The sequence below is a fragment of the Oncorhynchus gorbuscha genome, linkage group LG15 (genome assembly GCF_021184085.1).
Source record: "Oncorhynchus gorbuscha isolate QuinsamMale2020 ecotype Even-year linkage group LG15, OgorEven_v1.0, whole genome shotgun sequence".
NCBI lineage: Eukaryota > Metazoa > Chordata > Actinopteri > Salmoniformes > Salmonidae > Oncorhynchus > Oncorhynchus gorbuscha.
Window position 1 is genome coordinate 37,571,049 of NC_060187.1, and position 55,578 is coordinate 37,626,626.

General features: G+C 43.1%; 1 protein-coding gene across 1 annotated transcript; it reads left to right on the forward strand.

Annotated features, from left to right (window-relative positions):
* The first annotated feature begins 207 nt into the window (after positions 1 to 207).
* On the forward strand, positions 208 to 41,438 carry LOC123997069 (RNA polymerase II elongation factor ELL-like). Its single transcript, XM_046301052.1, has 12 exons — positions 208 to 402; positions 20,743 to 20,787; positions 26,818 to 26,939; positions 27,731 to 27,894; positions 29,062 to 29,312; positions 29,635 to 29,759; positions 31,263 to 31,365; positions 32,712 to 33,312; positions 39,832 to 39,898; positions 40,015 to 40,186; positions 40,402 to 40,446; positions 40,540 to 41,438. Exons 1-12 carry the CDS (start codon positions 268 to 270, stop codon positions 40,657 to 40,659), a joined length of 1,950 nt encoding a protein of 649 aa, XP_046157008.1. The 5' UTR covers positions 208 to 267; the 3' UTR covers positions 40,660 to 41,438.
* The last annotated feature ends 14,140 nt before the right edge of the window (positions 41,439 to 55,578 follow it).

The following is a 55,578-nucleotide window of genomic DNA, read 5'->3' on the forward strand; positions in this document are numbered from 1 at the left end:
AGACATGTCTCATGTTTTTAATGATTCACATTCTATTCTCAATGCCTCATATTTAAGTAAATAAACCGTTTATGATTAATCCTCCTTATACATGTGTCGACCTTATGTCACGTGGATATGTTTATATATAATATTTATTTTCAATTTAACTTGTGACTTCATCACGCCATGCACGTAACATGAATATTCATTGTAAAGCTAACGATAGGTTTGTGCGTTTACGACACTGTGCTGTTCGTGCGTGAGCGTGGAGGAAATGGTAGCAAGATGGCGGCGTTGAAGGAGGAGCAGTGCTACGGATTGTCCTGTGGACGAGTGAGCAATGGCAGTAATGTCTCCGTCTTTCACGTAAAACTCACTGACAGCGCCTTGAAAGCATTTGAAGGTTATCAGAGCAGCAAGGTAAGTTAACTCAAGTACATTATTTAACTACAAGTTGGGTCTATTTTGCTGGGTGGCTGACAGAGCTAGCCGCTAGCAGTGGATATGGTAACGTTACTTCGCTGCCAAACCATGCCAGCTCAACTAGAACGAGCCAGCAAGCTTATTTGGTTCGATAGTCACTTAACCAACGTTTAGCTATTTTATTTACATGAGTTAGATGGTAGTTCATTACTCACTAGAAAAGTTAGTTCTTTTAAGCTAAGCAACTGAGCTATATTTTTTATTTTTAATACAGGTTAACTTTTTAAAACCTGAACGTAGTGGCAAACGAGGCTGGTAACGTTAGCTGCCAATGCGTTTCAGATATAACACTAGCTACCTTTATCCCGAAGGCTCGCTAACTCGCATAATTAGTGCTCTTGTCATCATAGCTGAATTCCCACCTATCTAGTTTGTCGTTACCACGACTAATCGGAATCGATTAGTTAACGGTCAACTTAATTAACTCGCTAGGTAGCAAAGTAAGTTAGCTAGCCAACATTAACTAACCAACTTGTTACCTAGATATACAACAACCATATATACAACAACCATATATTGTATGTAGGTAACTGTTTTTAGCTAACTAGACCGCTAACGTTAGCGAGTGGTTTGAACAGGTAACCTGGCCAATCGATGCCATTTGGCAAAGTTTAGTAGCTAGCTAAGTTTGCTGAGTTAACATTAAACTCTGGCGAGCAATGTCATCAGCTAGCTACCTAGCCAGCTATGCATGAATTGTGATCCACAAGTAAAGTGCAATAAAAATCCTTAGGTTACGTTGCTTTGCTCTGTTGCTTCTGGCAGTCCTGAAAAGTGAGTTTGGAGGCTAGCCATCAGTAGCCCAAAAACTGCAAGATCTAGCAGGACATTTTTCAGTTTAACCTTCCATTTACAGCTATTCCCATTTTTAAAAAGCTAGTAAATAATAATGTTCTTGAGGTGATGATAGTCAGTCATGGACCTCCCTACCGTTGATTCTACTCCTCCCTTGCTTGATTCGAATTGGTGAGCTGGCTGGCTGGCTCATTCTATATTTGACTAAGAAAAGCCTGGTCACGCAAGCTAGCTACAGTATAACAAACTAATTTTATAGGTAGAATGGCAAGTGTTTTTAAATTAAGTTAGGGAAGAGGAAGTGCCCAACACAGCCAGTGATATTTGACGTCAGCTACCTACCCTGGTAAACACTTAACCGTGTCCTTGATGTAGGTAATAAGAACATGGGTGATATCCTGCTGCACATTGTTTATTTAGTATCACTAGGGTGGTTGGACATTTTTTTTAGGGCTTTCCTCTGACACCACCTGGTATAGAGATCCTGGATGGCAGGAAGCTTGCCCCCAGTGATGTACTGGGCAGTACGAGCAGTTGCCATACAAGGCACTGATGCAACCAGCCGGTGGTGCAGCTGTAAAAACCTTTTGAGGATCTGAGGACCCGTGCCAAATCCTTTGTCTCCTGAGGGGAAATAGGCTTTTTCGTGCCTTCTTCAGGACTGTCTTGGTGTGTGTTAACCATGATAGTTTGATGTGGACACCAAGGAACTTGAAGCTCTCAACCTGCTCCACTACAGCCCAGTCTATGAGAATGGGGGTGTGCTCGGTCCTCCTGTAGTCCACAATTGTCTCCCTTGTCTTGATCACGTTGAGGGAGAGTTTGTTGTCCTGGCACCACACGGCCAGGCCGCAGACCTGCTCCCTATATGCTGTCTCATTGTTGATCAGGCCTACCACTATTGTGTCATCGGCAAACTTGATGGCGTTGGAGTAGTGCCTGGCCATGCAGTCACGAGTGAACAGGGAGTACAGGAGGGGACTGAGCACGCACTCCTGAAGGGCCCCTGTGTTGAGGATCAGCGTGGCGGATGTGTTGTTACCTACCCCTATCACCTGGTGATGGCCTGTCAGGAAGTCCAGAATCCAGTTTCAGAGGGAGGTGTTTAGTCCCAGGGTCCTTAGCTTAGTGATGAGTTTTGAGGACACTATGGTGTTGAGTACAGCTCAGCATTCAATTAATAGCATTCTCACATAGGTGTTCCTTTTGTCCAGGTGGGAATGGGCAGTGTAGGGTGTGATAGAGATTGGGGCGGTGTGCAAATGGAGGGGGGGTTAGAGTTTCTGGGTTTATCTGTGCTATGACCAGTCTTTCAAAGCACTTCATGGCTACAGATGTGAGTGCTATGGGTCAGTAGTCTTTTAGGCAGGTTACCTTGGTGTTCTTGGCCACAAGGACTATGGCGGTCTGCTTGAAACATGTTGTTATTTCAGACTCTGTCAGGGACAGGTTGTCAGTGAAGACACTTGCCTCTTGGTCAGCGACTACACGTCCTGGTAATCTGTCTGGCCCTGCAGCCTTGTGAATGCTGACCTGTTTAAAGGTTTTACCCACATCGGCTGCGGATTGCATGATCACACAGATGTCCGGAACAGCTGATGCTCTCATGCATGTTTCAGTGTTACTTGCCTCGACGCGAGTATAAAAGTAATTTAGCTTGTCACTGGGCAGCTTGCGGCTGTGCTTCCCTTTGTAGTCCGTAATAGTTTGCCATAGCCCTGCCACATCCGATGAGCGTTGTTGCCGGTGTCGTAGGTTTCAATACTATTCCTGTATTGACGCTATTCCTGTTTGGTGGTTCGTCGGAGGGCTTAGCGGGATTTCTTACAAGCTTATGAGTTAGTCCCGAAAGGGGCAGCTCTAGCCTTTAGCTCAGTGCAGATGTTGCCTGTAATCAATGGTTTCTGGTTGGGGTATGTACGTATAGTCACTGGGGACGATGTCATCGATGCCCTTCTTGATAAACCCAGTGACTGATGTGTACAGAAGAATCCCAGAACATATTCCATTCTGCTAGCAAAACAATCCTGTAGCTTACCATCTGCTTCATCTGACCACTTTTTTATAGACTGAGTCTCTGATGCTCTCTGCTTTCATTTTTTTTTTGTAAGCAGGAATCAGGAGGACAGAATTATGGTCATAATTGCCAAACGGAGGGTGAGGGAGAGCTTTGTACGCGTCTCTGTATAGTAAAGGTGGTCTAGAGTTTTTCCCTCTGGTTGCACATTTAACATGCTGGTAGAAATGTGCGGTAGTTAAACTGGAGTGATTGGACCGCTGTGATCTGTGGCGATGAGGGATAGCTTTTCTCATTTATTGCCCTGCCTGAGCTTGGTGCGGATTTCAGAGGATGCAGCCTTGTAGTTGATGAATAGTAGCACTTTTTAATGCCTTTCATCCCAAGGCTCCATTGTCCACTACTGAGGGAATTGTTTTGAATTGTCTCTCGTAGAGGTTAAGAGCGTTGGACCATTAATCCAACGGTTGCTTATTCGAATCCCAGAGCCCGCTCGGTGAAGAATCTGTCTATCCTTGAGCAAGGCACCGACAAGTCCTCCCGTACAGACATGCAGAGTAATACCTTAAAGGGATATTCACCAAAATTACACAATGACATATTGGTTTCCTTACCCTGTAAGTAGTCTATGTACAAGGTATGAAAGCAATACATGCTTTGCTTTTATTTCCCTTGCTCTTCTTCCAAATGTTAAGGTTTTAGCATTTGTTTCACAATCAAATCATGGGACCGATATTAGCATTGTCTAAATCATCTGAAATTATCTAACATTTGAGTCGCAACAGTCACTTATAGATTTGAACATGATGTGTGAGAAAAGCTAATATCGGTGTCATGACTTAAATATGATTTGGGCAAATGTTTTTGGAGAAGGTGCCAGGTAAACCAAAGCATGGATTGCTGTAGTTTGGGTGAACTATCCTTTTAAGCTATGTCAGTATGTAATAGTATAAACGTCATCATATATTCACTGGTATTACACCACAAAGGCGTCCTCATGCTTCCCAGCTGAAACAGTTCGGAAGAGTTTCTGCATATAATTTGTCATTTTGATGAGTTTGGCAAAAATTTAAATTAATGACATTTCTTATCTTAGATTATTTCTGACTCTTTTGCCTACAGCATCTCAAAATGGACAGACAGTACTGAACTCGGCAAAAAAAAAAGGTCCTCTCACTGTGAACTGTTTATTTTCAGCAAACTTAACATGTGTAAATATTTGTATGAACATAACAAGATTCAACAACTGAGACACAAACTGAACAAGTTCCAGACATGTGACTAACAGAAATGGAATGTGTCCCTGAACACAAGTCAGTTATTGCTGTCAGATGTTACCCCATTCTTCCACCAAGGCACCTGCAAGTTTCTCAAATCAAATCAAATTTTATTTGTCACATACACATGGTTAGCAGATGTTAATGCGAGTGTAGCGAAATGCTTGTGCTTCTAGTTCCGACAATGCAGTGATAACCAACAAGTAATCTAACTAACAATTCCAAAACTACTGTCTTATACACAGTGTAAGGGGATAAGGAACATGTGCATAAGGATATATGAATGAGTGATGGTACAGAGCAGCATACAGTAGATGGTATCGAGTACAGTATATACATATGAGATGAGTGTGTAGACAAAGTAAACAAAGTGGCATAGTTAAAGTGGCTAGTGATACATGTGTTACATAAGGATGCAGTCGATGTTGTAGAGTACAGTATATACATATGCATATGAGATGAATAATGTAGGGACATTTCTGGGGATTTTCTGGACATTTCTGGGGGGAGTGGCCATAGCCCTCACCCTCCAGTCCAACAGGTCCCAGACGTGCTCAATGGGATTGAGATCCGAGCTCTTCGCTGGCCATGGCAGAACACTGACATTCCTGTCTTGTAGGAAATCACACACAGAACGAGAAATATGGCTGGTGGCATTGTCATGCTGAAGGGTCATGGATGAGCCCGCAGGAAGAGTACCCCATGAGGGAGCAGGATGTCTTCCCTGTAACGCACAGCGTTGAGATTGTCTGCAATGACGACAAGCTCAGTCCGATGATGCTGTCACACACCGCCCCAGACCACGACGGACCCTTCACCTCCAAATTGTTCCCGCTCCAGAGTACAGGCCCCAGTGTAACACTCATTCTTTCGATGACGAACGTGAATCTGACAGAATCTTACCATCTGTAAGCTGTTAGTGTGTTAATGACCGTTCCACAGGTGCATGTTCATTAATTGTGTATGGTTCACTGAACAAGCATGGGAAACATTTTTTAAACCCTTTACAATGAAAATCTGAAGTTATTTGGATTTTTACGAAAGACGGGGTCCTGGAAAAGGGACGTTTCTTTCTTTACTGAGTTTATCTGCTTTAAAAAAATATTATCAAAGGTCTTAAATTTATTTCACCTTTATTAAACCAGGTAGGCTAGTTGAGAACAAGTTCTCATTTGCAACTGCGACCTATGCAAGCACACTCGTTCGTGTTTTCTGCGATCCAAACTAAAGCATGCCGATGTCTTAAGTGACAGGTTGGCCAGCTCGACAGCGTTTGCGTCTGAGGGAGCCATTGATACCCTTTTGACCCCTCTGGGTAATGTGCACAGTGTTTTAGAATCTGAATCTGGGAGGTCTAAAGGTAAATCCTGCATCATTAATAGGGTGTTTTCCCTCCGCCCTGTAGTCAGCTGGCCACAGACAAAGTAAGATCCATCTTGAGAAAGCTCAGACACTGAAAAGAAAGGAGGGAAGTTAAGATGACAATACCTTGTGCTCCAGTTTTGATATCTGTGCCCAGGACTCCCGAGTGGTGCAGCGGTCTAAAGCACTGCGTCACTACAGACACCCTGGTTCGATTCCAGGCTGTATCACAACTGCTGTGATTAGCAGGCCCATAGAGCAGCGCACAATTGGCCCAGTGTCGTTTGGGTTTGGCCGGTGTAGGCAGTCATTGTAAATAAGATTTTGTTCTTAACTGACTTGCCTAGTTAATAAAAACAAAACAGCTGTGAAGGTAGTGCCCAAGGTCTGGCTGGTCCTGTTTTTCCTCTGTCTGGGGACTGTCTATTCCAAACACACTACAGAATGACTCATCTTTTATTGCTTCTTGCTTTGTGAAATTAAATATTGGTTGTAGATGGAATAGAGTTCAGCACTGTTGACCAGGAGGAAAACCTATAAGATAGTATTATAGAAAGTATTGTTTTAACACATCCTGTTTCACCATCCAATAAATTATTTCCTTTTCTAGGTCTGGTCCTCCTGAGAATGGTATTATACAGTAGGCTTGGGCGGTATACAGATTGTCATACCGACCTTCTACCAGTCCAGGATATTCGACAACACCCGCATTGAACACAAGGGGGTGCCAAAAAATGGCCGCCTTACCAGAATGCTAACAAAATTAGCACAAGTATTGGTTCGTTTTCAATGGAGGCTGCTAGCTAAATATGCTAACAAGCGCAAATGAAAATAAACAAATTGCAGAGACAGGTAATCCCGCTCCATAAAGTGTATAGGTAGGAGCAACCAAATGTTATTTTTGTTCAGTTGGGACATTGACAAGCAATGTGAATGAGAAACATTGTGCAAATGAACAGTCTTGACAAATGCTTGTCTGAAGGAAGACTAGTACTGGCTCGGAACAGAATGTGTACGCTTTACGCTGTCTGTGGAGTCTGGCGTCGCTAGGGCAACGGGCCTGCCTGCTCTGCTCAGAGAACAGGCCGAGAACGGAGAAGAAATGTAAGGAAATCAAGATAGAAGCTGCTGTACAAAAACTCATCCAATGGGCTTTGACTTCTCAAACACGGCAGAAAGCTAACATATTATGCCGCATCACTTTATTAATTCGGCCGTGTACTTGAAAGTTAAATTTTAGGGCTCACGGTTTTCACGCAGGATAAAAAAGAATGTGTAAAATATCTAGTAATGTTTTTATAAACGCAGATTTAAAATGCTTATTGTAATTTCTGCTCGGCATCAAGACTAATTTCGCTCTTCAGTTGCACTTCAGCACTCAGAATGCGTTTGCAAATTCTAATCTATCAGCAGACAGACAGCACTCTGTGTAACTACCGTTCTCCGTGAAAATGCAAGCTGAACTTTAAGCAAAACATGAAATGAAGCTGGCTGCAATCTTTCTATGATAAACATTACAAATATGATGGCTGTGCAATTTATTTGCTTTTTCATAGTAAGCTCATTTATCTGTGGCTACCAGCCAAATAGCGTTGCACTACTGTTATCTGGTAACAGTTAAATGTTCTGCTGAATGTGTTGCTCTAATGCATTTTCTGTGAAGGAAAACTATAGTTGTATATCCTTGATCACTCTTGAAGCAAAAAACACTGTTGGCTTTCAATATAGAACGGGACCCCTGTCAATACACAGCTGGAACCCTGCTCCCACTTCCTCCTGTTCTGGTATTTAAGTGATAATGCCCTAGAAGCCGGTGGTTGGGGGATTATATTGGCAAATGTATTGCACAACAAGTAAATACCTTCAGTCAACTAAAGTAGCTACAAATATAAAAATGTATTGAACTAGTTTAAATGGTATTTCCAAATACACCAGTATACCGACCAAGACTCACGAGGCACTGGTTTTAATCCTCACTGAGGCGCTGTAATCCGGAAGTTAGCAATGCAAACAACTACATGTAAAATCAGAGAATGCGAACAAGTACATTGCAAACATTTTATACAGTCTCTGACCTAAACTGTACAAGTAACTAAAACGCTACTGTTTGCTACTTGCTCAAAACACATTAGACAGCATGGTTTTTGATCTAGGAGAGGATTCTCTGCTGTTACCAAGCAGAGACTGATTTTGGATAAACTAACCACTTTAGCAAGATGTCAAACTAGCTACTAAATTAGCAAACTGAAAACGACACCAGTGCATTTTTAGCATCTTTTAGACTGTTAACTTAAATTGGTGCGTTCAACTTATTACATCCAGTGGAGCAGCCACTTTACAATAGTGCATCTAAATCTTTTAAAGGGGTGGGGGGGTGAGAAGGATTACTTTATCCTATCCTAGGTATTCCTTAAAGAGGTGGGGTTTCAGGTGTCTCCGGAAGGTGGTGATTGACTCTGCTGTCCTGGCGTCGTGAGGGAGTTTGTTCCACCATTGGGGGGCCAGAGCAGCGAACAGTTTTGACTGGGCTGAGCGGGAACTGTACTTCCTCAGTGGTAGGGAGGCGAGCAGGCCAGAGGTGGATGAACGCAGTGCCCTTGTTTGGGTGTAGGGCCTGATCAGAGCCTGGAGGTACTGAGGTGCCGTTCCCCTCACAGCTCCGTAGGCAAGCACCATGGTCTTGTAGCGGATGCGAGCTTCAACTGGAAGCCAGTGGAGAGAGCGGAGGAGCGGGGTGACGTGAGAGAACTTGGGAAGGTTGAACACCAGACGGGCTGCGGCGTTCTGGATGAGTTGTAGGGGTTTAAAGGCACAGGCAGGGAGCCCAGCCAACAGCGAGTTGCAGTAATCCAGACGGGAGATGACAAGTGCCTGGATTAGGACCTGCGCCGCTTCCTGTGTGAGGCAGGGTCGTACTCTGCGGATGTTGTAGAGCATGAACCTACAGGAACGGGCCACCGCCTTGATGTTAGTTGAGAACGACAGGGTGTTGTCCAGGATCACGCCAAGGTTCTTAGCACTCTGGGAGGAGGACACAATGGAGCTGTCAACCGTGATGGCGAGATCATGGAACGGGCAGTCCTTCCCCGGGAGGAAGAGCAGCTCCGTCTTGCCGAGGTTCAGCTTGAGGTGGTGATCCGTCATCCACACTGATATGTCTGCCAGACATGCAGAGATGCGATTCGCCACCTGGTCATCAGAAGGGGGAAAGGAGAAGATTAATTGTGTGTCGTCTGCATAGCAATGATAGGAGAGACCATGTGAGGTTATGACGGAGCCAAGTGACTTGGTGTATAGCGAGAATAGGAGAGGGCCTAGAACAGAGCCCTGGGGGACACCAGTGGTGAGAGCGCGTGGTGAGGAGACAGATTCTTGCCACGCCACCTGGTAGGAGCGACCTGTCAGGTAGGACGCAATCCAAGCGTGGGCCGCGCCGGAGATGCCCAACTCGGAGAGGGTGGAGAGGAGGATCTGATGGTTCACAGTATCGAAGGCAGCCGATAGGTCTAGAAGGATGAGAGCAGAGGAGAGAGAGTTAGCTTTAGCAGTGCGGAGCGCCTCCGTGATACAGAGGAGCAGTCTCAGTTGAATGACTCGTCTTGAAACCTGACTGATTTGGATCAAGAAGGTCATTCTGAGAGAGATGGCGGGAGAGCTGGCCAAGGACGGCACGTTCAAGAGTTTTGGAGAGAAAAGAAAGAAGGGATACTGGTCTGTAGTTGTTGACATCGGAGGGATCGAGTGTAGGTTTTTTCAGAAGGGGTGCAACTCTCGCTCTCTTGAAGACGGAAGGGACGTAGCCAGCGGTCAGGGATGAGTTGATGAGCGAGGTGAGGTAAGGGAGAAGGTCTCCGGAAATGGTCTGGAGAAGAGAGGAGGGGATAGGGTCAAGCGGGCAGGTTGTTGGGCGGCCGGCCGTCACAAGACGCGAGATTTCATCTGGAGAGAGGGGGGAGAAAGAGGTCAGAGCACAGGGTAGGGCAGTGTGAGCAGAACCAGCGGTGTCGTTTGACTTAGCAAACGAGGATCGGATGTCGTCGACCTTCTTTTCAAAATGGTTGACGAAGTCATCTGCAGAGAGGGAGGAGGGGGGAGGTTGAGGAGGATTCAGGAGGGAGGAGAAGGTGGCAAAGAGCTTCCTAGGTTTAGAGGCAGATGCTTGGAATTTAGAGTGTTAGAAAGTGGCTTTAGCAGCAGAGACAGAGGAGGAAAATGTAGAGAGGAGGGAGTGAAAGGATGCCAGGTCCGCAGGGAGGCGAGTTTTCCTCCATTTCCGCTCGGCTGCCCGGAGCCCTGTTCTACGTATGATTAAAGGATGAAGAGAAGTTTATCATTTCTAACCAGTTTTTCATTGATAAGCTGAGTAAAAACATGTTTCTCACATGTGATCCAGTCTTGCTCGTAAGCTTAGATGTTTGCTACAAGTAGCTTCACAAACTAGCAGAGGAGTTGCCTCATATCTTGTCATTGGAAAGCCTTTTAGTTTGCTGGCGGGCTCAAGGAGAACTGTTAATGCTCTGGGTTGGCTTTTCCCCTTGACACTAAAGACAAGGGACTGATTGAGCTTTAATGAGCTCTCCACTCTCCTGCTTTTTAATTTTACTAGTTGTCAGTTAAGAACAGATTCTTATTTACCTTGGCGACCTAGTGGTACAGTGGGCAGAAGGACAGATTTTTGCCTTGTCAGCTTGGGGACACAATCCTGCAACCTTTCGGTTACTGGCCCAACGCTCTAACCACTAGGCTACCTGCTGCTTCACTTAGTATGCACGTTTGTTGCCTCCGGTGAAGGCCTTCGATTGGCTGTCACTGAAAATGGTGTATTCCAGCCTCATAAAGACATGTTTCCACCCAATCGTGCAATCTGTCAGTTGATATAAGCCAAAATAGAATGTACTTTCTTACTGCTTTTTGCCCATTTGTTAAACAGTAGTCCATATTTTGCATTGTCTGAAACTCATGTCATTTTCTTATTTGTCAAGGAACACACTTTGAAAGTTTGTCTCATGCCATCTGGGATGATACAGGGAAGGTTTCCGACCCTATGGGAAGTAACAGCGACTGGTCTAGATTTTGTTGCTTTGTGCTGGTCAGCCAGCCCTGGTGCCATGGATATTTAAGGAATGCTGACTCCCCAGTTTGAAGAGAACGAATGGGACCCTAGCGAGACCATAACCACAGCCCTATGACTGCCATGGGCAAGTCACACTGGACGGCCTGGTGTCAGTGTACAGAGCAGACCTAACCTGCATTCTTGCTACGTCTCGTGTCTAGTCATTGCACTGTAAAAGACAAATGACCCAGTAGTCAAGTGTTTGGAGCTGCCCCAGATAATGTCCTGTCCTGCTGACAGCTTGTCTGCTGCTGTTGTTGGATCTTAACACCATGTCTGAGGCCCTGGGCCCACGTGGGAACGTCTCTGTTCCACTGCCCTCTGACCTCACAGATGAGTCCTGGACAATTTAGGAGGATCCTGATCCTCATAACAGCATCTGTCATTAGTTTTATTTCCTTTGTCACAGGTTAGTTAATGTCCCATAATTGGATGGTATTATGTGGGTAATTTGACTTGTGCTGATAAGCACATAACCCTGAGGGTCCCCCATGTTGAGGGTCAGCATTGAGGTGTTGACTACCCTCACCGCCGGGGGCAACCTGTCAGGAAGTGTAGGATCCAGCTGCAGAGGAATGTGTTCAGTCCCAAGGTCCTGAGCTTAGTGATGCTTTTGTACTTGACTATTGTGTTGAACGATGAGTTGTTGAACATTGAGTTTAACTTGCTACCAGAGAGAAACAAGTACCAGAGAAGTGTACACCAGTTGGAGCGCTGTATGGTGATTAAAGCCTGTTCGTGAATGGTAGAATTTGATTGGTCAAGATGAAAGCAGAGATTTATCTGACCCAGAGAAGTGCAACTGAAACACAAAATTAATCCTTTTACATTCATGATTTGGAGCCAACTCTGACTGATGCCGAGCAGTTTTTCCAATAAGAATAATTTTAGATCTGTGATCTGTGTCCTTTTCTGCCAGAAAAATGCAGAATCCGTTATGTCACATCTTGATTAGTCTTCCCCACTTCAACATCCAATTGGAACTCCCAGCAAAGAGTTCCTTTTTAATGCATTGAGATTTTTCATAGTTCTAAGTAAGGTGTATGTATCTCAAGTTCCAATTTCTGTTGTTTGTAGAAGCTTCATAGACATATCACCTTCACTTTCCTACTGAAATTTTCTTTCTAGGGAATTTGATTGCTCAGTTCCTCTTCAGACAGCTGTTGCAAACTAGCCTAACCCGTAGTATTTTGATTTCGTTTTAAAGAGTGGAACAATAGTGTTATGTCGTCACTATTTTCAAACGTCACTGGTACATGAAAAAATGTTATCTATCCATGTGGAAACTGCCTCTTCTGTCAATCATTAATTTAAGCTGTTTTAGGCCTATGTGGTTTAATACATTAAGCAGTTTTATGTAAAGTAGTACATTTTTGTTTTGAAAGAAGTGTGCAGACCCCTTGACGTGATTCCAAATAAGCCAACACAATGACCCTCATTGATTTGTGAGCGTTTGTTACATTGAGTTTAAACTTTAAACCAGTGTTTTATAGTAGTGCAAATATCTCCCCAGAGAGATGAGGGAAATACACCACTACACTTATCTATTGGGATGTTTATTTGGTTAACATTGAGGCCTGCCATGTTTTAGGAGTAACTCTCCTACCGACCTGACACATGACATGCTAGTCTTGTTACAGGCAGGTTCATGTGGATGGGGATTAAGACTAACTATCATTGTCTCTTCTATTGTAGGACTGTAATCCAAATAGAATGTACCCCTAATGTTAAAAGGAGAAAGCACCAGTGAAAACATTGTGCTTTCGCAGGAATGGGTCTGTGCATATGTCTTCTCCGCATATGTCTTCTCTTCGCATGCAGGTAACACGAGACTCAGACAGCTGACACTTTGCCAACTAGTCTGCAGGTCAATAACTTCCCCGTGTCCAAACCACTCATTTAAGTGCCAACAAAAGGTGAATGTTGAAGGATCACCATCGCTCAACTCTCTATTCTAACCTCGTGTTATCTGTCTTTGTCTTACGAAGGTACTCTCCGGGGAGTAGAAATCTTGGGCCTAGACTCAATCAGATTTGTCTCTTTGTTGCATGATACCAGATGGTGGCCATTCTCTGGTGTTGTGTGAACTTCCATGGCCCTGTCATTGAGTGACGGTCAGAATTAGGGTTGTGACTTTACCAGTATTGCAATAGTTTTTCTGTGGCAAAAATTAAAACACAAAGCAGGCAACACTTTGGTCCTTTAAAAACCTGCTGTATGTAAAAATATTGTGTGCTATAGCTTGGAAAGTAAATGTCATCTAGTCACATGTAATCTTTGTTTCCATGATTGGGGCTGTTTTCCTAAAGAAGTTCAATGTGCTTTGTTTTTTTTTGTTTTTTTCCTTGCCGCAACACTAACGAGTATTGCAATACTGCTGTCGCCCCAGACCTAGTCAGGGGCCACATTCTGTCCTAAGGTTAGCTCTGTAGAACATTCTGGGCTCCAGTCCCAGAGAATAGTGACATGTCAGCAGCCCATTCAAATGAACAGGCTGAGTGTTGCACTCTGTCAGTGGAGGGGGATGGGGGAGCTAAATTCGGTGCTCTGTTTTACATTGCAGTGGTGGGGGGGGACTGAATGTGCAGGCTCCATTAAAGGCCTGGCTGGCTAGTTGGACTGAGCACACACGTCTAGGTAAAACCAGAGGGGATCTCTTGTCCGGAAAGGGAGGGGTTGTATTGGAGAAGATCTCTATTCTGTTGGTTAGAAATATGAAGTGCCTGTTTCAATGACTGTTTGGTATTGTTACTTGTGAAATTTAAATTCTCACATTGCATCACACATTCCAAATCATTCACTCAAATCTGACCACGGGTGTTGGTTTTAATACATTCCTTGTGCGTTGTCTTTATGCCCAATTTGCACTGAATCTGCATTCACCACATAGTTTGTTCAAGTTAGCACCTCATTCTCATAAGGATGTGGCAAAGGAAGAACCTGAACCTTTTTGATGTGTCAAGTCACCCATGATTTGAGAACACTAAAAACTATAATTATATGACTAATGGGAAAGTACGCATGCCAGGGGCTACCCTGTTCAGTAGGGCCCTATAAAATCTGCATTGTGGGGAATGTGGACGCAATCACGGACTCCAGACATTAAAACTGAATTGGACAATATAAAATGTATGGAACTAAGTAGGAAGTCAACTAAATGTATTGAACTTAATCATGACAAGAAAAGGCATCAGTGATTTCATTTTCTAGCCTCTTTCTGAAACCTGTGTAGCCGTTAGCGATGCTAATGATAACCTTCTGGTAGATGGAAAGGCTTTTCGTAAAGCGTTCTTAATTAAATGTCAACTTCAAAGTAACCTATGCCTACCTGGCAGAATGAGATCATGACTATTGACATAAATCCAGTGTCCATTTGTTTTGCAAATCAAATTTTATGTCACGTGCCAAATTAAGCAGGTGTTTTATTTGTATATTTTAATTTCACCTTTATTTAACCAGGTAGGCTAGTTGAGAACAAGTTCTCATTTACAACTGTGACCTGGCCGAGATGAAGCATAGCAGTGTGAACAGACAACAACACAGTTACACATGGAGTAAATAAGTCAATAACACAGTGGGGGGGGGGAATGAGTCTATATACATTGTGTGCAAAAGGCATGAGGAGCTAGGCGAATAATTACAATTTAGCAGATTAACACTGGAGTGATAAATGATCAATGGTCATGTGCGGGTAGAGATACTGGTGTGCAAAAGAGCAGAAAAGTAAATAAATATAAACGGTATGGGGATGAGGTAGGTAAATTGGGTGGGCTATTTACCGATAGACTATGTAATAATAATAATAATATGCCATTTAGCAGACGCTTTTATCCAAAGCGACTTACAGTCATGTGTGCATACATTCTACGTATGGGTGTACAGCTGCAGGGATCGGTTAGCTGCTCAGATAGCAGATGTTTGAAGTTGGTGAGGGAGATAAGTCTCCAACTTCAGCCATTTTTTAATTTTTATTTATTTATTTAAAAATAATAATTTGCAATTCGTTCCAGTCACAGGCAGCAGAGAACTGGAAGGAAAGGCGGCCAAATGAGGTGTTGGCTTTAGGGATGATCAGTGAGATACGCGCTCCAGCAGGTGTGCTACGGGTGGGTGTTGCCATCGTGACCAGTGAACTGAGATAAGGCAGAGCTTTACCTAGCATGGACTTGTAGATGACCTGGAGCCAGTGGGTCTGGCGACGAATATGTAGCGAGGGCCAGCCGACTAGAGCATACAAGTCGCAGTGGTGGGTGGTATAAGGTGCTTTAGTAACAAAATGGATGGCACTGATCAACTGCATCCAGTTTGTGGAGTAGAGAATTGGAAGCTATTTTGTAGATGACATCGCTGAAGTCGAGGATCGGTAGTATAGTCAGTTTTACTAGGCTAAGTTTGGCGGCGTGAGTGAAGGAGGCTTTGTTGCGAAATAGAAAGCAGATTCTAGATTTGATTTTGGATTGGAGATGTTTCATATGAGTCTGGAAGGAGAGTTTACAGTCTAGCCAGACATCTAGGTACTTATAGATGTCCACACATTCTAGGTTGGAACCATCCAGGGTGGTGATGCCAGTCGGGCGTGCGGGTGCAGGCAGCGAACGGTTGACAAGCATGCATTTGGTTTTTACTAGCGTTTAAGAGCAGTTGGAGTGTTGTATGGCATTGAAGCTCGTTTGGAGATAGCACAGTGTCCAAGGAAGGGCCAGAAGTATACAGAATGTTGTCATCTGCGTAGAGGTGGATCAGAGACTCACCCGCAGCAAGAGCAACATCATTATATACAGCGAAAAGAGTCAGCCCGAGAATTGAACCCTGTGGCACCCCCAGAGACTGCCAGAGGACCGGACATCACAGGAGCGCTACAGAAACATTGCTTACCAATGGTCTCTTGCTAGTGCTCATTTGTATTAACCCATAGCCTACAATGGTCACGCCCCTGTGTAAAATCAAATTAACATTTTTTAAAATCCACATTAAAATGCGTCTGTTCAAGCTGCGTCTCAATCCGCCTATAATAACACATCTGAGGTGAAAGGTGGCAGAGCTAAAGCGGTGTTTGTTAAAACATGAGACATCCCGAAAGTCATTCTTCTCACAAAATCGAATGCATCTTGAAAGATGAGATTCTCACGAACACGATGTTCTGTTTTGCTCTAGGGCATTCACAAGCCTCAAGACTCGTCTGAAGGTTCCCAGGGATTGGTTTGCTCGGATAGCAGAGATGGTGCCTAAAATAAGGGCATAAATGCATGTAAAATATGTATTTATCATATCTCTCAGACAGACGCATAATAAAACACATTTTGTAGGGCTCTGTCAGTGGTTGGGTGTTCTGCAGTGCCAGCATCCCCTCAGTGGAAGCACGACCCTGCTCTTTCCAAAGGCTAGCCTCGCTTTATGGTTCACGTGAGCTCCAGACGTGTCAATGAGGAAGGAAACCAGATGGACTTCCTCTTGCATGTCAGTTGTCGTCAAGTATTTTCCCTCCGAATATTGTTCATTACATAGGCAGGCTGACTTATAGAAGCTTGACACTGCTTAGTGGAATTAATTTTTGTGCTTTGTCTGCCATCAGGAAAATCATGTTATGCTCTTAAGTCTCATCATGCAACCAAAAGTTTCCTCAGTAGTGGTATGTTAATGGCTATGTCTGCTTGACTTGGATAGAGTAGGCTATACACTGACATGCCCAGCTGTCTGCTGTGCTGCTACCATGGCTTCTTTAGCAGTAATGGTGTACACCATTGTGTAATAGGTTTAAAACTTAACCAAAGTTGGAAAGGGGAACTTGTTCTTCAATCTTATTTTTCTCTCACACATTCAGATACGGTCAGGCTTTGTTGAACGGATGATAACACTGATGGGGCTCCAAAACCCCACATGCTTTGGATGGAAGATTGTGTACAACTTGTTTATCAAAGTTATTTTGCTCATAACATTAAAGAATTTGATCAAGTTTTTTTGTTTATTCTAATAGGCTTTTGAATAAGTGTTTCTCATGCCTATTCGCAAAATGATGTCGATTTTCTTAAGTCTGGCTATGTCGTGATGCATTTGATATAATTTTACTGTGCTGTTGGGTACATTGTGGTATCCAGATGTCTATACCGTGCCAGTGCCATCCTAGGATATACAGTTTTACCAGTAGTGCACACAGGGGGCGCTGTTTAAATTTTTTTCAAAGTAAAAAAAAAAAGCCCATAAAACATCACTTACCAGAATGCTAACAAGTACTAAGAAATTCTCATAGCGGATATTATGTAAATCCCCTGCAGGAGTGACTCACCTCACGAAGCTCCCATTTTGCTAATTTAGTTTCTTTGTAAACAAACACGACTGCCTTACACTGTTGTAGGCTTCATGACTTCGTTATAAATTATCTAGCAGGCAAAATGAACATGTTCTGCATTATTTATTAGTGCACAATTTGACTGCTTGTATTTATTTAAAAAATATTCCTATTCAAATCCCCAAAAACGTCACTTACCAACAAGTACGAAGGCAGTGGTTCCTAAACGTTTTATAGTCCTGTACCCATTCAGCAAACATTCAACCTCCAGCTGCGTACTGTTTCTAGCACCAGGGTCAGCACGTTCTCAAATGTTGTTTTTTGCCTTCATTTACATTACATTTAAGTCATTTAGCAGACGCTCTTATCCAGAGCGACTTACAAATTGGTGCATTCACCTTATGACATCCAGTGGGACAGCCACTTTACAATAGTGCATCTAAATCTTTTAAGGGGGGGGGGTAGAAGGATTACTTTATCCTATCCTAGGTATTCCTTAAAGAGGTGGGGTTTCAGGTGTCTCTGGAAGGTGGTGAACAAGTACTAAGAAATTCATTGTAAGCTTGCCACACACACTATACATTTAGTATTCATAAGAATGAGTGTAAGCTCCAACTTCTTAATCATAGCCTCAGTTTTGTCCCGCACGTTGAATATACAGTTGAAGTCGGAAGTTTACATACGCCTTAGCCAACTACATTTTAAACTCAGTTTTTCACAATTCCAGACATTAAATCCTAGTAAAAAAAAATATTTGTAATAATGACAATTACAACAATACTGAATAAACACTAACTTAATATAATACATCAAAATCAATTTAGCCTCAAATCAATAATGAAACATGTTCAATTTTGTTTAAATAATGCAAAAACAAAGTGTTGGAAAAGAAAGTAAAAGTGCAATATGTGCCATGTAAGAAAGCTAATGTTTAAGTTCCTTGCTCAGAACATGAACATATGAAAGCTGCTGGTTCCTTTTAACATGAGTATTCAATATTCCCAGGTAAGAAGTTTTAGGTTGTAGTTGTTATTATAGGACTATTTCTCTCTCTCTACCATTTGTATTTCGTATACCTTTGGATGCTCCTATCTGGGCTCGAACCAGGAACACAGACTACAGCCACCCTCGAAGCGGCGTTACCCATGCAGAGCAAGGGGAACAACTACTCAAAGTTTCAGAGCGAGTGACGTTTGAAACGCTTTTAGCATCCCGCTAACTAGCTAGCCATTTCACATCGGTTACACCAGCCTAATCTCGGGAGTTGATAGGCTTGAAGTCATAAACAGCAGAGCTGTTGTCATAACGCACGAAAGTGCTGTTTGAATGAATGCTTATGAGCCTGCTGGTGCCTACCATCACTCAGACTGCTCTATCAAATCAGACTTAATTATAACATAACACACAGAAATGCGGGCCGTAGGTCATTAATATGCTCGAATCCGGAAACAATCATCTCGTAAACGAGCCAGGCGGCCCAAACTGTTGCATATACCCCGACACTGTGTGCAATGAACGCAAGAAAAGTGACACAATTTCACCTGGTTAATATTGCCTGCTAACCTAGATTTCTTTTAGCTAAATATGCAGGTTTAAAAATATATACTTCTGTGTATTGATTTTGAGTAAGGCATTGATGTTTATGGTTCGGTACACGTTGGAGCAACGGCAGTCCTTTTTCACGAATGCACACCGCATCGATTATATGCAACGCAGGACACAACTAGTAATCTCATCAACCATGTGTAGTTGTGACCCCACTTTGAGCTGACAAGGAATACTTGCCCCTAACAAGGAATCCTAGTTTGAAAATAAGACAACGCTAAATAAAGGATAAATAATGCAAAATCAAAATGACATTTTTGTTATGAACTTGATATTGGCCCTATTTAATCGGTCCCCCCCCAACGGTGTACCCCACTTTGGGAATACTTGTAATAAGGAATGACCTAAACGATCCAATTTAACTCAAATGCTACTTAACCAGCAAGGCTCTTGTTCCAGAAGGGGATTCTCTGCTGTCAACAAGCGAATGCTTGATTTTTGGAAGAAGCAAACCACTTAACTAGCTACTAAATTAGCAAACCAAATGTACAACTGCAGAGCATTTAGGATGTAATATTTATAAAATATCTAGCTGGCAAACATTTTAGTTGTGAATTCCATACTGTGATTAGATCACCTGGCGCATGCTGCACAACCGTGTGACTCACAAGGCACCGGTATCTTGTCATTGTGTGCTTGTAAACAGTGACTGGGGACTACAGTAAGCTACTGTATGTAATGTGACAGATGAAATGAAGAACGCAATGTTCTTTATCTGCTAATGTATTGCACAAGTTGACTGCAGGTGTTTACTTAAAGTAGCTACAAATATTTAAATAGATTTGAATGCTTAAAATACATAGTTTTGGCGGTAATTATAAAACCATCCCGTGGCTTGTTCCAAATACCCCGGTATACTGGCCAAGCCTATGGTCATCAGGCTATGCTCAATGCTTGTCTGATTTTTATGAGTGTGCTTTGCGAAAATCTAGATGATTTATTGACCGTGTTTGTACCCCACAACTTAATTTATCAGCCTCATCTGGGGGCTGCTAACAGCTAAAAATATTTAGAAAAATGTCAGCACCTTGAACACTATACTGATTGACTGGCTGTTGTAATGAACGGCCTCTGTGCTATAAAACAAATGACTGCCCAGGTACTGGCATGCTGCTTTTTATGCAGATACAGATTATCTGATGAATATGCCTGTGTATCTGTCTGCTTGTGTATGCATATAGGTGAACACATATGAAAAGGAGGAAGCTCTGCTGATTGAAGTTGATAGCCTGCTGCTTGCTTTGCATTTCAATCCTGTCACCTTCTAAAGGGATGGTTTAATGGGTTGAGTGATAGCAAGGCCTCAATGTTTAGAGTTTGGCGCGGCATTGCGAGGCAATTTCCACTGCACGGGGGCAGGTCCAAAATGAACTCTAATCTGAGTGCTTGATGTGAAATACAGGCTGTTACCCCTCATCCAAAAATGACATTTTTAAAAGCTCATGCTGACAGTGATCCACTGAGTTGGTATGCATATGGGAAATAAAGGGACTACTTCGTCACCTGTTGCTGCTTGACATATTAGTTCTATCATAATGTTCAAAGGACATTAGCTAGATTATCAAGATGAATCCTTTTGTATGACTAGACTTTTTGAAGATTCATAACAAGGGTAATACGATGGTGATTTCGAGATGGTTAGATTTCTCTATTGCACAGTGCTTTGTGCAGTGTGCCTGTCACTTGAATGGGCCTTACTGAACAGCCCACTCCATTTCCCCACCAAGCAGGATCTATGAAGTTTTACCTGCTAAATTTACTTGTTCAGTATGATCATTTTTCAATGTGACTGTGTTAATTTGTTCTCGTCCATCTCTCTCAGGGCCTGTCTTCACAACCGCTGATACGATTTACTGGAAGCCAAGGGGTAAGTGCATTCGTAGTTTTTATAAACCTTTTAATTTTCTATCTGGGATCACTGTCTTCAAATGATATGTTCAGTTTGCACCACCTATCAGTAAAGAATGATTAACTCAGTGACTGTCCTGGGTGTATAACCAGGCACTGACTAAATTGCCTCTGTCACTGCAGTGAGCTGTATTTGTTGTCTGCATGTGACTGGCAGGATTAGATTTTCCTGTAATTTTAGGGTGGCTGCACTGAGCGGGAAGAGCACAATTGTTCTCACAGCCCTGGAGTAGTGGTTCCCCTCCCAGTGTGGAGGGAAAGGAAAGGAAAGCAATCTGAGAGACAAGGACCCAGACCAGCCCATCACTCTTCCAGTTCTAGCAGCAATAGCCTGTACAATTCACCCATACATTCTGCAGTAGCATTAAAATCGTTTTTTTCTAAGGTGAGCGTTGTTGCATTCTCATTACGAGCAGCATTGTATGCATTCAAGACATTTAGCTCTGCTAGTCCAACGTTTCTCCACCAAACGAAAGCTTACTAAGGTGGGTCACAGTGGAGCAGACTCTATGTCAGAGGTAAAACTTTTCAAACAGTTCATGTCTTGCCTTATACCCTGTGGTGTTTACTGTGTAGATTCATATATTTGTTATCATGTCAGAGGTCTCCAGAACTTAAACTGGAGCGGTGCCTCAGATCTTGCTAACGTGTCTAATTTATTGGTTTGGATAAGCTAGGTAGGCCTTATGTCTAATCAGTACTGTTTTATATAAGTTAAAGCTAGGTGGGCTGCCTGAACAGTAGCATGTAGAGAAGGAAGGTGGGTCCTAGCAATCCAGGGAGTGATTATAGAAAGGTTTGTGGCCATTGGATTGTTCTTTTTAACTTCTCTCTTGAATGTCTTTAACCCTCAGACTGTAATATTTGATAAATCAGGAGAGTATTGAAGGAGCAGCTGATTTATTCTTATTGTGGTATATCTCCATCAGATGCCTGCATTTTTCCTCCCTGGCTCATTTCAGATGCTTGTATTGGGAGAGGAGGGATCAGTAATTGGTCCTATCAACTTGAGATCAGAGGGTTAGAAAAGATGGTGTTTTCCGTGATGAGTTATGGCTGGGCTGGGTTTGAACCTTTTTAGAGTTCACTGGAACGCTAATGAGAGCGGGTAATGAGGGGGGAAAGCTGCTAAATGATGTCGGCTGCTCCGTGAGTCCCATAACATTAACATTCATTCATATTGGCAGAGCTTTCATTCACAGCCACTTCCAGGGTCAGGGTGCCATAATAGAACCAGCTCAAAGAACCGCCAGGAAAGGTAAACATCCTGTTTGTATCAGTGTTCCTCAGGCTGTGTGTCTGGCTGTATTTGGCGAGGACGATGGCCCCCCGCTTTACACAGCCTCTCCTGCCGCAGTTTAATTAATTATAGTGCTGAGGATGAGACCAGAGGAACTGCAGTGACGGGCCAGTCCTCTCGAGTCCCCCCGGCCTGAAGAGGCTTTGTTTGCAAAATAAGAGGGGAGAAAGGGGTTGAAAATGGTTGTTAAAATCCACTTGCTTTACAAATGTTAGCGGGGTAGGGTGGGGGACTGTGTCTGGGCCAGAGGGTACACTGGAGTGTGCTGTTCATTCAGCTTTTTGTTGAGGATGAACTTCCCCTCTTTCCATGCTCCCATTTTTTTCATTTGAACATTTGCTCCATGTTTTGGTAATGCATCATTTTGTATTGGCATTTCCTCTGGGAGATGGCTGCTTCCAAACTTTCTGGTTTGGCTGGATGCAGTGGATTTATGGGGGGGCACTGTTTTTTGTGGATTAACAAGGCTTTTAAAGAGGGTTGTCAGTCACCACCTGATGGTAACATGTCTACGTGAAGTTCCAGTGTACATGGATAACTGCCAGTATGCTCAGCCAGTAGCCCATTACTGCAGCAATACTTTGGTTGGCCCCATGCCTGCAATGGGAACAGGGCATCTATTACGCGAAGTCTTAGTCAGGCCCGGTTCTGTCATCCTGTAGTGTCAGACTGACTCACCCCTCTGCCTTCGTGAGTTCCATTCCCTCTTAGTCATCTTGGGTTACACACACACACCATTATGTTTTGTGTGTGTGAGGGTAACATACTCCTACCGCTGAGGAAGATTTCAACGTAAGTGTATAGTGTGCACATATGCAGAGTCACCTCAGTTAACAAGAAGCGGTGAATGTTGATAACATTCAGAGGAACCTTTGAGTGCGGAAGCATGACTGTTTTCCTGTATTTGTTTTGTTCTTGTGACGCAAGATTAATGTAATATCCAGGCTACCTCAACTGGACATTTAGTAAATGGGGCTAATCCCATTGAGTTTCATATAAACTTACAAGGCAATCCGTTGATAACTCTGCACTGTGAAAGGCTAGATCTCTTCATGTGGAGCATGTAAGGCAGGGTTTTACTGGAGCGGAGGCTCAGCATCTCACATAACAGAGCCCTTGGCTCCCAGGAAGGCGGGGACACTTATTTATAGATGGCCACCTGCAGGCTTCACATGTGTTGGGACCTTGGGTAAACAGAGCCGAGTGAATCACTGATCTCCAACACTGCAGGGAGCCGCCAGGGGTCTGTCAGCCAGCCAACTACCCCAACACAGCCCCTGCCCTGCCTCACTCCTCTCCTGTTAGACAAGACAGACTAGCTCACATACCCAACTACCCTCTACCCCAGCAAGCATAAGTCCAGGATCAAATGAGGAAATTTGTTGATTTATCTGTTCCTATGTAGGAGAAGAGGGAGGCTTATGTCTGTTCATTCACCACTAAGGTCTAAGGGGCCTGGTTTCTACTAAGGGTGTGTTTGGAAATTTGCAGAATAATCTATTAATTTACAAACACTCCACACCCATTGAAAATGGACTGTCAGTAAACGCTGGCAAAAAAAGCATAATAGTTTTCAGCCGCACAGTCTGGATAACCTGAAAACAGCCTAACCAGTAAAAGGGTCAGTGAGGTGTTCTCTCATTTTGTGTCTGGAAGTAGCTATCAAGCTTGTCAATGTTAGCCAGTTGCCTTGGATACTTGACTGCCATTGTCGGGTCAGAAATCTCAGATCAACCCTACTCCAGTGTGCGCTCTAAATGCTCTGAATTTAAGAATGGATAATCTGACAACGGTCTGAATTTACGAATGCCCAGAACGCACTCCGAGCACACTCCAGATTGAATTTACGAACCCATCCTAAACTAACATATGGAATTGTTTTAAGATTGTCATTCCAAGGATAATTTACCTCTTTGATTTTGAATTTTAGTATAAAAATGAATTTAATTTGGCCTAACTGCTATTAACCCATAGAAAAGCATATTCCTACATGGAAAAACAGATGGTCAAAATATCTATAAAAAAGGAAGTATGTTTTGAAGGGTCTGTCCTATATCAGAAGGGATTTTGTTTTACACTAGTACTTCCATTATTTGTTTTAACTTGTACTGCGCTACCTTCAGACGAGGCTTGTGGGCATCCTAGAGAAAAACGTGTTTGAGAATCTTACCTTTCGATGGTGGTGTCATATTAGTGTGTAGCCCAAACTGTTAGGATGCTTCAGACAGAAGGTGGTCATGGTGGTACCAACTTCAGACTAATCTTGTGGAGTTCGTATTGTTTGAGTCCTATTAGTTTGTCGGCCAAACCTTTCGGAAGCTAAAGAATGTTTGTGTGACGACCCGATTTTTGGGATGTCTCCTAGTCTGATACCACTGTAGCTCTGCCACCTTCCACTGCAGATGCGGGTGGTTGATTTGAGACTCAGCCCATGGAAAAACATCTAGATTAAAGATATTTGCTTATGCTAATTAATTTCCATGGGGCGTGGACATCGACTCTAGGTTAATGCCAGTTTAGCCTACTCACTGTTTCTCTAAGATTGTGGTGTTTGTGTCCTAGATAATGGACTCTGACAGCTCAGCAACACCTGTCTAAATGAATATTGGTATTTTCTTGTTGCTGTTTGCATTTTACAAATTTTCCCTCTTTAAAAAAAAGTGTGGCCCCTGTCATTAGATGCATCTGGACCTCAGCGCTGGGCGGTAGTCATTTCCAAGTTTGCCTAGAAGTAACACCTGTAATGTTGGCACAGCAGAGCAATTGACTCGGTTGCGTCTAGCTGGCTGTGCATTTGCATTTACTAAGAATGTTACTGCACGGAACATGTGGGCTAACCTAGCTCGGCCATGCACCCCTGTATTAGCTTGAAGCCATGCACCCCTGTATTAGCTTGAAGCCTCACCCTGTTACTCATCCCACACCACCACGCGGAATAAATGACACACATACCTATACTGCACATTTGTTTGTTTAGTACACATACAGGCAACTTCCAAAATAATAGCACAGCTTCAATGGCACAGATTCTACTAGTGTCTGGAACTCTGGAGGGGTACAACACCCTTCAGTCTCAGGCGCTGTTCCAGAGTATCCCATAAGTGTTCAATTGGGTTGCGATCTGGTGAGACACACACTTGAAATCCCCTATGCTCCTTTGAAACCACTCTTTCGAAGTCAAAGATCTCTTCTAGCCATTGCAGCCAAAATAATGGGCAACTGGGAATTTTTATACATGACTATAAGAAAATTAAGCAACTAACATCTCATTTAACTTAGGAACCACACTTGTGGAAGCTTGAAATATACACAGTGTACCAAACATTAACACCTTGCTAATATGGAGTTAAACCCCCATTTGCCCTCAACAGCCTCAATTCGTCGGGGCATGGACCCTACAATGTGTCAACCGTTCCACATGCTGGCCCACGTTGACTCCAATGTTTCCGCAGTTGGATGGATACATGTACTTATGGATTTCTCAATACCCTAATCCTCCCATCAGCGTGAAACAGAAGGAACCGGTATTCATCAGACCAAGCCATGTTTTTCCAGTTCTCCGGTGTCCAATGGTTTCATTCCTTAGCCCAGCCCACTGCAACCTCAGTTTCTTGTTTTTTAATGAAAGAAGTGGAACTCTGGTTGTCGGCTGCCATACCCCATTCATGTCAAGGTACCATGAGTTATGGGTCTTGGGCACCGATGTTACGACTTTTACTTCCTCTAGATAGTTTTTAAGTTTGATCGTCTTCTCGGCGTGTCACTGGGAACCTTTTTTTTTCTTCTTTTGGTTAGACTAGTTTGATCTCAGGCTCACTTTTGGGGTGGCAAGTACTCTAGTGGTTAGCGCGTTGGACCACTAACCGGAAAGTTGCAAGATCGAATCCCCGAACTGACAAGGTCAAAATCTGTAATTCTGCCCCTGAACATGGCAGTTAACCCACTGTTCCTAGGCCGTCATTGAAAATAAGAATTTGTTCTTAACTGGCTTGCCTAGTTAAATAAAGGTCAAATTAATTGTTTTAATTATTTATTCACATCATGCATAAAACAGACACTCAGTAGCCTACATATAGTTGATTTGATTAAAACATGTCTATATATGGAAATACTGGTTCTAAAATTTCGACCGGTCCTTTTTAGTCGGACAGCCTTAGATTTACTATGTAACATCTATGGGATCATAGCTTTCACCTGGTCAGTCTGTCATGGGAAGAGGTCTTCCTAAAGTGTTTCCTTTTATTTAGTCAGTTACTTGCTCATATGTGACTGGGTGGTGAGTGGGTTTACTGTATCCGAAGAGGTCACCCAGGGGACAAGTTCAGTGAATAAAGTCAACTCATTACTTGTCAGAACACCAGATGGGCCTGGGGCATGCTTAGTGGGTCAACCAGCATTTAGAGCTTTGCAGATATTTGTAGTTTAATTTCTAAAGCTGATATGGTTCCCCTATTGGAGACCTACTGTACTCCACACCAGTACATGAGATTGCTCATAAGTGGTTTTAGTGTATATGGAGGGCAGTGAGAGATTTGGCAAACTGCTGTATGAATAATTCTCTAAATCTGTCACAAGCTGGTGGTTGTATTGATTGTAACAGATTATGGATGACCTTTCCTATATTTATCATTAAATGCACTCTCAGGGAAGGATGTTAACCATTTGATTTATTATTTTCTCTGTCCACAGAAAATCTCAATACCGTGGTCGGAAAATCAGAATGAGCTGCGACTGTTTACTTTCTACTTGTCCAATGTGGGTAGAGACAACCCACAGGGCAGCTTTGACTGCATCCAGCAGTACATCACCAGGTGAGGGACCACAGAGGAACTGGCCTCATCCCCTCTTTGACATATAACACATGCACACATTTGTCACTCATTCACGCATTATATATACATTTAACACCCTGTTAAAGAGTTCTGTTTTGGATTGAAGCTTCTGTACCATGGGCCCATGCGGAGGATTTTGTTAACATGGTTAAGAGCTGAACAGGATTGTTTTTAGTACTCTCCTATCTGCTCTAGTGGTCTTCGGCCTATCTGCCTCTGGAGTCTGAAGAACAATGTTGTGCAGATGTATTGAATTGAGTCAGATGTTTGCGTATTGACGTAAGGAGAGGAACTAAGTCTCGGCTCTGACTGTCTGGTGTTTTAACACCTATCATGTCCTCAACCATTTCTAATGAGATGTGTTTGGCAGGAGATCACCCATCACCCTGGATGCTTATGAGCCCCTAATTCCAATATAAACCAGAGGCAGAGCTGCCAACTTTATTTCATCCTCTGCCAAACCATCATCAAAGTTAGGAGGAATTAAAGGAGGAAACAAGTCAAAACCAGGAAAGATTAGGATTTAATGCGACGTTGGTTTGTTAATGTGTGAATCAACTGTTGAATAGAGTATCAAGTTATAATGCCCTCAAGGCAGTGGTATGTCATGAATATTAACCCAGCTAGGAGCGTTGGGCATAACTTTTACTGAATGTACTTCCTCACTAGTATTTATAGGCAGTACAGTGTTTCACCAAAGTTTTTTTTCCTTCAGTGGTAGCAAGGGTATAGGGTCACTTACTTGACCTTTCTCCTATGTGTTGTCTCAGTGAGGGGAGCATTCAGCTGGACTGCCTGGGTGGAATCCAGGACAAGATCACGGTGTGTGCCACGGACGACTCTTATCAGAAGGCCAGGCAAAGCATGGCTCAGGCAGAGGAGGAGACCCGCAGCAGGGGTGCGATCGTCATCAAGCCTGGGGGGAGATACGTGGGTAAGGCCCTTATGCATTGTCTACACTGAGCTGTGGTCACACCCAAATCAGTCAAAAACATGAGCTACTAATTTAGCCCTAGTCTAGGATGGATGCATACAAGATTTATCAAGTTAATTTTTTGAGAAATGTTCCTGCATGTCTGTTTACATCCAGGGTGAGTGAATGCTGACTCAGTGGGAGGGACATTTTCATGTGAATGCCGCTCCCTGGTAAACTGTCTCATATCAGGGTGTGGAGCACGCCAGGCAGTCAGAGCAGTAGCATGCTCATCAGCCAGGCTCTTATTGAACATGTGGGTTATTTCCACATCAGTCAAGCGCTCTGACCTCCTAGTGTGGCCCTGTCCAGTGGGAAAGATTTTAGACTCTTATCCAGCCATTTCCACACTGAAAACACACGCAGGGCTGCTTCAAGTGAACATCAAACATACTGTGTGGGCTTTTTACTAGTCACAGGAGAGCTGCATACTGAAACTGGTTCTGCTGCAGTTCAGTAAAGGCCATAGCAGCCCTGAACAGAAACAAATGTACCTAGAAATCAAACCGCAGAATCTCTTATGCATTGTTGTTTTTGATTAAACTTTTAGGATACACTGCAATTTACTTGTTGGAGAGGAAGTTAAAACGGTGTAGTGTCATTTCCGTTCACTCCCAAGCTGTCTTAGTCACACTCTTATCTCCACATGACCTTAATTCTGGTGAAAAGTGGCTGAGCTCTTTGTGTAATTGCAGGCTCATGGTTCCCTGTGTAGGGCCCAAGGGGCTGACTTGGCAGGATGTTTAGGAGCTCAGAGCTTCACAATGTCACGCCGGTGACTTGGCACTAAACCAATTGCCTAACTGCCCAGTCGCCACAAACGCCATCATAGGTTCACAGATATGTTTAATGTAGCTGTTTGGCCAGGAAGCAGCTTGTTCAACTACTTGTACTGTGGTGACTATATAGACTAGTTGGGTTCATTTATGATGTTCACCCTGATATTATGACAGGTACTGCTCGATGTGTACTTTTCGCTGTTAAACATTTTGATGGCTTTTAAGTGGCTTTTTGAAGATGTACTGTAGATTGATTACAAACAACTTCTCACTACAAAGCCAACCTCTCATGGTTATGTCCCACAAGCCCAACCTTTCTGACACACAACCATGTCTCTGTTCTAATCAGGTAAGAAGGTGCAGATCCGGAAACCGGCACCTGGGCTGTCTGACATCGCTCCATCGCGGCGGACGTCGCGGCCTGTCATCATCTCTAGCAGTGCGGCGAAGAAGAGCACAGCGCAGCAGAGGCCCCTGAGGGAGCGCCTCACCCACCTGCTGGCCCTCAAGCCTTACAGAAAGCCTGAGCTCATCCTGCGCCTGCAGAAGGATGGCCTCTTGCCCTTTGACAAGGACTCTCTGGACAGCCTCCTGCAACAGGTTAGTTAAGTCAGTCACGCTCCTAAGGTACGGTGTCTTTCACAACAGGTTAGTTGTACTGGAGCTTGGCAGACCCATGGCCCTTCTGAGCCCAGTGTCCTCAACAGATAAGTTAGTCACAGGACCCAAACCACCTCCTAGAAGTCCCTTAGAGCCAGGGGCTTAGCCTGTGGTTACAGGCCAGCCCTCCAGCCCACTGCAAACAACTCACTGCCAGTGTTGCAGGGTATTAATGGTGCGTTTCTTGAGGATGGGTTTAGAAAATGCATTCCCCCAGAATACTGTCATGGCATTAATGTCGTGTATTGATTGCTGTCTATAGGTGGCTAACCTAAATGTGAGAGACAACACCTTCACATTGAAGGACTCTTTGTTCAAGGACATCCAGAAGGACTGGCCAGGCTACACTGAGGGAGACCAGCAACTTCTGAAGAGGATCCTTGTTCGGTATGTGCTAGGTGGTGCTATATTACTATATTGCATGCCATATTAAAACCAGTTCTTTTGTGTACAGTTCCACATGTCAACAACTGCCAGTGGCATGAACCAGCAATAATGGAATCCTCTTCACTTTGATTTGTGTACTTTATCACCTCAGCTTTTTGTTAGTTTAAACAAATTGCCTTAGAATCCCAGGTGCTGTAGTTCCAGATATCCTCAGGAATAGTACAGGCTCAAGTTTGAAACCAGGCCACCGCTCACCATGTGTGGTTTTCTCTCTGCCCTGTGTTCTTGACAGGCCTAACTGGCTTTTTTACTGGTGGGACCAGGGGGGGAAATCTGGTTTCTCAAGATCTGGGGCAGTAAGGAAATGCAGCTCGCAGCTAAATATAGAACAGGCATTGCAGCGTGCTTAGTTGGGTTTACTGAGTTGACCCAAAATTGTTGGACTCAATATAACCGGGAATATTTCACATTCTCAATGATTAAATGTTTCTGTGGAATTCATCCAAAAGCAAGAGACTCCTACCGTATGTCTTTTTGGACTGCACTTTGAGCCTTTGCTAGCTTATCAGCTAAACACCCTCCCACAATGTTTGAACACCAGCTATGGTCATGCAAGTGTAGTGCAGAAAAATGATTGGAAGACATGTGATGCAACACTGTTCCAGCACATGCTGATCCATGTGTGAGGTGGCACTGGTTCAAGGTCCAGGCTTGACGCTTGAGTTGAGGCTCCTTCGTCTTCAGCTGTGACAGGACCACTGCACAGCAGCCAGCCTCTTCCCTAGGCTATTCTCCCCACCCCTCTAGCGTTTCTTACTCTTTTGCATTTTTCTCCCCTCTGTAGGGGCAGGACTTGGATAATTCCCCACTGTATCCCACTGCCCCCTACTGTCAACACTCTACCAACATACGCAAATAATATTCTGTTGATGTACACATCACACAACCTCTGTATACCGTGTTTTTATTTAGCAGCTGATACTTAGCATCTCACCCAAGGCTTTGCCAGATATCTATTTATGATGTCTGACTTGTTTAACCAGGTCAGTTAAATGTGTATTTCTGTCTGAGACGAGGAAAATAACAGAATGTAGAGCAAGGCCACCATAATATGGTCATGTGCCAATGTCACAAGTCCTTTGGAACTGTGAGTCAAATCAAATTGTATTGGTCACATACATGTGTTTAGCAGATGTTATTGCAGATTTAGAGAAATGCTTGTATTTATAGCTTTAGCAGTGCAAGTAAGGTCTAACAATTTCACAACGCACACAAATCTAAGGTAATAAGAAAATATAGAGAATTTACCTTTGAGTTGGTGCTTTGAACACACTGACTCAGAACTAGTTACATGGCAGACTTGCCAACTCGATGAATGTACTTGTGCACTAGATTTAACCTGAACTCAGGAAGTTTTTCCAAAATAATGAATGTCTGAATTGGGCTCACGCAATGTATTATTTATGTCTGTGGTGACTCAGCTTCTGACTTTCTTTTTTTTAGGAAAATGTGTCAGACTCCAAGCACCACCACAGTGGCTCCTCCAGCTGAGGTCCCACTCCCAGTGAGCCCTCCCAAAGAGCTGGCTAGCAGCTCCCCATCGCAAGTGAGCCATCTCTTCTTCTACTTCGCGTCTCCATGCCCCTGCTCCTCCCCTTCTTATAACCACTTACTTCCCACTCCTTACAGAGTGTCCTCAAAGGGCCTTCCACTGTTTGGTCCCATTAAGAGGAGTTACTGTAGTTACTCAGACTCCCCTCTGAGTTTTCCTGAGGCACTGCATGTCCTTTGTTTCCTCCCTTCTTAAGCATTAGCAAGTACACATCCTCCTCTGTACACATGCAGTTGGTTCTGGTGTTCATTGAAAAGAGTGTTTTGGAACACTCGCTGTAAACATACACAACTGCTCCTCAGTGGGTTTTTGTGGTCAGTCTGGGTTTGGTGAGAGAAGTTCGAGGAGTTCTACCAAACTAAACAGGTTATACAGCCGTGACGGTCCACAGGGCTCCAAACTGTACCCAGTGTTATTTCATAACAAAGTACTTTCTGCTCCACTGTAATTAGGTCAGCCACTTCCAAAGTTGTTAGTGAAGGTTGGGTCAAATGTAGTCTTAGTAGTACAGTACCATGCACTGTGTGGAAAGGGGATGGTCATCCTTGGGGATGGGCATTGTTTTCCAGATATCTGAACAGACGTTAGTATTCTATTACTTGAGAGGGTGTTGATTTTTGCAGATCTTTTCTTTTAAGGCCTATTTTGACAATGAACAGGCTTTGTAATAAATGAAAGTACGTTGTCCTTGTGATATTACCCACAAGGATATACCATGACATTTGAAATACTTAATCTAATATAGCAAACTTTTGAATGTAGTTTTTATAACTGTTTTGAGCTCCTGCAGTGCATTTAGCCCTCTACTTCAGTCTGCCCTGACATTGGTATTCTATTTTCCCCACTTCAAATGGTAAAGGCACACACCTAACAGTTTCCACAAGACCTGACACAGATCATTGCAAAACACATTTTTTGTGACTAAGCCCAATCAAGGTGAAAATCAGACTTATTTTTGACTTGCTTTTAGTGGAAAAACTACAGAGAAAAGCAGTGTCTGCTGTTTACTTCTGCCATATGCATTTGTCATTCTGGTCAAGACAAAATCATGTGTTTGGGGGGGCTATCCTGCTATCTGGAAAGAAATGTCTTTGAGATTATTTGAATAGTGAAATGCCCATCCCTAGTCATCATACTCCCAATGTGGCTGAGATCCCTTTCACTTTGACCTTCTCTGCTTCACACCAGCACGAGCTTAAAGTTAATACTCAGGATTTTAGTAGATATTCTTTATCTGCTTGTGTTTTAGTTATCTGCTTGTGTTTTTTCTTCGAATCCTTAGTTGAAGTGAGTCCATTTTTCCGTTTGTAATTTTCTGCCTTAAACTCTGTTTATGCCAGAAACGACCTGCTGCAGATTTCATCGATCCTCTGGCCAACAAAAAGCCCAGGATATCACACATGGCTAACAAAACAGCAGTACCAATAAATGGCAAGCAGAGTTCGTCCAATGGAAAGGAGGGGAGTGGGGCAGTGGTTGTGGCGCCAGCGGTTGAAGGCGTGACATCCAGCTCCCAGCTCCCCCTACTTGACATCCACCGGCCCTTCGACCCACTCTCCGACGTTAGTAACGACTCCAGCCACAATGGCCGAGACTGTGAGGGCCAAGAGGCCGCTGTAGCAGAGAGACTGAGCCAGCCACCAGTCTTCTCTGGGCCCGCAGTACTGTCCGTACCAACCCTGGGCCTCTCGTCCCTCGGACACTCCGGCCTTGTTGGGCCCCAGAGCAAGAGCACCTTGCCCTCCCTGCACGGCAAGTCCAAGAAGAAGTCCAAAAAACACAAAGACAAGGAAAAGTCCAAAGAGAGGGAAGGGAGGGGGAGAGCGAGAGAGAAGGAGAGGAAAGGAGCAGAGGAGCGTGTTCCTGAGCCAAGAAAAGCCTGTGACATCACCTCCAGCCCTGAGAACCTGAAGAGCAGTAGTATTCCACACAGCAGCACAGGTGAGACATGTACAAGCTATGGTGTGGATCTCATCCTCTCTAAATGTACAGAGAAAAGTCTGTCGTTGTACTATTAGATAAACGATTGGCAGAAGGGATACCTGTTAAGCATGATTCCATCTCATGAATTTCGACCTTGGTGATAAATGAGACATTTTGCAAAATGTAAAGATTGCATTATCTACTCAATATATCCGTCCCAATTTGAAATGAATTGATAAAATGGATGAATGAATCCTATACCTACAGTACCAGTCAAAAGTTTGGACACCTACAATTTGCAACTGCGACCTGGCCAAGATAAAGCATAGCAGTGTGAACAGACAACACCGAGTTACACATGGAGTAAACAATTAACAAGTCAATAACACAGTAGAAAAAGAGTCTATATACATTGTGTGCAAAAGGCATGAGGAGGTAGGTGAATAATTGCAATTTTGCAGATTAACACTGGAGTGATAAATGATCAGATGGTCATGTACAGAGATATTGGTGTGCAAAAGAGCAGAAAAGTAAATAAATAAAAAACTGTGGGGATGAGGTAGGTGAAAATGGGTGGGCTATTTACCAATAGACTATGTACAGCTGCAGCGATCTGTTAGCTGCTCAGATAGCTGATGTTTGAAGTTGGTGAGGGAGATAAGTCTCCAACTTCAGCGATTTTTGCAATTTGTTCCAGTCACAGGCAGCAGAGTACTGGAACGAAAGGCGGCCAAATGAGGTGTTGGCTTTAGGGATGATCAGTGAGATACACCTGCTGGAGCGCGTGCTACGGATGGGTGTTGCCATCGTGACCAGTGAACTGAGATAAGGCGGAGCTTTACCTAGCATGGCCTTGTAGATGACCTGGAGCCAGTGGGTCTGGCGACGAATATGTAGCGAGGGCCAGCCGACTAGAGCATACAAGTCGCAATGGTGGGTGGTATAAGGTGCTTTAGTGACAAAACGGATGGCACTGTGATAAACTGCATCCAGTTTGCTGAGTAGAGTGTTGGAAGCAATTTTGTAGATGACATCGCCGAAGTCGAGGATCGGTAGGATAGTCAGTTTTACTACGGTAAGCTTGGCAGCGTGAGTGAAGAAGGCTTTGTTGCGGAATAGAAAGCACTCTTGATTTGATTTTGGATTGGAGATGTTTGATATGAGTCTGGAAGGAGAGTTTGCAGTCTAGCCAGACACCTAGGTACTTACAGATGTCCACATATTCAAGGTCGGAACCATCCAAGGTGGTGATGTTAGTCGGGCATGCGGGTGCAGGCAGCGATCGGTTGAAAAACATGCATTTGGTTTTACTCGCGTTTAAGAGCAGTTGGAGGCCACGGAAGGAGTGTTGTATGGCATTGAAGCTCGTTTGGAGGTTAGATAGCACAGTGTCCAATGACGGGCCGAAAGTATATAGAATGGTGTCGTCTGCGTAGAGGTGGATCAGGGAATCGCCCGCAGCAAGAGCAACCTCATTGATATATACAGAGAAAAGAGTCGGCCCGAGAATTGAACCCTGTGGCACCCCCGTAGAGACTGCCAGAGGACCGGACAGCATGCCCTCCGATTTGACACACTGAACTCTGTCTGCAAAGTAATTGGTGAACCAGGCAAGGCAGTCATCCGAGCTACTGAGTCTGCCGATAAGAATATGGTGATTGACAGAGTCGAAAGCCTTGGTCAGGTCGATGAAGACCGAGCCGGTCACGGATGAGGTGCACCCGTGACCGGCTCGGAAACCAGATTGCACAGCGGAGAAGGTACGGTGGGATTCGAGATGGTCAGTGACCTGTTTGTTGACTTGGCTTTCGACGATATGAGAGGGAGGTTGAACAGGCTGGTAAAATAGGGGTTGCGACAATGGCGGCGGATAGTTTCAGAAATGGAGGGTCCAGATTGTCAAACCCAGCTGATTTATACGGGTCCAGGTTTTGCAGCTCTTTCAGAACATCTGCTATCTGTATTTGGGTAAAGGAGAACCTGGAGAGGCTTGGGCGAGGAGCTGCGGGGGGGGGGGGGGGCGGAGCTGTTGGCCGAGTTAGGAGTAGCCAGGCGGAAGGCATGGCCAGCCGTTGAGAAATGCTTGTTGAAGTTTTCGATGATCATGGATTTATCGGTGGTGACCATGTTACCTAGCCTCAGTGCAGTGGGCAGCTGGGAGGAGGTGCTCTTGTTCTCCATGGACTTCAGTGTCCCAGAACTTTTTGGAGTTGGAGCTACAGGATGCAAACTTCTGCCTGAAGAAGCTGGCCTTAGCTTTCCTGACTAACTGCGTGTATTGATTCCTGACTTCCCTGAACAGTTGCATATCTCTGACTGTTCGATGCTATTGCAGTCCGCCACAGGATGTTTTTGTGCTGGTCGAGGGCGGTCAGGTCTGGAGTGAACCAAGGGCTGTATCTGTTCTTGGTTCTGCTTTTTTTGAACGGAGCATGCTTATCTAAAATGGTGAGGAAGTTACTTTTAAAGAATGACCAGGCATCCTCAACTGACGGGATGAGGTCAATGTCCTTCCAGGATACCCGGGCCAGGTCGATTAGAAAAGCCTGCTCACAGAAGTGTTTTAGGGAGCGTTTGACAGTGATGAGGGGTGGACGTTTGACTGCGGCTCCGTAGCGGATACAGGCAATGAGGCAGTGATCGCTGAGATCCTGGTTGAAGACAGCGGGGGTGTATTTGGAGGGCCAGTTGGTCAGGATGATGTCTATGAGGGTGCCCTTGCTTACAGAGTTAGGGTTGTACCTGGTGGGTTCCTTGATGATTTGTGTGATATTGAGGGCATCTAGCTTAGATTGTAGGACTGCCGGGGTGTTAAGCATATCCCAGTTTAGGTCACCTAACAGAACAAACTCTGAAGCTAGATGGGGGACAATCAATTCACAAATGGTGTCCAGGGCACAGCTGGGAGCTGAGGGGGGTCGGTAGCAGGCGGCAACAGTATGAGACTTATTTCTGGAGAGTCATTTTCAAAATTAGTAGTTCGAAATGTTTGGGTATGGACCTGGAAAGTATGACGTTACTTTGCAGGCCATCTCTGCAGTAGACTGCAACTCCTCCCCCTTTGGCAGTTCTATCTTGACGGAAGATGTTATAGTTGGGTATGGAAATCTCTGAATTTTTGGTGGCCTTCCTGAGCCAGGATTCAGACACGGCAAGGACATCAGGGTTAGCAGAGTGTACTAAAGCAGTGAGTAAAACAAACTTGGGGAGGAGGCTTCTGATGTTGGGGAGGAGGCTTCTGATGTTGGGGAGGAGGCTTCTGATGTTGGGGAGGAGGCTTCTGATGTTGGGGAGGAGGCTTCTGATGTTGGGGAGGAGGCTTCTGATGTTGGGGAGGAGGCTTCTGATGTTGGGGAGGAGGCTTCTGATGTTGGGGAGGAGGCTTCTGATGTTGGGGAGGAGGCTTCTGATGTTGGGGAGGAGGCTTCTGATGTTGGGGAGGAGGCTTCTGATGTTGGGGAGGAGGCTTCTGATGTTGGGGAGGAGGCTTCTGATGTTGGGGAGGAGGCTTCTGATGTTGGGGAGGAGGCTTCTGATGTTGGGGATGAGAGTTTACAGTCTAGCCAGACACCTAGGTACTTATAAATGTCCACATATTCAAGGTCAGAACCATCCAGGGTGGTGATGCTTGTCAGGCGTGCGGGTGCAGGCAGCGAACGGTTGAAAAGCATGCATTTGGTTTTACTAGCGTTTAAGAGCAGTATAATAGTAGTGAAGACTTCAACTATGAAATAACACATGGAATCATGTGTTAAACAAATCAAAATATTTATATTTGAGGTTCTTCAAAGTAGCCACCCTTTGCCTTGATGACAGCTTTCCACACTCTTTGCATTCTCAACTTCTTGATGCACCCATCCTGTTAGCGGGATCATTTTTGTCAACATCCGCTGAATTGCAGACCGCCAAATTAAATTACAAAAAAATATTTCATTTTCATGTTATCACAAGTGCAATATAGCAAAACGCAATTTAGCTTGTTAAACTACCTGGCGTGTCAGATTTCAAAAAAGCTTTTCAGCGAAAGCATACCAAGCGTTTATGTAAGGACATCTCTCTCAGCAGACAAAGCATTACAAACAGCTAGCAGCCAAGTAGATTGGTCACGGAAGTCAGAAAAGCAATAAAATTAATCGCTTACCTTTGATCTTCAGATGTTTGCACTCACGAGACTCCCAGTTACACAATAAATGTTCATTTTTGTTCCATAAAGATGATTATTTTATATCCAACATACCTCCATTTGGTTGGAGTGTTATGTTCAGAAATCCACGGTCACGACCGGACAGACAAATTCCAAATAGTATCCGTAAAGTTCGTAGAAACATGTCAAATGTTTTTATAATCAATCCTCAGGTTGTTTTTACAATAAATAATCGATAATATTTCAACTGGACGATAACTTCTTCAATAGGAGAGAGAGAGAAAATGTCTGCTCCAAGCTGTTGCGCATGCAAAATGCTGCTGGCACCCAGCCAGCCAACGACGCAATGTGATCTTTCTCACTCGTTTTTCAAAATAATAGCCTTACTGTTCACAACATGTGGAAGCCATAGGAAAATGAATCTGGTTGGTATCCCTTTAAATGGGGCGGCAGGGTAGCCTAGTGACTAGAGCGTTGGACTAGTACAGAGCTTTCAGGACAAACAGCACTTCTGGGTTGGATTTTCCTCAGGTTTTTGCCTGCAATATCAGATCTGTTATACTCAGACAATATTTTGACAGTTTTGGAAACTTTATAGTTTTCTATTCTAATCTGACAATTATATGAATATTCTGGGTCTGAGAAATGGGCAGTTTCTTTTGGGTACGTTTTTCATCCAAACATCATAATACTGCCCCCTACACACAACAGGTTAACCGGCTTCATGAGGTAGTCACCTGGAATGCATTTAAATTAACAGGTGTGCCTTAAGCTAATTTGTGGTATTTATTTTTCTTAATGTGTTTGAGCCAATCAGTTGTGTTGTGATAAGGTAGGGGTGGTATACAGAAGATTGCTCTATTTGGTAAAAGACCAAGTCCATATTGTGACCGCTCAAATAAGCAAAGAGAAACGATAGTCCGTTACTTTAAAACATGTCAACGTTTCTTCAAGCGCAGTTGCAAAAACCATCATGCGCTATGATGAAACTGGCTCGTGAGGATCGCCACAAGAAAGGAAGACCTGGGGTTACCTCTGTTGCAGAGATTAATTTCATTAGTTAGCAGCTTCAGAAATTGCAGCCCAACTAGATGCTTCAGAGTTCAAGAAACACATATTGCAACATCAGCTGTTTAGAGGAGACTGAGTGAATCAGGCCTTCATGGTCAAATTTTTGCAAAGAAATCATTACTAAAGGACATCAATAAGAAGACTTGGTTGGGCCAAGAAATATGAGTTATGGACATTAGACCGGTGGAAATCTGTCCTTTGGTCTGATGAGTCCAAATTTGAGACTTTTGGTTCCAACCGCTGTGTCTTTGTGAAACGCAGAGTAGGTGAACGGATGATCTCTGCATGTGTGGTTCCCAAGGTGGAGCATGGAGGAGGTGGTGCTTTGCTGGTGACACTGATTTATTTAGAATTCAAGGGCATGCTTAACCAGCGTAGCTACCGCAGCATTCTGCAGTGATACGCCATCCCATCTGGTTATGGCTTAGTGGGGGCTATCATTTGTTTTCCACAGGACAATGACCCAACACACCTCCAGGCTATGTAAGGGCTATTTGACCAAGGAGGAGAGTGATGGAGTGCTGCATCAGATAACCTGGCCTCCACAATCACCCGATCTCAACCCAATTAAGATGGTTTGGGATGAGTTGGACCACAGAGTGAAGGAAACGCAGCCAACAAGTGCTCAGCATATGCGGGAACTCCAAGACTGTTGTAAAAACATTCCAGGTGAAGCTGTTTGAGAGAATTCCAAGTGTGCAAAGCTGTCAAGGCAAAGGGTGGCTACTTTGAATAATCTAAAATAAAAAATATTTAAATTTAACACTTTTTGGTTACTACATGATTTCATAGTTTTTAGATGTCTTCACTGTTATTCTACAATGTAGAAAATAGTCAAAAGTAACGAACCCTTGAATGAGTAGGTGTCCATACTTTTGACTGGTACTGTATATTACTGCAGTCTGCGTTCTTGTGAATGGAAGCCCTAATTGATCAGTGAGTTTATTGGCTTCAATTAAGAAAGTAGGGCTGGGAATTGTGAGGGACCTCACAATATATTATCACGATACTTAAGAGCAGATACGATATGTATCGCAATTCGATTCTTCAATTTTAGCGTAATTTGATCCTAAAATATTGCTCACTGTCGGCTGCAGATGAACAAGCGGGCCATAAAATGAGTTTTGATCAGTGAAAGTGCTGAACATGTTGGCTCACCATTTTTTTTTAATATTTGAGGACAAACACCTAAGCTTTGTCACAGGTACAGTAGACTAGCTGTAGCTAATATTAACTACCTAGCCAAAAAACTTTTACTTGGTGACATGGAATCGATATATTGTTAAACTTCACTTACAAAGTAACCTTGTGCTTCCTTTCAGATCTCAATGGAATGTGCAACAACACCAGTGTTCCTTCGTCATCGACTGAGATGGCAGACTATTTATCGTAAGCACTTCCTACCTCTTATAAAACTACATGTATTAGGAAATTGTGCAATTGAAAGCTATTTCATTGAAGTACTCCACTCTTAGTTCTGCATTCTGTGTCCTCTTTCTGAACAGGGAGTATACAGTGATTGGCTCTTCCGAGCAGCGTCAAACATACAAGAATTACTTTAATACTGAGTATAGTGAGTACCGGGGCCTCCACGCTCGGATAGAGGGCATCACCCGGCAGTTCACTGTGCTCGACACTGAGCTTAAGCAGCTCCAACAAGGCACAGACAAGTACAAGGTACGACCCCTTTGGCCCACTGAAGCATACGGTCTACGGTTCTACCTAAGCTGCAATATGGTGTTATTGTTCTAATGTTCAACTTCAGGATTCAATATGGTGTTGTGTTGTTATTATTATTACAATGTTCAACAGAATTAATTTGTAGTTAATGTTCTGACAATCACTGATTGACACGTTTATTAATTGTTTTGCCATTTTGTCTTTACTTTTAGACAATCCACAACCAGATACTCCAAGAGTATCGTAAAATAAAAAAGGTAATCTTTGCATCTGACGATTCTGCTTCTCATATAAAGCTGCTCAGGTCATTTTTCAACAAACACTGATTTAAAAAAAACTTTCCTTCACAGACTAATCCAAACTATAGCCAAGAGAAGAACCGCTGTGAATATCTACACAGCAAACTGTCACATATAAAGAAACTTATAGCAAAGTATGATCAACAGCAACTTCAAAACTGGACTGGTTGACATTTTCTCTTTTCTCTCTGCAACCCGAAGAAAGAGAAACACTGGATTCTGTTAGCTCTAAAATAACTTATTAAAGATGCCATGAAGGGAGGGATTATTCCTAAATATGCCATGAAGGGATGGATGATTCCCCTCATTGGGGCCAAAAGCACTAGTGAGGACAAAAGCAGACCACATTTCTTTTTTTTCTTTTTTCGAAGATGTGACACTGGCATGTTAGGCCAGATCTCTGTGTAGCTACACTGCATCCGGAAAAGCTTTGCGTGCTGTTTCTCATACTCTTTCTCATACTCTGTCCTAAGTGCACAGAGATCTCTCGAAATGGAATAAACACATTCTTTGGAGATCTCCAAACAGCCTTTCCTGGTTTGTAGACGGCCGTGGTGGTGACACTGAAATGGAGTCGGCAGATCTTATGCCAAATGCAAATAGTTTGTTTGAGAACAGATAAAATGTAATGAATTATGGTATCACATTTTTCCCCATAAATTGAAATGGAAGATTCTAAACTCTATTTTACTGTTTTTTATTTATTATTTCATTTTTGTTCTATAGGAGTAACAAGTTCTGTTATTTTACACTCCTCAATATTAGTACTACAAAGAAGTGTCTTGTTTTTTTTTTTTTTTTTTCACATCTTGAATGTTAGTCAGTATTTTATGCAAAAACTGCCTTGGCAATCAAATTGTCCATCTGTTGCAGTTCATTATTTTCTTTCCTTTTTAAAGAGATGCACCTAACCCCATCAATTTAATAAAGACAATGCTATACAAAATCCAGTCAGGCATAGGTGCCTCTGCTTGGCTTTCCTTACATATTGTTCAAATGTCTTAACCAGAAGGACATCCATGTAAGAGCAGCCTCAGGTGATAGGAGCTTACTGAATTGAAAGGGTTAACACAAGCTGGGAATGTGTTTTCTTTTCACCACCAGGGCAAGCTCTGATTTTTGTTTTTCATATGGTTACGGTGATGGTACTTGGCTATGCCTGTATGCAATGGGTCGAGGTTGTTTTCCCTATGCAGTTAAACCAGTTCACAATGGTGTCAGACTCAATTTGCCAGACCAACTGCCATGTACACCAGGCAAATTTGGATCCTTGTATTTTTTTATCAACTAATGCTTACAGGGAAGATGAAATAATCGGTGCTTTGACCTAACGTAGTCTGTTTAATCACAAGTTGGAAGATACAGTATTAGTATACCCCATGCAGCAGCTTTTACCATTGTATCCGTTTTCTTTGCGACTGTTTTAAAGTGTACTTGAATATATTGGTAGTATAATGTCCCTCTAATTCATGCAAACAATTGGCTCTTAAACAAGGGTTTTATTTCCTATATCTAGTACTTGTTCATCTACATGATTGTCAAGACTGTTAACCCAAGACCAGCCTCGCCTATCTTCCAAATGGAGTGGATGACTTATCTTTGTATCTGCCAGGCTAAAGTATTCCAGATCTTTTGTGTCCTGAACTCCTGAAATGATCAGGAACGCTGTAATGTTTTTGGAATCTGTCACTGAGCTCTCCCGAAATCACTGTTCAGTCAATTTTGGTCTAGTCAACTAATGCCTTTCGGCGTGACCTTTCTACGTGAATATGATAAATGGTTAATCTTGTTACTCTTACCTGGGTTTTGTCCAAATGAGACGTTTCCCTTTGTCCATCAGAGTTCGTGCTTTATGAATGTTACAATGACCAGTATTTATCTTTACTTAAAACCGCTTCCTAAGGAAATACAAATCCAAGCAAAGGCCTGATAAAACCTCTATAGTAACTATTTCTGACCAGCATTAATAGCAAAATAATGCTCTCCCACGAGCAAACAGCAAAATCATTTGATTATGTTCAACTTAGTGCCTTGCGAAAGTATTCGGCCCCCTTGAATTTTGCGACCTTTTGCCACATTTCAGGCTTCAAACCTAAAGATATAAAACTATTTTTTTTGTGAAGAATCAAGTGGGACACAATCATGAAGTAGAACGACATTTATTGGATATTAACTTTTTTAACAAATCAAAAACTGAAAAAATGGGCGTGCAAAATTATTCAGCCCCTTTACTTTCAGTGCAGCAAACTCTCTCTCACAATGATCCAATGTTGACCTAAATGACTAATGATGATAAATACAATCCACCTGTGTGTAATCAAGTCTCCGTATCAATGCACCTGCACTGTGATCGTCTCAGAGGTCCGTTAAAAGCGCAGAGAGCATCATGAAGAACAAGGAACACACCAGGCAGGTCCGAGATACTGTTGTGAAGAAGTTTTGGATACAAAAAGATTTCCCAAGCTTTAAACATCCCAAGGAGCACTGTGCAAGCGATAATATTGAAATGGAAGGAGTATCAGACCACTGCAAATCTACCAAGACCTGGCCGTCCCTCAACTTTCAGCTCATACAAGGAGAAGACTGATCAGAGATGCAGCCAAGAGGCCTATGATCACTCTGGATGAACTGCAGAGATCTACAGCTGAGGTGGGAGACTCTGTCCATAGGACAACAATCAGTCGTATATTGCACAAATCTGGCCTTTATGGAAGAGTGGCAAGAAGAAAGCCATTTCTTAAAGATATCCATAAAAAGTTGCCACAAGCCAGGTGCCCTGGTCAGATATGAAACCAAAATTGAACTTTTTGGCAACAATGCAAAATGTTATGTTTGGCGTAAAAGCAACACAGCTCATCACCCTGAACACACCATCCCCACTGTCAAACATGGTGGTGGCAGCATCATGGTTTGGGCCTGCTTTTCTTCAGCAGGGACAGGGAAGATGGTTAAAATTGATTGGAAGATTGATGAAGCCAAATACAGGACCATTCTGGAAGAAAACCTGATGGAGTCTGCAAAAGACCTGAGACTGGGACGGAGATTAGTCTTCCAACAAGACAATGATCCAAAACATAAAGCAAAATCTACAATGGAATGGTTCAAAAATAAACATATCCAGGTGTTAGAATGGCCAAGTCAAAGCTACAAAGTATCAACTTAAGGGGGCTGAATAATTTTGCACGCCCAATTGTTCAGTTTTTGATTTGTTAAAAAAGTTTGAAATATCCAATAAATGTCGTTCCACTTCATGATTGTGATTCTTCACAAAAAAATAGTTTTATATCTTTATGTTTGAAGCCTGAAATGTGGCAAAAGGTCGCAAAGTTCAAAGGGGACGAATACTTTCGCAAGGCACTGTACCATTGACAAAGAATTGTTGATTTAGTTGATGTCATTTGCCCTATGAAATTTAATCTTTGGTTACGATGTGAGAGGGGGCTCTTATTCACTTCAAATGGGATATCCATGCGCTCAGATGTTTCAATGTAATGTATCATCACCACCTGAAATCCAAACATGGCCAATGCTCAGATTCATTTATCACAATGCTGATTATTGGGGATGATTTGAGATTGCCCCTGGATGGAATGTTTTGTGACTAGAATCAATTCTCAGCATCACCCAGTACCGTGGAACCCTTTGAATAAGTGACTTTTCATCTCGGAGTGAATTGTTTTTATAGTGACATTCTGAAAGGATTACTGTATACATTTCTCTTGCGGTCAAATCTATTTTGATGCCGTTCTCATCAATAAAGATGGTTATGGCATTTATTTGCTCAGATATGGAGCGAAGTTGTTTTTAGAATGAATTGCCAGTCCAGAACACTATGGTATGAGTTGAATGTGCCAAATGACCTGTTGTATAGGTTTTCATATGACTAGAAATGGCTTCGGAGGAGAGTTTGGGATATTGGCACTTAAACCCAAAGCACGCTTTTTAAAACCATAAGGGATTAGGTCTGGAATTGACATATTTCAATAAAAATTCTTTCAAATCCTTATTTTGGGTCATTCTGAGGTGGTTATTGTACTTTATTGTATCGCATTTGAAACACACAAACCACACATTGAGTTTGAGGGAAGAGTTCAATATTACAACTGTCAAATTCTAAACATTCGTGATCATGATTTTCCTTACCCCTTTTTAGTCATAACCTGAGATTTTACTGAATATAGGAAAGGGGTTATTTTCTATAGCAGTTCCTTTTGTTCTAAATTGTTCCTCCTTCCTAGTACCTTAATTGCCCAGGGTCGTCAGTTGATAATTGTACTGTTTCCTGCCCCATTTCTAAATATGATTTTCCCCATGATAATTTGCCAGGAAGCCTATATTTAGCACTGTGGACATGAATCATTGGCGCCTGATAAGAAATTGTGGCAGACGTTTGACTTCTATTGACTAAACAATAGTATCTGAATTTGTTTAGCTCCATTGTATCTTGTCTCACCTGTCCTTGATTAATATGAATACCATTGTAAAGAAGCAACATCATGGCATGTAGAGATATTGAGACAGTGCAGTATTGACGTCAACAGTGAAACTGGATGTATTGCCTCACAATCCTCTTGGGGGCAGCAGTACTTTGTTTTTTGATTGCAGTTTGTGTCCATGACTATCAATCAGGAGAAAGCTTCTATGTGCAGCAACAATGCTATTTGGCCTTGGAGCGAACACTGAGGCTACATTAGTGTGCGTGGTTCCGTTACCACAAAAATCTATCTCTTCAAAATCAGGGGTCTTCAATATCGGGTTGGTAAAGCCCAGGAAAGCACAATCATGTACTTATCAGAATACCATTCCATAGGCCATATATATGCTGTGCATTTCTGGTTCTGTTGAGCTTCATTCTATCCCACAGGAATGTTTAGTTTTCCTGCCTGATACACTTGAAATTTGACTCTAAAGGCATTGGCATGGCTGTGTGGGCAGAAGATGGCTATATGTGGCTAACAGGAGGGCCGCAATCTGACGCACTGTGAAAGATCTCAGAAATCCATACATTTATCCAGTTGGCCAGGCTAAGCTGCCTTTGGCTCCCGTCCGAATGTTGGCCTCAGCTCAGGGAGCTGGAGGGGTGTCAGCGAGTTCAGTTTGGCAGCTTGCCCTGTTCCTGGTGGACTCCAGGCTTGCCCCCTCCCTCCCTCCACTCAACAAACACTACCACACACTATTCAGCCTCTCTACAGAGCCCCTGACATGTTTATAACTACACCAGAGATTAAGGGCTTTGCCTGTGTGTTCATTGGTCTATCAGTAAGGCATAATCCTCTCAATTGTCTGTCCTAAAGATAGGGCTGAGATGCTCTGTAGATTAGAAGTACAGATCACCACCCTAATTTGGGAAAGTAGGTAATGTTTGAGTGTATCTGGCTGATTTAAATTACCTCTACACACCTCCATATTTGATCATTGCACAACGGGTCCATGCATATGTACAGACTCAACACTGTTGGAGGAGATTACATAAATACAAAGTGTTGATCATTTTAATTTGGAAACAAAAATGAGCTTCCATCCTGAGCCTCCCATTCCCCCTCCCATCCAACATGTTTCCATTCAACCACCCTTTCCTCGCAACCACCACTTATACCTAAAATCCACCCCTTCCCTGTGGAAGCAAAGAATGTAAAAACATGTAAAAATGTGCATGGCTGTCCATGTGGGTGCCGGAGTGAGAGACACAAGTGAACCAATCAGCAAAAAAGCACAGCCCTCTTCATTAGATGCATTGTGCCTATAACATCAAGGACCCTTTCTAGACTCTGAAATCAGGAAGACTTAGAGTTTGGTATCAGCCAGACTAGATTTCGGACCCGTGCTGTTGAGTGTATATGCGTTCATGCTTCAGCACTGCAGAACTGGCAGGAGTGCTCCTCCTACTTCTTGTGTGTACGACAGTGCTGCAGGTAGGTTGAGCGATGGCTGAAGTCGCCCTCCACAGCACTCCTCTGAGCAGACAAAGGTCATCCCACCCTTGTGGAAATGCAAATGGCCCTTTAGTGACACCTCCCATTTAAAGTTGCACCCACAGGTGGTGCACCTGAAGGGATCTTCTGTGGAATTTCTTATGCTTTGTCAGGCAGGCTGCCTGCTTGAAGCCTTTATCAGACTAGGCACAGACGAAGGGAAGAATGTCTTCATGCACCACCTGATGCTTGTCAACATCAGCTTGAAGCTTTTGCCACAGATGGGGCAGGAGTATGGTCGTTGGTCAGAGTGGACCAGTCTGTGCTTGATGAGGTCAGAATTTCAAATGAAGCGCTTGTAACACTGAGCACTCGTATGGCATCTCTCCACTATATATCTGCGGATGATCCTACAGGACATAATGCAAAAGAACATACACTTTTTGACAAGGAATCTACGGGTGTGTTCTAAATTGCCCATAAGCAGGATTCAAATGTTTTACAGTAGCATCCATGTTCTATCGCTACTGTGATCTCTGCATAATGTAAAGAATTTCTCTGCCAGATCATTTATCATTTTGGCGTGCACTTCTTGGGAGTTCCACATCTTACATTTCTGGTTCTAGTTTTAGTGGTACTACAGTGACCATTTCTCACTCTTTTACTCTCTCATTTTGTCCTGCTGCATTTGTTGAAAGTTCCAAGTCTTCCTTTGAGGTTTTAGTTTTACAGTGACTCTCTGATTCTAATTATCCTGTATACCTTGGTCACATTTGTTGTTTGAGGTTCTTGTTGTGGCACTACAATGATGTGGAATTTCTGATTCCTCAGTGACACAAGTGTCCTGAGTATTCTAATTTCACCGAAACATCATAGTGACCTTCAGGTCTGTTTCACTGGGCTATTGTTCTCAGTGTGACCTTCAGGTCTGTTTCACTGGGCTATTGTTCTCAGTGTGACCTATCACAACTATTTCTGCTGATCACATTCTTCCTCTTCGCTTTTCACCTTCATTATCCTGCAAAAGAAACAATTTGTTAAATTCTTGTTTAAAATGAATTATTATATTGCAAATAACTAACGGGTCACTGTCATTGGGCGTTAATATCATTCTCTTCCCTATGACAAGTATATCTTAAGGGTCAAAATCACTGGGTCATGGTATCTCTGTTGGTTCTCCCACAATGAAATGCTGTAATATAACAGTTCTGAGTCACTAATGGGTTGTTAAATCCCAACGTAGACAGATGGCTATACACTGAACTACAATGTAAAATGAAATGTAGTTTACGAAAGTTCAACAGAGAGGCTGGTCTGAATGCTCATTTAACTTCAGTAAGAGTAACAATTCACTTTGTTTCCTATTCTATCGGCATAGTGGGAATGAATACAAACGTATCATCAGCATAGCATCTTGTTTCTTCTTTTTCCTGTTACCCATGTGTGGAATATCATTCACCTTTTTACCTTATAGCCTAAGCACGGCACAATAATGCTCCTTCCTCATGCTTGCTATTTAACTTATGGGCTCACTCTGGCATTGTTCACCTTCCTCAAGCTCAACCAATGGGAGTAAATCTTGGGATGTATTTGTATGTCAATTTACCCTTTGTTCTCTCACTTGCTGATTATCAGCAACAGTTTTGGACAACCCCACCACCTATAACCTTAAGGCCAGTCATTGGAAAACCCTTCACCCAGCATGTCAGTTTGGATGCCAGCAGCCCCACATGCCATCACCCGGAAATGAGACCGTTCCCAAAACTGTTTAATAAAATGTCATATTACATTCAGTATTTTGTTGTTCATTCAGTTAAGCCTCTACTTGACTGAAATTACAGCAGTGAGGCTCAGAGTCAAATCTGAGCAGTAAAATTGGGCGTCAGGATTAGAGCCCTAGAAACCCAGCTACACTGGTCGTGACACTCAGACCCTGATCCTGTGTGTTGTGACGGAACACTATGTTCTTTTTAAAACTAACCTAATTGCAAGCAAGGAGCAATGGGAAGGATGGTATAGCGAAAGCAGATGTGGAACGTTCATCGGATGGGGGTGGCAAAATTATGAATTGACTTTTGTACAAAATAAATGGGGAAAAGGAGCCAAATTGCTGTGGAAAATGTCAAGATCTGTTCATACTCCATATCTGGTAGGAGTGCCTTTTTTAAAACATTTTTATAATGTATGCCAGACTTGGTGAATCTGTTTGAAGCATTTAAAACGGTGGAGAACACTTTGGGTAAAGTGAAATCGGTGAAGATCACGAGAAGTGGGCTTGTTTTCATTTTGTGTGTTTCTGCGGATTAGAAAAGGTGTGTGTTGGGTCTCACCCAAATGTATGCATTTTCTTTGATCTACAGAGCAGGGCACCTGTCAAAGGAGTCATTTCTGGAGTCTCGACACGAGGTCACTAGCTGTACGGTATTTCCTCCAACACTGGCTTCGGGGTTAAATGAGCAGTGTGTCAAGAAGCAGTGCGGCTTGGCGGGTTCGTGTTTTTGGAGGATGCATGGCTCTCGACCTTCGCCTCTCCCAAATCCGAACGGGAGTTGTTGATGCACGAAGGACGAATTGTGTGGTAAATGGCATGAAGTTTTTCCTCTTTAAAAAAAAATGATGCGTAGTGTCTCCCTACCCGAGTGGAGCTGGGATAGGTCTACTATCTTGTGGGAGCCTTTATATCCAGGCCTTTACAATGTAACTGCTGTAAAATGTTTGGACATGTAGAGAGTCTCTGCACATGGGAGAAGCCAAGCTGTGGGAAAGATTATGATGATGGAGACTGTTTAGCAGAAGAGAATAAACAAGGAGCAATGTGTTGTAACTGTGGAAGAGAACATGAAACAAAGTAAGGGCAGTTCAGAGAGTCTTAAGCAGAGGTTGTCAAAAAGGTTGAAAGAAGAAATGGTCTCTGAAGGTCCCATAGTGAATACTGTAGGCCTACAGTACTGTTGATCATGCCATTTTATTATACCAGTTGTCCTCGATTGGCCTGAACTCTGACACCTGTTCATCTTAGTGACAGAACTCATTGTGATTGATGGGTTTAAGTCAGAATTTCTTGAAGTACATAAAGGTGTTCCGCAGGGGTAGATACTAGGACCTGCTCTTTTCACTATATATAAAATTCCATTGATCAATATGTTTTTTTTTTAAGTATAATTATTATGTGTATCATACTTATGTACTCAAACTGCTGACCTGGCTGTGACAAGGCTACAGTCTGATTTTGCAGTTGTGCAGGAAGCCCTTACTGATTTAAAACTGGTCTGTTGGCCTTTTGGACGTACTGCCAAATTCTCTAAAACGGAGGCGGCTTATGGAAGAGACAATATTCAATTCTGTGGCAACAGCTCTGGTGGACATTCCTGTAGTCAGCATGCCAATTGCACGCTCCCTCATCTTGAGACATCTGTGGCGTTGTGTTGTGACATAACTGCTCATTTTGGAGTGACCTTCAGATGCAATCGTTGTGCAAGAAAGAATGAAAGTCTGTGCCACCAGTAAGTACAGATAGTAATATAAATCCCCCTGCATAGTACCCGCAGCCGGACAATTTTCTCAAGGTTTCTGGAAAGAAATACTTGTCAGCATGCTCAACCGATGTTGGTCATTCAGCCGACAACTTTCAACTGGTTGTCCCTATTCAGCAAAGAGTCAGAGGCCGAGCCTTCTCAGGTCTCTCCTTCACCCGTTACGTGGTCTGACCCACAGAAGCCTCCCACCATTAGCTCTGACAAATTGAAAACCTTAGTCATTGGTGACTCCATTACCCACAATATTAGACTTAAAAATAATTATCCAGCGATCATACACTGTTTACCAGGGGGCAGTGCCACATCTATGCACCATAGCCACTGCTCTAGCCTGAAGAGGGGTTGTTTCGTATGCATACAGTCCACACTCAAGGTTTACAAACTCCCAAAACATTCAATGAGATCCAGGGATATGGTGCAACAAAAAGGTTTATTCTCATCTAATAAAAAAATGATTCATACACTGTTTACCAGGGGGCAGTGCCACCAACGTAAAGGTTAATCTGAAGAGGGTTCTGGCTAAGGCTAAAACTGGCAAGCGTAGAGAGTACCAACAATGTTAGGATGATAGTCATAGGTCACCATGTGCAACATAGCTTCAGCATGTAAATTAGCTAGAAAGATGTGTCGGCATCGAGTAATTGTCTCTCACCCCCTCCCAAATAGGGGGTGTGATGCGCTCTACAGCAGTGTCTCACAACTCAATCGCTGGTTAAACTGTTTTCAGCCCCTCCCAAAATAGATTTGTTTTTGATAATTGGTCCTCTTTCTGGAACCATCAAGCCTGGCCTGCTGAGGAGTGACTGACTCCATCCTAGCTGGAGGGGTGCTCTCATCTTATCTATCGACATAGACAGGGCTCTTACACCACAATGAGATCGGGTGCAGGCCAGGCAGCAGGCTGTTAGCCAGCCTGCCAGCTTAAAGGAGTCTGCCACTAACACAGTCAGTGTAGTCAGTTCAACTATCCCCATTGACACCGTGTCTGTGCCTCAATCTAGGTTGGGCAAAACAAAAACATGGCGGTGTTCGCCTTAGGAATCTCACTGGAAAAAAGACCTCTTCCATTCCTGTCATTATTGAAAGAGACTGTGAGGCAGTCATAGTCAATAAACTAATCACTGTTCATGTGATTGGCCTGACTGAAACATGGTTCAAGCCTGATGAATTTACTGTGTTAAATGAGGCCTCCTGTTTACAACAGTGACCATATCCCCACGCATCCCGCAAAGGCGGATGTGTTGCTAACATTTACGACAGCAAATAAAAATGTACAAATAAATGACTGTCCTTTGAGCTTCTAGTCATAATCTATGCAGCCTACTCAATCACTTTGTATAGCTGCTGTTACAAGCCTCCTGGGCCCTATACAGTGTTCCTCATCGAGTTCCCATCAGAACTTGTAATAAACTCAGCAAAAAGAGATTGCCTGCAATGACAAGCTCAATCCGATGATGCTGAGACACACTGCCCCAGACCATGACGGACCCCCCACCTCCAAATCGATCCCGCTCCAGAGTACAGGCCTCGGTGTAACGCTCATTCCTTCAAAGATAAACTCAAATCCGACCATCACCTCTGGTGAGACAAAACAGCGACTCATCAATGAAGAGCACTTTTTGCCAGTCCTGTCTGGTCCAGTGACGGTGGGTTTGTGTCCATAGGCGACATTGTTGCCGGTGATGTCTGGTGAGGACCTGCCTTACAACAGGCCTACAAGCCCTCAGTCCAGCCTCTCTGAAACAATTGTGGACAGTCTGATCACTGATGGAGGGATTGTGCGTTCCTGGTGTAACTTGGGCAGTTGTTGCCATCCTGTACCTGTTCCGCAGGTGTGATGTTTGGATGTACCGATCCTGTGCAGGTGTTGTTACACGTGGTCTGCCACTGCGAGGATGATCAGCTGTCCGTCCTGTCTCCCTGTAGCGCCGTCTTAGGCATCTCACAGTACGGACTTTGGAATTTATTTGCAGCATGCCTAAGGCACGTTCACGCAGATGAGCAGGGACCCTGGGCATCTCTCTTTTGGTCTTTTTCAGAGTCAGTAGAAAGGCCTCTTTAGTGTCCTAAGTTTTCATAACTGTGACCTTAATTGCCTACCATCTCTAAGCTTTTAGTGTCTTAACGACCGTTCCAGAGGTGCATGTTCATTAATTGTTTATGGTTGATTGAACAAGCATGGGAAACAGAGTTTAAACCCTTTACAATGAAGGTCTGTGAAGTTATTTGGATTTTTATGAATTATCTTCAAAAGACAGGGTCCTGAAAAAGGGAAATTTCTTTTTTTGCTGAGTTTAGTTATGGCAGATAATATACATTTTTGGTGACTTCAATAGTCATATGGAAAAGTCCACAGACACACTCAAAAGGCTTTCGGAGCCATCAACTCTGGGTTTTGTCCAACATGTCTCCGGACTTACTCATTGCCACACTCATACCCTGGATCTAGTTTTGTCCCGTGGAATAAATATTGTGGATCTCTCCTCATCCTAGACTATCGGACCATACATTTGCCTCACAAAAGATAATCGGCTCAGACCCCATCAAGGATCATCAAAAGCCATGCCAGAAATTCAAAGACAACCCAAAGTGTCCTAGATGCCCTTCCACCTACCACAGGATGTTGGAGTACCAACATCGTTTAACCACCTAACTGAAGATCTAAATTGAATCTTGCGTAATACCTAGCTGTGATTTTTTTTTTTTTTTTTGCATAAAAATCTTGGTGGGCCCCCAAAAAATTTAAGCATGCCAGCAAAGCCACTACACAACACTAAACAATACATTAATTGCACTATAACGGTGACAAACGGTAACCACAAACTGTTAGGGCCTACATAACGCTGGCCAACATCTTATCACTGCTACACCTGGCTATCTGGCAGTGAAATGGTTAATTCAGCCTCATTTACTGCCTTTAAAAAAACATAGCTGATATGGCTGACATGCTTAAACAAACGTGGTTTCTACTGACAATTGAGAAGTACAAACTATGTCATAAAGGGACGACAAGTGGATAAGAGGCAATCCGTCATTTCAATTAAGACAATGGGCGAGCTAGGACGGACATAGTCAATATAACTATTTGTTTAGCACTTTTGAAATGTCCAGCGACAGAATTCAGAACATGGCCATTCTTACAGTGTTCTCCCTGAACACCAAGTAAGAACCGTATAATAAATAAAGGGGGCATATAAGCAGACAATGAAAGCTCTTAAAATATTAAATGATTACATTTCTCTAAAACCGATTTATAGCCTACATGTGCACCACCAAGTCAGAACAGTAGGCAAAATTAAGAGGGGTAAATAGACCAAATTATTAGGGTGATGCACATGGGCTACCAACATCTTACCACACAACATACACTTAGTATTATTATTCAAAGGTGAATTTGCGATTTCCAACTTGTTTGTGTAATGTTTATGTCCAATGGACGATGAGCACCGATATATTTTATCTATAATTTCTCTTCATATGACAAGGATTAAAAAGGATTTGCCAGTAGATTGTCGTACTTGACTCATGATGACTGCTAGATAAGATTTTGAATATATGATGTTGACATGATCAGTCCAATCAAAGCTATTGTAGATATATCGTGATTTGACAGCATCTGTGGCCAATGACCTTGAGCCTTCTTGGATGGGCACTTCCAATGTAACGCTATGGCAGCATCCAAGGGGCTAGAATGTGAGGTCTACCCTTAGACTTGGCGGTTACGTAGTGTCCCCATGAGTGACAGAACACTGAGCCAACCACGGCGCAATGCTCTGTATTTTCTGCTGGCTTGCCCCACCACCACCACAGAAAGCACTGAGCTAGGCTGAAACACCTGCATTTGAGCGGCCTTACTCAAGAAAACAAAAACTAGACCATGTTTGTATTTTTTATTGTTTGCAAACTGATATGTGACACATGAATGCCAAAATAACATGCAAAACAGGCAAAAAAATTTGCAACAAATGTGGGGCTCAAAGCCCCACCTGCCCTGAATGATGGGTCGCCACTGGTAATACCATAGATGCAGTCGCACCCCTAAAAACAAAAACTAGCTCCCTAGTATATAGAAAATACCTGAGCCCTGAAGCAAGCTTCCAGTAAAAATGGAACAGAAATGGAGCTCCACCAAACTGGAAGTCTTCTTACTTTTGCTCAATCATCCTAACCTAATTGAGGATAAGAACAATCCTAAATGTATTTTTAATACTGTCGCAAAGCTAACTAAAAAGCAGAATTCCCCAAGAGAGGGGATGGCTTTCACTTCAGCAGTGAACTTCATGAACTTCTTTGATTAAAAGATCATTATCATTAGAAAGCAAATTAGACTCCTCTTTGAATCTGCATGTTTCCCCAAAGCTCAGTTGTCTTGAGTCTGCACAAAACTGCCAGGTCATAGGATCAATGGAGACAGTCAAGTTTTTTTGATCCTGCAATGGATACAGTCAAGTTCTTTTTATCCTGCAATGGACACATTCATGAAATCCACACATTCATGAAAATATTAATGGCCTCTAAACCTTCAAGCTGCATACTGGACCCTATTCCAACTAAACTACTGAAAGAGCTACTTCCTGTGCTTGGCCCTCCAATGTTGAACATAGCACCCACAAAACACCATTTTCAAAGTCCACAGCGAAGAGAATGCTTTGGGATGCTGGCCTTCTAGGCAGAGTTCCTCTGTCCAGTGTGTTATTTTTCCCATCTTAATATTTTATTTTTATTGGCCAGTCTGAGACATGGCTTTTTCTTTGCAATTCTGCCTAGAAGGCCAGCATCCCGGAGTCGCCTCTTCACTGTTGACGTTGAGACTGGTGTTTTGCGGGTACTATTTAATGAATCTGCCAGTTGAGGATTGAGGCATCTGTTTCTCAAAATAGACACTAATGTACTTGTCCTCTTGCTCAGCTGTGCACCGGGGCCTCCCACTCCTCTTTCTATTCTGGTTAGGGCCAGTTTGCCCTGTTCTGTGAAAGGATTAGTACACAGCATTTTACGAGATCTTCAGTTTCTTGGCAATTTCTCTCATGGAATAGCCTTCATTTCTCAGAACAAGAAAAGACTGAAGAGTTTCAGAAGAAACTTATTTTGTTTCTAGCCATTTTGAGCCTGTAATCGAACCCACAAATGCTGATGCTCCAGATACTCAACTAGCCTAAAGAAGGACTGTTTTATTGCTTCTTTAATCAGAACAAAAATGGATAAACTGATAAACTTGGATTAGCTAACACAACGTGCCATTGGAACACAGGAGTGATACTTGGTGATAATGGGCCTCTGTACGCCTTTCTAGATATTCCATATAAAATAAAAGCCCATTCCAGCTACAAGTCATTTACAAGATTCACAATGTCTACACTGTATTTCGAATCAATTTGATGTTATTTAAAAATGGACAAAAAATTTGCTTTTCTTTCAAAAACAAGAATTTCTAAGCGACCCCAAACTTTTGAACGGTAGTATATGTACTACCTCTTGGTGATGTCATTCGGAAACATAATGTTAACTTTCACTGCTATGCGGATGACACAGCTGTACATTTCAATGAAACATGGGGTGAAGCCCCAATATTGCCTACCCTGGAAGCCTGTGTTTCAGACATTAGGAAGTGAATGGTGTCTTTTTTTAAACTTTTAAACTCT

Excerpts from the sequence above, each read along its gene's own strand:
- LOC123997069 (XM_046301052.1), top strand. The coding sequence starts at position 268 with ATGGCGGCGTTGAAGGAGGAGCAGTGCTACGGATTGTCCTGTGGACGA. Across the intron at positions 26,940-27,730 it reads ATCCAGCAGTACATCACCAG|TGAGGGGAGCATTCAGCTGG; the intron begins GTGAGGGACCAC and ends GTGTTGTCTCAG. Across the intron at positions 29,313-29,634 it reads TGGACAGCCTCCTGCAACAG|GTGGCTAACCTAAATGTGAG; the intron begins GTTAGTTAAGTC and ends TGCTGTCTATAG.